We start from the raw sequence: 72089 nt of genomic DNA, 5'->3' as shown, positions 1-72089 counted from the left end.
CACAAACAAATACTTTCATTCCAATTAACCAGGTACCTGCATCCTTCCTAGCTCTGACTGCTCTCAAGACTAACTTCCTCCCAGCTCTGCTCTACCTCCACCTGTTCTACCCATTCAGCAAACTCCTCCCACCACAGGCTTCATGTGACTCACCCATGTGACCCAGGCAGGTCACATGGGGAGAAAGATCTTCCCATTTTAAATTACCATTACAAATGGTTGGATCAGTTCACAGTTCCATTAATAGTGCATTAGTGTACCAATTTTCCCACATCCTCTCCAACATTTTTCATTTTCCTTTTTTATCATATTAGTCAATCTGATAGGTGTGAGGTAGTACTTCAAGATTGTTTTAGTTTGCATTTCTCTAATCTCTTCATAGCCTTTGACCATTTATCAATTGGGAAATAGCTTGTATTCTTGTAAAATTGTCTCAGTCCTCTATATATTTGATAAATGAGGTCTATCAGAAGGACTTGCTGTAAAGATTATTTCTTAGTTTTCTGCTTTCCTTCTGTTCTTGGTTGCAGTGGTTTTGTTTGTGCAAAGCTTTTAAATTTAATATAGTCAAATTGTCTATTTCATATTTTGTAATTCTCTATCTCTTATCTGATCATGAATTCTTTCCTTCTCCATAGATCTGACAGGTAGACTATTCCTTGCTCTTGTAACTTGCCTATAGTGTCATTTTTTATATCTTAATCTAGTTTGACCTTATGTTGACATACAGTGTGAGATTTTGATCTATACCTAGTTTGTGCCCTATTGTTTTCCAGTTTTCCCAGCAGTTTTTGTCAAAAAGTGAGCTCTTTTCTCAAAGGCTTTATCAAACACTAGGTTTTTATGGTCATTGACTAGCGTCTTGTGTACTGAATCTATTCCACTTGTCCACCACTCTATTTCTTAGCCAGTACCAAGTAGTTCTGATGATTGCTGCACTGTTAGATCTGGTCTGGGTAGGCCACATTCGCTTGAATTTCTTTTAATTCCCTTGATATTCTTGACATTTTGCTCTTCCAGATGAATTTTATCACTATTTTTTGTAGCTCTATAAAACAATTTTTTGTAGTTTTTTGGTATGACACTGAATAAATAAATTAACTTAGGTAGAATTGTCATTTTTATTATATTGGTTCAGCCTATCCATGAGAAATTGATATTTTTCCAGTTGTTTACATCTGACTTTATTTGTATGAAAAATGTTTTGTAATTGTGTTCATATAGTTCCTGGGTAGACAAACTCTCAAGTATTTTATATTGTTTATAGTTATTTAAATGGAATTTCACTTTCTATCTCTTGCTGGTCATATAAAAAATTGCTTTGTTGGTCATATAAAAAAGTGCTGATGATTTATGTAGATTTATCTTATATCCTATAACTTTGCTGAGATTGTCAATTATTTCCAGTAGTTTTTTAGCTGATTCTCTAAGTATACCATCACCTAATCTGCAAAAAGTGATACTTTTATTGGTTTATTGCCTATTCTAATTCTTTTGATTTCCTTTTCTTCTCTTATTACTATAGCTAACATTTCTAGTAGTATATTGAATAATAGTGGTGATAATAGCCATCCTTACTTCACCCCTGATCTTATTGAGAAAACTTCTAGCTTATCCCCATTTCTGATAACATTTGCTGATGATTTTAGATAAACTGTGCTTATAATTTTTAGGAGCAAGTCCTTTAGTCCTATGTTCTCTATTGTTTTTAAGAGGAATAGGTGCTGCATTTTGTCAAGTTTTTTCACCATCTATTGAGATAATCATATGATTTGTGTTGGTTTTGCTATTGATAGGGTCAATTGTGTTGATAGTTTTCTTAATATTGAACCAATCCTGCATTCCTAGTGTAAATCCAACTTGGTCATAGTGTATAATTCTTGTGATATATTGCTGCTATTGCCTTGCTAGTATTTTGTTAAAAACTTTTGCATCAATATTCATTAGGGAAATGGGTCTATATAATTTTCTTTCTCTAGTTTAGATTTTGGTTTAGGTATCAGCACTGTATTTATATGATGGAAGGAGTTTGGTAGGAATCCTTTTTTGCCCATTTCCCCAAATAGTTTCTATAGTAATTGGGATGAATTGATCTTTAAATGTATGGTAGAATTTGAACCCATCTGACTCCAGGTGTTTTTTCTTAAGGAGTTCATAAATGGCTCGTTCAATTTGTTTTTCTAAGATGGGGTTCTAAGATGGCATTCTATTTCCAGATCTGTTAATCTAAGTAATTTGTATATTTTTGTAAATATTCAGAAATTTCACTCAGATTGTCAGATTTGTTGGCTATAATTAGGCAAAATATTTCCTAATGATTGCTTTAATTTTTTTTTCATTTGGTGGTGGTTTCACCTTTTTCATTTTTGATACTGGGTATTTGGTTTTCTTTCTTTTAAAAAAAAATCAAATTAACCAATGGCTTTTCTATCTTTTTCCCTCCATAAAACTAACTCCTTGTTTTATTTATTTACTTTCAGTTTCATTGATCTCACCTTTGATTTTTCAGGATTTTAAATTTCTTCTTTTTCTAGTTTTTTAGTTGCGTGTCCAATACATTGATTTGCTCTTTCTCTATTTTGTTAATGTAAGAATTTAGAGAAATAAATTTTCCCCTAATTACAGCTTTAGCTGCATCCCATAAATTTTGGGGTGTTGTTACATTATTGTCATTCTCTTTTATGAAATTATTGATTGTTTCTATGATTTGTTCTTTGACCCACATGTTCTTTAGGATTAGATTATTTTAGTTTCCAATTAATTTTTAATCTATCTTTCCACTGCCCTTTGTTAAATGTAATTTTTATTTCAGTATTATTTGGAAATAATACATTTAATATTTCTGCCTTTTTATATTTGCTTTTGAGGTTTTTATTACTTAATATATGGTCAATTTTTGTGTAGGTGCCATGTGCTGCAGAGGAAAATGTTTATTCTTTTCTGTTCCCATTCAGTTTTCTTCAAAAGGCTACTTTATCTAACTTTCCTAATATTCTATTTACCTCCTTAACTTATTTCTCATTTATTTTTTGGTTGAATTTATCAAGTTCTGAGAGGGGACAATTGAGGTCCCCTATTAATATAGTTTTACTGTTTATTTCTTCCTGTAACTCAACTAATCCTTTAAGAATATAGATGCTATACCACTTGATGCTTGTATGTTTAGTATGGACATTACTTCACTGTCTATGGTACTTTTTAGCAAGAATTAGTTTCTTTCCTTATCTCTTTTAATTACGTCTTTTGTTGCTTTTGCTTTGTCCAAGACAAGAATTGCCATCCCTGCTGTTGTGGTGGTGGTTTTTTTTTTTTACTTCAGCTGAAGCACAATAGATTTTGCTCCAGTCACTTACCTTTATGCTGTTTGTGTCTCTCTGCTTCAAGTATGTTTTTTGTAAACAACATATTGTAGGAGTCTGGTATTTGATCTATTCTGCTATCTGCTTCTGTTTTATGATTCACATATAATTACTTACTGTGTATTTCTCTCTATACTCTTATTTTTCCTCCTGTTTGTCCTCTTTCTCCTTTTACCCTTTCTCTTCTCAACAGTACTTTGCTTCTGTCTACCATCTCTCCAGGTCTGCCCTCTCTTTTGTTAGTCCTCCCCTACGCAAACACCTTTACTCAATCTCTTCCCCTTTTATTTTCCTGTTGGGTAAGATAGATTTCTGTGTTCAACTGATTGTGTATATTATTCCCTCTTTGATCCATTACTTATGAGAGTAAGGTTCAAGTGATATGAATGGTTCACTCTCTAATCTTTCCCTTCACTATAATAGGTTTTTCAAGCCTCTTCATATGAAATAATTTACCCCATTCTACTTCTTCCTTTTGCACCCAGTGTACTCCTCTTTCTCATCCCTTAATTTTTTTTGTCATTCCCTTAAATTCACGTTATACCCATATCTTTTGTCTGTGTATATTCCTTGTAGCTGTGCTATTAGTGGTACAATTTTTGAGAATTATGATTATCATCTTGTCATGCAGGGATGTGAACAGTTCAGCTCCATTAAGAAGATATTAGGTTTCTTTTGGGTCTTGGTATTGGAAATCAATTTTTTTGGTTCAATTCTGGTCTTCTTAAGAATGCTTGAAATCCTTCTATTTCATTGAATAGCAATATACTTAATTTCATAGGGTATGTGATTCTTGGTTGTAGTCCTAGCTGTTTTGCCTTCCAGAATATCATGTTCCATGACCTCTGATCCCTTACTATTGCAGCAGCTAAGTCCTGTGTATTTAGATTAGATTGTGGCTCCCCAATATTTGAATTGTTTCCCTCTGGTCACTTGCAATATTTTTTCCTTGACCTGGTGGTTCTGAAATTTGGCTATAATGTTCCATGGAGTTTTTATTTTTAGGATCTTTTTCAGGAGCTGGTCAATGAATTCTTTCGTTATCTATTTTGCCCTCTGGTTCCAGGATATCAGGGCAGTTTTCTTTGATAATTTCTTGAAAGATGCTGTCTAGGTCCTCGTTTTGATCATGGCTTGCAAGTAGTCCCATTATTTTGACATTGTCTCTCAGGTCTATTTTCCAGATCAGCTGTTTTTCCAATGAGGTATTTTACATTTTCTTCTCCTTTTGTCATTCTTCTCAATTTGTTTGATTCTTGATGTCTCTCACCAGCTTCCACTTGCCAATTCTAGCCTTTAAAGTGTTGTTTTCTTTGGTTAACTTTTGTACTTTCTTTTCCATTTGGCCAATTCTACTTTTTAAGCAGTTTTCTTTTTCCAAGTTGTTGACTCTTTTTTTCATAATTCTCTGGCCTCACCGAATTTCTTTCCCCAATTTTTCTTCTATCTCTCTTTATATGAGTTTAAGCTCCTTTTTTGAGCTCATCCATGAGTTCTTTCTGGACTTGAGTCCACTTCTAGTTTTTGTTTCAGACTTTGCCACAGGTGTTTTGACATTGTTGTCCTTTTCTGGGCTTGTGTCTTGGTCTTCCCTGTCATCATAATCAATTTCTCTGATCAGATTCTTTTCATTGTTGTTTTTTGGTCTTTCCCCTTTCTTTTATATTTGAGCTGTGCTCCCTGGATGGAAGGGTCACCGTCTGTTGTCTTGTGCCAGGGGCTACAGACCCTAGCTGTTTGTCTGGTGCTATGCTGATATTACCCTCAGGCTCAGATGCTGCCCCAAGGTGGGGGAATGGCAGTGGGATAGTTGGCACTACTGGAGGCTGTAGGGATTTGGCAGTTACCTAAGTGCTGAGCTGAGGTTCTAGTGCTGGTATCTGGCATGTGCTGAGGCTGGTGGGGTGTTTCTGCATTTACCTGGGGCTACACTGAAGCACAGTGGTGCACCGACCTCTGGAGGCTGCCTGTTTGCCCAGGGCTCTGCTGAAGCACATGATGGAGTCCCTACACTGGTAGCTAACGTTGCTACCTGTAGGTTTGGTGTCTACCTGTTTGCCTGGGGCTGTGCTGAAACATGTGGAGGTCTGGCTGCTGGAGGTGATTCTTGGAGGTGAAATCTGCCTGTTCCCCTGGCCATGCTAAGTAAGTGAGTCTCATGGTGTGGGCATTTACCTACTCCACTACAATGAGGCTCTCAGGATCTCCTTCTGGTTTGCTGAAGTGGGGTTTGTTGCTGGCTCACTGGGACACTTCTCTTTGATTGTGCTCCCTTTTAATCTGAGAAAGACCTTTCCTGCCAATCTTTCAAGTTTCTTGAGCTAAAAGATTGTTTTACCCCATCTTTTTGTTGGTTCTGTTCTAGGATTTGTTTGGGGGCACTATTTTATGGTTGTTTAGAGGTGAATATGGGTGAGTTATGAAGACTTTACTACTTAGTTGACCATTTTGACTCCTGGAAATCCTAGTCTAGTAGCAGGAATTTCAAAACAATATCTTCTGTTGCTGCCTAATGACAAAGGGACAGTTTGGAACTGAGCTTTTCTTGTAATATAGTTTGAATGAATGACCTTTTTTGTAGGCAGTTATAGGTGACCACCTTGACCTGTACCTAATAAGAAACCTGTATTCTTTGTATTCTTCTAACTGGAGAAGGCTGCTTTGGACTCATAGAAATTTTGCTGTAAGGTGTTTGTACTTGGTCTAAGACAGGATAATACTATGCAAAAATCAGTAAAAACTTTTGTTATTTATTCTGCCAGCCTCACAACCCCAACAGTGACATTTTATAAATGGCAACCCTAGTTTAGATTATGGTAAAAATTTTGATTTGCCTCTTTCAGTTTGCAGAATTTAAAATAACATAAAAAGCAAAGGATTATAAAAAATATAGATGTTTATACTTTTTCAAGATTTAGAGAGTGCTTCAAGTATGAAACTTTCTTCAGTTCAGATTCATTTTTCTCATATTTTTTCAACTGAAACTTCTCTCTCCAAAGTTACCAATGATTTCTTAATTGCTAAATTGAACAACCTTTTCTCCATGCTTATCCTTCCTTACTTCTCTAGCCTTTGATATTCTCCCCTTGATCTTGGTTCTTCATAGTTCTTCTACCATCTGACTTCTGTTTAAGTCTCCTCTGCTGGATCTTCATACAACTTATGTCCCTCAGAACATTAAGAACCTTCTTAAGGCCTTCTCTTCTTTCTCTATACTAGTTTGCTTGGTGATCTCATAGCTCCTATGAATTCAATTACCTTCTTTATGCTGATGATTCATTTATCTACTTATTCCACCCTAAACTCTCCCCCAATCTCCAGAGTCTCATCTCCTACTGCCTTTTGGATATCTTGAGCTGAGTGTCCTATAGACATCTTAAATTCAGTATGTCAAAAAATGAACTCATTATCTTTTACCCCAAGCCCTACATCATTGCAAACTTACTTATTATTATAAAAAAGAACACCATTTTCCCAGTATCATTCTCTTCTCATTATCTTGTCATTCCCATATCCATGTTCAAAACAGAACTCATTATCTTTCCCCCTAAACTCCCCCTCCACCTCACCTAATGCTATAGAGGGCAACCCCATCTTCCTGGTTCCTTAGGCTCACAACTTCAGTAATCCTGGATTCTTCACTATCTCTCACTCCCCACCCTCCCTCCCTCCCCCACATCCAAGCTGATGCCAAGGCCTATTGATTTCACTTATATGACATCTCTCAAATATGCCTCCTCCTCATCCCCTTACACCTTGATTACTGCCATAGCCTGCTGGTGAGTCTCCCTGTCTCAAGTCTCTCTTCACTCAAATCCATTCTCCATTCAGCCACTAAAGTGATTTTCCTAAAGTTCTGGTTCTATTGTTTCACTCCTCTACTCAATAAACTTCAGTAGCTTCTATTGCCTTCAGGATGAAATACAAAATGTTCTGTTTTGACATTCAAAGCCCTTCATAACCTAGCACCCCTCCCCCCCACCTTTCCAAGCTTCTTATATCTTGCTCCCAACTCAAACGCCCCAATCCAGTGTCACTGGTCTCCTTGTAGTTCCATGAACAAGACATTCCATCTCTTGGTTCCAGGAATTTTCTCTGACTCCTTTTCCTCGAACACTCTCCCTCCTTCAATTTGAGTACTGACCTGCCTAGGTTCCTTTAAGTCCCAAATAAAAATCCTACCTTCTAAGGGAAGCCTTCCTTAAGACCTGTTAATTTCAGTGCTATCCATCATGCTTGGAGTGCTCTCCCTCTTTCCCTCCTAGCTTTCCTGACTTCCTTCAAGTCCCAACTAAATCCTACCTTCTACTGAAAGCCTTTTCCAGTCCCCTTAATTGTAAGTCCTTCTCTCTGTTAATTATTTCCAATTTATTCTGAATATGTCTTATTTGTAAGTGGTTTTCATGTTTTCTCCTTTATTAGACTGTTAGCTCCTTGAGAGCAGCAACTGTCTTTTTCTTTTTTTTATATCCTGAGTGCTTTAGTACAGTGCCTAGAACATAGTAAATGCTAAATAAATGCATACTGATTGATTGATATTTTTTTTAGCAGAAATTTAGGGAATGAGATTGGAGAGCAAGATTGTAAATATACCCCAAGATCCACTCAAGAACATTAGAACAGAATTTAACTTTATGTTATAACTACATGAAGCCTATAACTCTTGCTAAGTTTGACAAGTCTGAGCATATATATTTACTTTTAGAAGTTATGGGTGCATTTGGCACCTGGTTTTTCAACTACTCTAAATTGTTAAAATGTTTGGAACAAGTGGAACTAACCTACTATATGTAGCAATTTAATATTTTATGTTGGGATAATGGCTGGTTTAACATTCATTAAGAAAGCCTATTTAAGTAGGAAGGGAATTTAGAAGATTTTTAAAGCCCTTATGTAATTTGCATTTGTTTTTGAGTCACGTTTAATATGATTAATAACCTATATCCTTTTGTAAACTCAAGAGATTGAAAACTAGTATTCACAGGGAGGCTTATTTACCATCCCTAATATCTGGGTTTGCTCCAAGCATACTTATACTTATTCCTGGATTTTCATGAGAGTACATATCAAGCATTGTTTATGTTCACGTGGTTCTTGGGTTTGGGAGTCTTATAGATAAAACCCTAAGTTTAAGCAATTTAGTTATGAGAATTTGTAAGTGCAGATGAAAACAAAATCAAAGACTATGTACCATATGTATTTCTACTCTAAGTCACATACCAGGAAGGCTTTTGCCATACTTTAGATATTCACTATTACTGGGAACTGCTGCCCCAGCAAGATTGTGAACTCTGAAAGGATGCTACAAAGCATCAAAGCAAATGTACACTATGAACTTTTGAGATTTAGCAAAATATTATGCATTCCATAGTTATAACTTAAAATTAAATTCAGAAGTTCTTGGGGTGAATCTAGGAAGTTACTGTAACTTTCCTCCATCACACCAAGTTTCTGTCAAACAAAGTATAATAGAAAAACAAAGCCAAAGTGAATTTAAACTAAAGACAAAGTTTCACGCCTGAGCTATTTTCCTGTCTTCTGTTCTAAGATTCCTTGGAGATTTCTCTCAATATTCAAAATTTAACTTTCTTTACCAGCTTTGCCTTGTAAGTTTTGCTATCTTCCCCCCACCCCACTCTCAGTGGAAGAGATAGCCCTCCTCCTTACCAAGACTAACCCCTTCTTTATGGGTTTTCTTGATCTTATCCATCCCTTTCTGTCTCCTTCTTGACCTTGCTCCATTAATCACTTCCTGTTCTACTGGGTTTTTTTGTTTTCATATCAAACTATTGGCTCATATCAACTGCCATCTAATCATGTCTTCCATTTTTTTGTATTTATGAAGGTGATTTACAGAATCCACCAATGAGGACCTAGTTCTTCCATTATTCAAGAAAAAATGTTATACATACAGAATTCTACCCTGTCAAGATATTCTTGGATGCAATTCGGTCATCTGGTGTGTTTGGTATCCCTTCTAACTTTGGGTCATTTGTGAATTTAGTAAGCATGTAGTTCAGTAACCAAGTCACTAAAAAAAAAAAATAAATCAATAAGCATTTATTAAGCACCTACTACGTGCAAGGAACTGTACTAAGTGCTGGGAATACAAAAGAAGGAGGCAAGACAATCTCTACCCTCAAGGAACCCTAATGGGAGAGACAACATGCAAACAAATACATAAAATAAAGTTATGTACAGTATAAATAGGAAATAATAGAGGGAAGACACTATAATTAAGAGTGGTGGGAAAGGTTTCCTGCAAAAGATGGGGTTTAGTTGAAACTTAAAGGAAGCTAGTAGAAAGAGTTCAAAGGGCACCTCGAAGAACCTTGGAATTCCCTACTGGAAAATTCCTTTTGGGTGAAATTGTTTGAATCCTGCCATTCTCCTAGTTCTGAGATGGTCTAAAAATATTCTCCTCTAGCCCAGAATTGTCCATGGATGGCATTGTAGTTGGTAACATTCCCAAGTGTAGCTGAAATCAGATTAAAATATAATTGGGAAATATTGAACAAAATAAAAATGCAGTAGAGCATAGATAATGCTAGCATGTGGTTTCTTAAGTCAATATGAAACTTCCAGGGATCTTTATCTATGGGTTAGTGGTCCCAGCCCTATTTGAGTTTGACAGTCTCTATGTATTCCATAAGAATAGCATAGAATACCTCATAATCATAGCAAGTATCTATATAGTGTTTTAAGATTTGTAAAACACTTTGCATATATTTCATTTGATCCTCATAATAAGGAAGGTAGGTGTGATTATTGTCCCTGGTATATAGATGAGGAAAAGTTCTCCTACACAGCTAGTAAATGTCTGAAGCAGGATTTGAACACAGATTGTTCTGATTCCAAGTCCAGTATATTATCAAGTACTTTGCTAAATTCTAGGTAAATTATATATCATTCTTCTGGGTCTACCAGTTTAGCAATCTTGTCAAAAAAGGCAATAAGATTGAGTTTGTTCATGATATGGTTACTCAGGCCTGACTCATTTTAGTCATTTTTTACTATCTTACCCACACATCCAGTCAGTTGCAAAATACTCTATTCTAAATCTAAAATCGCTTTTGAAATCATTGTTCCTTTTTCACTACTATAGTAGCCACCTTAATTCAGGCCCCCATTGTGGGGCCGTGGACAAATGACCTATCTTTTCTGGATCTCAGTTTCTTCATCTCTAAAATGAGGAATTTGAACAAAATGGTTTTCACTATCTCATTCAGTTTTTTTTTTTTGACTGGAGAGACAAGACAAATGGAATTAAGTAACTTGCCCAAGGTCATATAGCTGGTGACTGTCCAGTGTCTGAGGCCAGATTTGAACTCAGGTTCCCTCTATTCTGTTTTAAAAGTCAACAAATACTGGGGCAGCCAAGTTGTGAAGTGAGCAGAGCAATCTATCATTAGATATGTATTAGCTCTGTGTGACCCTGAGAGCAAGTCATTTAACCCTGATTACCTCTAAAAAAATCTATGAATACTATTGGCAATGAGTAAAAGCTGAAGAGTTGTCCCAACATGATATTGTATGACTTCCCTCAGGAGATCATGGAGGTCTCCATTACTGGAGGTCTTCAGTATAACCTTCTCTTCACAATCCATGCTCCAAATAAGTCAAATTAGCATTCTTAAAGCAAATGTCTATGCTATTCCCTTGCTTAAAACAAAGGAAACAAAACCCTCCAGTAGTTTCTTCTTCCTTCTAGTGTTTAAAATCTAATTCCATATGACTTTTTTAGATTTAATGAAGTGTTCTTTATATTATCACATTCCTGCCAAACTCATCTACTTATTTTTCTCTTATTTTCTCTTATTTTCATCTCCCACCTCCATGCCTTTGCACAAACTGTGCCCTATGCACTTTACATCATTACCTCAACTTCTTAGAATCATTGTACGATTCTAAAGGATCATAGGATCTTTCTTGATCTCAATAGTAGCTGTCCATGAAATTATTTTGTATTTATTTGTTATATTTTATATTTTCTTACCTTTATACATATCATTTCCCCTCAAGAGAATGCAAACTCCTTGAGGACAAGTATTGTTCTATTTTCGTCTTTGTATACCCTGAACCCAGTACAGTGCTTTGTACTTAAAAGGGACTAAATCAATACTTTTAAAATGGAACCATATGGAAATATACCTGAATTATATATTTCCTGAACTATTAAGCAATGTATTAAATATGCCTAAACTTTTTTAGTAGATATTCATTGTAATGAAAGCTGATCAAGGGCAGAGCCAAGATGACAGAATAGAAAGACACACATACACTTGCTCTTCCCCAACAGCCCATAAAATACCTGTAAAGAAAGACTCTCAACAAATTCTAGAGCAACAGAAGGAACAATGGAGTGAAGGAGATTCCCAGCCCAGGGTGACCTGAAGGACCAATGGGAAATGTCTGTCTCACCAGACACAGAGTGGAGCCCAGCCCAGCCTTGGCAGTGCGGCATGGTGCAGGGAGGAGGATGCCAGTAGGCCTCAGGGGTGGAATCCCCAAGCCACAGTAGCAGTGGTTCTCAGATCCCTCAACCCACAGGTGCCAAAAGTCCGAGAGAAGAAGAAGGGTCTTCCCAGGCAGCAGAGTCCACATTGGGTGGGCAGCAGCAGCTCCCACAGCAGCCCCTACAGCAGCCCACATCCATTGTTGGATCATAAAACCCCTGGGGTCACTGAACAGCTAATTCTTACCTCAGCGTTATGTAGAGGCCCTGCCCCCACCTAATACTCCTGGGGGATTTGAGCAGCTGATTTTTATCTCACACTGAATAGTGGCCCTGCCCTCACAGCTTATCTGAATCTCAGCCCCCAGTGCTGGCTTGGTGGAACTGGAGGCCAGGTGGCTGTGGAGAGGAAACTCTACTACTGAGATTCTGGGCACAAAAATTTCTGGTTACTCTCAGACCAGTGTACACACTTGATTGTGCCACCTTGGAGGAACTGAGATCTTACAGATACCCAGAGTATACCCTACTCTTGACAAAGGACCCAAAAGTCTAGTAACTGGTTGGGAAAATGTCAAAAAAAGGGAAAAAAATAAGATTATAGAAGGTTACTTTCTTGGTGAACAGATATCTTCTCCCATCCTTTCAGATGAGGAAGAATAATGCTTACCATCAGGGAAAGACATGAAAGTGAAGGCTTCTGTATTCCAAACATCCAAAATAAATATTCAGTGGTCTCAGGCCATGGAAGGGCTCAAAAAGGATTTTGAAAATCAAGTAAGAGAGGTAGAGGAAAAATTGAGAAGAGAAATGAGAGAGATGCAAGAAAATCATGAAAAGCAAGTCAACAGCTTGCCAAAGGAGACCCCAAAAAAATACTGAAGAAAATAACACCTTTAAAAATAGGCTAGCTCAATTAGCAAAAGAGGTTCAAAAGCCAATGAGGAGAAAGCTTTAAAAAGCAGAATTAGCCAAATGGAAAAGGGGGTTCAAAAGATCACCTACCCAGCAAAACTCAGTATAATACTTCAGGGGAAAAAATGGTCTTTCAGTGAAATAGAGGACTTTCAAGCACTCTTGATGAAAAGGCCAGAGCTGAAAGGAAAATTTGACTTTCAAACATAAGAATCAAGAGAAGCATGAAAAGGTAAACAGGAAAGAGAAATCATAAGGGACTTACTAAAGTTGAACTGTTTACCTTCCTACATGGGAAGACAATATTTGTAACTCTTGAAACTTACCTCAGTATCTGAGTAGTTGGTGGGATCACACACACACACATACATACATAGAGAGAGACAAAAAAGTGAAATTAGGGGGTGAGAGAGGAATGTATTGGGAGAACAAAGAGAAATGGAATGGGTCAAATTATCTCTCATAAAAGAGGCAAGAAAAAGACTTTTCAATGAAGGGAAAAAGGGGAGAGGTGAGAGAAAAAACATGACGCTTTCTCTCATCACATTTGACTCAAGGAAGGAATAAAATGCACACTCATTTTGGTATGAAAACCTAACTTACAATACAGGAAAGTAGGGGAGAAGGGGATAAGCAGGGTTGGGGGGGATGATGGAAGAGAGAGCAATAGCAGGAGAGAGCAATTAGAAGTCAACACTCTTGGGGAGGGACAAGGTCAAAAGAGAGAAAAGAAATAGTGGGGGGCAGGATAGGATGGAGGGAAATATAGTTAGTTTTACACAACATGACTGTTATAGAAGTCATTTGCAAAACTACACATATATGGCCTATATTGAATTGCTTGCCTTTCCAGTGGGGATGGGTGGGGAGGGAGGAATGAAGAGAAGTTGAAACTCAAAGTTTTAGGAACAACTGTTGAGTATTGTTCTTGCATACAACCAGGAAACAAGAAATACAGGTAATGGGGTATAGAAATTTATGTTGCTTTGCAGAACAAAAGAGAAGATGGGGATAAGGGAAGGGAGGGATGCTCAAAGGGAGGGCAGATTGGTGATAGTGGTAATAAAAAAAAAAGAAAATTGATCATTATATTGTATTTTACCGAGGAGAGATAAAGTGGAAGAAATGTCTCCCACATTAAATTGTATTTGTTTGTTTAATAGGAGGTCCTATGAATAATCCTCTTGCCTGTGGTTTTAGTAAGCCAATAAACAAACTTTTCCCCCTCTAGAAAATTCCTTTTTGCATGGAAAAGTAATGGTCACAGGATGCTAACAGTCCATGGTTCCTCTGCTCTGATTCTCTGACCCTCTCCAATTCTGAAGAGCAAAGGAATAGGATTACAAACACTCACTCATTGGAGACTTCAGAGATCTGAATGATCTCTTTGAAAGAAATATGTGGGGAAAGAGGATGTGGAGGGATACAATGGTATTAAATTTGGTCCTCAGGTCCCATTAGTACAGGGATGGGCTATATCACCAAGGCAACCCAACAGGCACTGTGACCTCAGATCCATATGTGGGAAAATTTTTTGTCTTGGCAGAAAATTAATAGAATTATGTAGTCAGTGTTTCAGGAGAAGCTAGAAGTATGGCAGACAGACAATATCCAGGCAAGTTTCCATTCCATCCTCCCACTTCCTTGAGAAAGATGGCACCCCAGGGTTAAAGGGGATGTAAGTGTGTAAAATTTCTACTTTCTTCTCATTTAGGGGGAATGTGTTGACATTATGCTAAATATGTTTTCTCATTATCACTTTATCAGTTACTTTATTTTTGTTTCAGTTGGGAGCTGGACTTGAGTGTAAATAAGAAGATTGTAGTTGAGGAAGTTCTTAGGAAGGGAAGAACCAGCATTCTTCTTTGAGTTGATTTTCTAATCTTCTCCTTTGACTTTGCTCTAATATTTCAGATTGCACATCTTCATCTTGGAGTTCCATCTCTTCTAATTTGTTTTGCAGAACGCACAACTTTTTATGAAAATTTTCCAGTCTTTGTTCTAAAACACTGGCTCTTGTTTCAAGTTTTTCTTTAAGAACTTTTATTTCACTCCTTATTTCATCTTTGAATTCTTTTGTTAGAATTTTCAACCGTTCCTCTGCCTGTTCCATTTTCTTTTCTGGTGTACCAGCTATGGTTGGAAATGACAAATTATTTCTTTCTTCTTGAGATGTCTTCTCAAATTCATTTGCACCATAATATTTCTGCATTGTAGAAGAGCCTTTCTGGTGCTTGTTCATTATTTAGTCTCTTTGCTTTTGTTTTTTTGTTTGTTTTTTTTTTACCCTGTATAGTTTTCCTTGTGAAGATTACTTTCCTTTCTGCTCTTTGTTGTTGTTCTTTTACTTTACTTGGATCAGTTGTTGCTATTTGGAGGTGATAACTTCAAGTGAGTTGATCTCATAACTATTCACTCAACCATCTTGCCAGAAATCCTGCCCTCCAAGCACTCCTTGGCTAGTCACTGTATATATAGAAAAAAATCCAGAAAGTCAATCCAGTGGAAAACTGGGAATGTACTAGATGTTTTGTATTCACAAGAATAGTAAGTTTATTATTTTCCTATGATTTCTTCCTGCCCACTTTTCCCTTTTGAGAGCTTACAGTTGGTAAAGACTAACCAGGTTGGTGACAGGTGGGTCAAATCTCCTTATTTGTTTTTTTTTTTCACTTTTATTGCAAAGAACACTGAGGGAGAACAGGTGTGTGACTACATGCATGCTATGTTATCTTTTCAAATGAAGATCTGTGTGTCAAAGTACTATCCAAAATAAAAATATGTAGTAATCCATACTGAATCCCACCATCATTATTCTCAATTATCTGAGCCATAAGTCTATTATTATCCACAATACCTTTCTGATAAAAATAATCATTGCTATAGTAAAAACACCTATTTATATCCCAGATACTTTGAGAAATCATTTTGCCTTCCATATTTGACCTTTTAAAGTCATCATTATTAGATATCAGTTCAGATTGAGCTTTTCATGTGGAAATGTTGGGGGGGTGATCAAGAGTTTGAATACAGACTTCGACCTGAGATTTCACATGATCAGAAATTTATTTTAGAAGGCAGGTTAAATGGGAATGGGGGTGTGGGCAATATATCACCGGAAAAATAAAGTAGGGGAGACCATGAAGACCTGGTGTTGGGGATGAAGAAGGAACATGATTAAGGATGATTCGGAGAAAGTTTTGTTTAAATGAGGTAGTTAGAAAGGTGTGGTCTGTGAAAGGAGAAGGATGTGTGAGAGAAAAAGGAAGGAGCAAGAGAAGGAAAGCATAATTATAATGCGTAGCCCATTGTAAAGCTATATAAAATGTGTTGTATGTATGTATTTATACATGTGTGTATATATACATATATAGTCGATGCAAGTCTGAGGTGGAAAATAGCAATAGATCATTTTTTTCTCACAATCACTTGATGAGGGGCAGTATGATAAAGTAGAAAGAACCCATCTTGGCCCTGTTATTTACTGTGGAAACATCAAATCACGTAACATCACTAATAGTGTAGGGAAAATATGGGGCCTTAAGGCACAGAAGAGTGAAGGACTCATGGCACTTATAGGACATTCATTGGGAATACCATCCTTTCCACTCTCCCCAATTCAGATGCCAATGGCTATAGGAAATAGATGAATCAAAAGCAACTACTTGTATCAGCATCTCTTCTGGGACACTTAAGGGAATGAGATAGGGAAAAATGACTTTTATATTTTAGATTATTTTGCCCATACTTGTTTCAAAGTCATTCTAGTCTTGCACAGGAGACAAGATACTGGTTGTAGCACTATGGTAGAGTATAGCCCTAGAACCATCAGGAAAATATTGGTCATAGGTCTTTCCCACATCACTGTGGTTTTGTGGCACTAACATAGCTCCAGACTTTGTGTCTGTTTAAGACTTACAGAATCTCATACAATTTCTAAAAGGTAGTTTGAAGTTCTGCAATTCTACGATATTTTTATGATGCTTCTATTCAGTGGTCAGTTTAAACAACCCCAACCTTCAAAATCTGCCTAGAACTCAAAAGCAAGACAGAAATGTAAAAAAAAATTAAGCCAGCAACAATACCTATCACAAAACACACACACACTTAACCCCCATAGAAGGAGGGAAGAGTCTGCCATGGCTAACTTTTCAGGCTCAGAGAATATTCATTCAACTTACCTGAAACACAGTACTTGGATTTGTAACTCAACCTTCAGTTCTGCCTAGGTTATAACAAGACTGCCAGGAGGCAAATGGTACAGGCTGCAGACAGTGGTCAGAAAGGGAGATGGTGGTAGCATACTCACAACTAACTTGGATGTAGCGCTTTTTATGCATTGAATCACCTGAGCCTCATAAAAAACCTCTGTGAGGTAGATGCTACAGATATTATTATCCCTATTTTACATTCAAGGAAAGTGAAGATCAGACAAGTTGGCTTGTGTTCACATAGTAACCAAACATGAAAGGCAGAATTTGAATTCAGGATTTCAGAACTATCACTGAGAAACTCTGAAGAGCAGTAACAGCCCAAACACTTCTGAGACATGGCAAGGCAGGGGAAAGACTGGGATCAGTTGGAAATTTCAGGATTTCAATTGGATTTCAAGAAAGCATTTAACAAAATTTTTCATGTAATGATTTGTACAATGGAGAAACATGAACTGGAGGGAGGTCTGTAGTGGAATGAGGAAGGGATATCAGGAATATTCCATTTTCTCCTCTGTGTTGTTTAACATTTTAGGAAATGTTAAGTTGTTTAAAATATTTTATAAATGTTAATTTAAGAGTAAATATATAGATGACCTACTTGTCAAATTGACAAATGACATAAAATTGGGATGGAAATCAGATCAGATCTTGACCTGAAAGGATTTTTGACAAGCTGGAATGTAGTCTTGAATAAGATTGAGTTATTAGAGATAAACGTACAGTTAGTTGTGCATTTCAATGGAAAAAAATCAACTTAGCAAGTAGAAGATATAGAGACATAGCAATTCATTTAAAAAAAACTATTTAATGGCTTTAGTTAACTTGCAAAGCCCCATAGGAGACAACAATGCCAAATAAATGCCAGCCAAAACTTTGGCTAATGCAGTATCTTAAGCCACATTAAAAGAGATACGTTGAATGGGGGTTGGTGGGCTGTTACCACTGTTACTTTGACTCAAACTGTATTTGAAGTATGGTGTTCAGGTTGAGGCACTACATTTTAAGAAAGATATTGCCAAATCAGGGAATATTCAAAAAAGGGAGAGTAGGGAAATGAGGTACTGCAAATTCACTGAAGACAAGAGCAATTTTATATAAATTTAGATAGATGAACAATATTGCTAAAATATTTAGAAAATAGAAATTCATCATCAGGCTAAAATTTTCTGGCAGGGAAAATTATTTGTGAGTCTAATATCGTCATGGATTTGAAATCATGAGACCTAAGTCTGAATCTCCTATGGTAAAGTGAAAGTGCCTATGACCCTGAGGGACCTCTATCCTTAACTTTATTCTTTGTGACCCTAGAAAACTCATTTACCAGTAAAATGGAGAGACTGGAATTTCTTAAGTCCCTTCCAGCTCCAAATCTTGGCTGTGTATAGGTCCCATTTAATAGCTGCATGACTTTGGGCAAATTGCTTCAATTCAACCATGAAATAGTCCCTGTCCAAAGGGATGTTTATTTACAATTAAAATATATGCAAAGTAAAATACAAAGTAGTTTTTTAATGTGAATGTGAATGTGTGCGCGCGCACGTGTGTGTGTGTGTGTGTGTGTTGGGGGAGAGAGATGCTAACACTTGGAAGAATCAGAAAAGGCTTCTTGTAGAACTATGACACTCAAACTGAGTCTTGAAAGAACCTAGGAATTACAAGAAGTGGTTAGGAAAGATTACGTATCCAGGAGGAGAGAGAAGTCAACAGGGTCAAGTGTCCTTGAGATTTCAAGGAATTTAAGAACTGAGAAAAGGCCAAAAAATTGAACAATTAGATTTTTTTTTGGTAACTTTAGAGAGCAGCTAGTTGAGAGTGCTTTTGTTTCTTTTTTTTGGTTTATGGAACAAAAGAAGCATTTCTGTAACAGTATAATAAAAAAAGATGGTTACATATTAAACTTCAAATCTATTACTTACAACTTGATATTCCTTTTAAATATATAATAAAGTTATCATGTACATTTATTTTTTTTGTTCCTCCTCACTTCCCCCCAGCCTAGAGATAGTTACCATTACACACAAATATACCCCCCCACGTACACGTGTAAAACTGTTCTTTACATACTTCTATTTATTAGTTCTTTCTCTGGATGCAGATAGCATCTTTTCTTCATATGTCCTTTATAGTTAATTTGGGAATTTACAGTAGTCAGAATGACTTATTCACTCAAAGTCATTCTTAAAACAACATTGTGGTTACAGTATACAATGTTCTCATGGTTCTTTTATTATCTCATGCAAGTTTTTCCACATTTTTCTAGGGTCATTGAGGTCATTGTGTCATAGCGCAGTGGTATTCTATCACAATCATATGCCACAACTTTTTCAGCCATGCCCCCATCCAATGTGGGAACTGGACTGGGATCTCTTTAAGACCAATCTCAGTATTAGCAATTTCTGATGAGGTGCTAAGATTTAGAAAGTCATCATGCATGCTGGAGTTGGCTCTATGGAAATGAAAGTTGTAGAAGAATGAAGAATTCTCTGACTGTTCTGTTTTCATATTCAAGAAAACAGTAACTTGGCTCTGACTATACAAGAGCCATTTGCTATGATAAGTTCCTAGCCCCTGATATGTGGTTGATACGTTTAACTTGGGTTTTTGACATGGTATGTATTTAATTTGAATTCTTATGCTTTGTGAAAATGTTTACTTATCAGTGCTTATCAAATTTTATATGTATAAGTTTATACATATACATATGTATATGTATGACAGTTTTTACTTACGCTTTTTTTAGATTGTTAGCCCACAAAGAGGCCACATTATCATGAGGTACAGAAAGTTTTTTATACTCACTGAGAGTTGTTTTTTGAAAGTTACATTAGATAGAATCACAGAGCTTGGGGGCGGAGCCAAGATGGCGGAGTAGAAAGACGCACATACACATAGCTCCGAACCCACAACCCATAGAACGGCTACAGGGAAGTAACTCACAGCGAATTCTGCACCCAGAGGCCACAGAACATTGGAGCGAGGGAGATCTCTGTTCCGGAGAGACCTGCAAATCTCTTGCGGGGGGTCCTTCGCGCTGCGGACTGGGCGCCAGGACTGGGAGCTGAGTGCAGCCCTGCCGTGGTCGCGGCACCAAGAGGAAAAGATCCAAGTGGGCTTCGGGGACGGGATCTCCAGCGGCCACGCGGATTCCTCCACCCACAGAGGGACCTGCAAACCTCTCACAAAAGGTCCGTCGCGCTGCAGACGCTGAGCCCAGCCCAGACCTGCCACGGCCGCGGCACCGAGAGAAACAGATCCGAGCGGGCTTCAGGGACCGGATCCAGCGGCCGCACAAGTCCCTCCACCCACAGGTGATGGGGGTCGGTGAGAGAGTCTCTTTGGCGGGTCGAGAGGGGAGTGGGGTGCCCCCATAACTCAGGCCCCCCCGGGAGGTAGAAGCTGAGAGGCGGCTGCAGACTGGGGCTCCTCAAGGGGGCAGGAGCCTGGATCCATTGTGGAAGGTCTGCGCATAAACCCCCTGAGGGAACTGAGCCTGAGAGCTGTCCCTGCCCGAACCTGACCACCTGAACTTAATCTCACACTAAATAGCAGCCCTGACCCCGCCAAAAGCCCTAAGGCTGGAAGCAGCATTTGAATCTCAGACCCCAAACACTGGCTGGGAGGATCAGGAGGCAAGGTGGATGTGAGGAGAATATTCAGAGGTCAAGTCACTGGCTGGGAAAATGCCCAGAAAAGGGAAAAGAAATAAGACTATAGAAGGTTACTTTCTTGGTGAACAGGCATTTCCTCCCTTCCTTTCTGATGAGGAAGAACAATCCTTACCATCAGGCAAAGACACAGAAATCAAGCCTTCTGTGTCCCAGCCCACCCAATGGGCTCAGGCCATGGAAGAGCTCAAAAAGAATTTTGAAAATCAAGTTAGAGAGGTAGAGGAAAAGCTGGGAAGAGAAATGAGAGACATGAAGTCAAAGCATGAACAGCAGATCAGCTCCCTGCTAAAGGAGATCCAAAAAAAGTTGAAGAAAATAACACCTTGAAAACTAGCCTAACTCAATTGGCAAAAGAGGTCCAAAAAGCCAATGAGGAGAAGAATGCTTTCAAAAGCAGAATTAGCCAGATGGAAAAGGAGATTCAAAAGCTCACTGAAGAAACTAGTTCTTTCAAAATTGGAATGGCACAGATGGAGGCTAAGGACTTTATGAGAAAGCAAGAAATCACAGAACAAAGAGAGAAGAATGGAAAAATGGAAGATAATGTGAAATATCTCATTGGAAAAACAACTGACCTGGAAAATAGATCCAGGAGAGACAATTTAAAAATTATGGGCCTACCTGAAAGCCATGATCAAAAGAAGAGCCTAGACATCATCTTTCATGAAATTATCAAGGAAAACTGCCCTGAGATTCTAGAACCAGAGGGCAAAATAAATATTCAAGGAATGCACAGAACACCACCTGAAAGAGATCCAAAAAGAGAAACTCCTAGGAACATTGTGGCCAAATTCCAGAGTTCCCAGGTCAAGGAGAAAATATTGCAAGCAGCTATAAAGAAACAATTCAAGTATTGTGGAAATACAATCAGGATAACACAAGATCTAGCAGCTTCTACATTAAGGGATCGAAGGGCATGGAATAGGATATTCCAGAAGTCAAAGGAACTAGGACTAAAACCAAGAATCACCCACTCAGCAAAACTGAGTATAATACTTCAGGGGAAAAATTGGTCTTTCAATGAAATAGAGGATTTTCAAGCATTCTTGATGAAAAGACCAGAGCTGAAAAGAAAATTTGACTTTCAAACACAAGAATGAAGAGAACCATGAAAAGGTGAACAGCAAAGAGAAGTCATAAGGGACTTACTAAAGTTGAACTGTTTACATTCCTACATGGAAAGACAATATTGGTAACTCTTGAAACATTTCAGTATCTGGGTACTGGGTGGGATTACACACACACACATGCACACACGCACACATACATAGAGACAGAGTGCACAGAGTGAATTGAAGAGGATGGGATCATATCTTAAAAAAAAAATGAAATCAAGCAGTGAGAGAGAAATATATTGGGAGGAGAAAGGGAGAAATGGAATGGGGCAAATTATCTCTCATAAAAGAGGCAAGCAAAAGACTCATTAGTGGAGGGATAAAGAGGGGAGGTGAGAGAAAAACATGAAGTCTACTCTCATCACATTCCACTAAAAGAAAGAATAAAATGCACAGTCATTTTGGTATGAAAACCTATCTCACAATACAGGAAAGTGGGGGATAAGGGGACAAGCAGGGTGGGGTGTATGATAGAAGGGAGGGCATGGGGAGGAGAGTGCAATTCGAGGTCGACACTCATGGGGAGGGATAGGATCAATAGAGAATAGAAGTAATGGGGGACAGGATAGGATGGAGGGAAATATAGTCAGTCCTATATAACACAACTATTATGGAAATCATTTGCAAAACTACACAGATTTGGCCTATATTGAATTGCTTACCTTCCAAAGGGAAGGGGTGGAGAGGGAGGGAGGTAAAGAAGTTGGAACTCAAAGTGTTAGAATCAACTGTCGAGTAATGTGCTTGCCACTAGGAAATAAGAAATACGGGTAAAGGGTATAGAAAGCTATCTGGCCCTACAGGACAAAAGAGAAGACGGAGACAAGGGCAGAGAGGGATGATAGAAGAGAGAGCAGATTGGTCATAGGGGCAATTAGAATGCTTGGTGTTTGGGGGGGGAGGGGATAAAAGGGGAGAAAATTTGTAGCCCAAGATTTTGTGAAAATGAATGTTAAAAGTTAAATAAATAAATTTTAAAAAGAAAAAAAGAAAAAAAAAAAAGAAAGTTACATTACAAACTCAAAATATATCATGTCCCAGAAATTGAGAAATGGGTTATTGGTGAGTAGTATCCATAGAATTGAATTCACAAAGAAATAATTGCACTATGATGATAATAAAAAACCCAACTTAATGTTCTCTAGGTAATAGAGCATTGCCAATGTGCTAAATCTTTGTCTGTAAACTTATTAAATTATTGTTTTATGAATCTTCTGTGGGCCTATATCCAAATTGAATGTTTTGTCAATACTAATCCCTTACTGGTGGTTCTAACAAAGAGTTCTCTTTCAGGGACTGGTCTTGTTCCTTAGGGAAGTAAATAGAGTCAATGATTTACTGATAAGGCCACCCAGTATATACATCATTGCTGTCCCATATATCAATGTCATGGGCAACAGCTTGCTTTACTAAGTGATTCTACAGTGTCTTCTCAAAGACTATTTTGTTTTGTAATCAGATCAAAGTGTCAACATGAATACTTTCCAATATTGCATAAATCGTGTGCATCTCTAATAGCACTATTATTTCAGAGACGTATTTATGGATTAGTATCCCCCAGAAATTGCAGCTGAAATTTTTTATTTTATCTTTCAAAGCCTGAATAAACGTATCTCCTTAGAAAACACTCAACATTAGTTTGCTTATCATTCACGTGAGATGAGGCATGGCTGATTGCAGCAACACTTTTACACTAAAATTGAGATTTTATGCTTATTCCTTCTTGGAAGGATTCAGACATGTGCGTGGCATTTGCTTTGTAACTCTTACTTGCATGCCAGTTGCAAATTTAGTGTTAATTAGCCAAGCCATTTTGTAGATGCTCCCGCCTGTCCATAGGATGCTATCAAATGGTATTAAATATTTTATCCAATCCCTTGAAAATGGATTGGAAAACTAATGAGTGATCGCTTTGCGAAAATTACACAGGGTGAAGAGAAAACCCTAAAGGAACACTGCCCCTTTGATGATGACTGACAGATAATGACATAGCTTTCAGTCTTCGCTTTTAAAAAAATGGCAGATTTTACTGAGTGGGTAGTATAGTTTCGCATCAGTTGTAAGTTGATACTGGAAATGCCTTTAGGAGGACAAGTAGAAGGACACGTTTTCTTTTGAAATCCAAAAGATGAGGAAAAGTTTGGCAGTTTTTAAAAAATTGATATCCTTCTAAACAAGTTATTGATTTTCTTTTTGGATTTGCAGTACAGGCGTTCTTGTGAGTAGTCCCATTTTGAAGCGTTTCTCCGAAGGAGCATGCTATGCTCTGTACATAATCTTTCAATAAGGAATTCTACTTGCAGCATATTTTTTTCTTCAAAGGCTTTGCATTTCTGCATAAAAAGCTTATTAATTATTTGTAGCTGCTTGTCATCGTGTTCTGATAATAGAAGCCTGGTCAAGGATAATAATTACCACTTCACCTTTTTTGGATCATATATATCCACTATTCCTAGTGCAATATTACCCAAAGCATCTCTTCTCTCCCTGTACACAGGACCAAAAGTGCAGGCACATCATTTATTGATAAGACAAAAAGAATGTAATGAAATTATCAATGTTCTTGAATTAATTATGAACATGATTAAGAAAGCTAAAATCTCAGGAGCCAGGATCTCATTACCCATTCAGTCTTAGGGATTGCTTTCATTCAGCTAAGCAAAAAGGCTTTGAGCAGTTCCACAATTGCCTTTCTCTCATTTATTTGTGCTAGAATTAAGGTTTATTTGTTTTCTGTTTTCTCCTTCTTCAGAGATTATTTCTCTTAGTTTATCCATTTAACAAATTGTTTCTTCCTGTATCATAGAAGAATGCCCCTGTAGGGCCTACATCACTGTCTTCTGTCTACAGACCTCCTCCTTTTGAGGACATTTTCTCTCAACTCATTTTGCTGGGAGCTCCTAAATATCTCTCAAGGTAAGTCTGAGAATGTAGCCAAAAAGTTCTTTCAGATTTATGTCTGCAGCTATACAACAGTTCTGTCTGAGTCCCATTCAGCTCAGACTCGTAATGACATCATTATTACGCTGTCTGAACCAAGCTACATTTAACTGGGAGCCTGCTTAGTATTATTACTTACCTTTCTTACTATGTGAAGGTACTAATAATAGTTGTTTGTGGGGTGATGGGGGGAGGAGGAGGAGGAGGCAAAGTATTGCATCAAAAGGAACAGGGAAATTGAGTTTGGATTTAAATCTGGTTGCCCTGAGCAGCATAAGCAAAAAGCCAAAGTCCATTTAGAATGGATATTTTGGAGGATGGAAATCCTAATAGGTCTGATGCCCTCACTCTGTCACAGTTGGTTCGGGGAGAGTGTAACTGAAGATGCAATGCCGTACCTCGCTTTAGTTACAGATTTTTCAGTGTGTTCCACATTTCAAACTGTTCCTCCTTACAAGGCCCTCTGGAATTCCAGGTTATTGTAATGTCTAATGGAAAAGGAATATTGGGATGATGCGGTGTAATGTCAAATGCCTGGTAATTACCTTGGTGAAAGCTGGCAAGGAAAACAGATCTTTTTGTCAGATAAAATGAGAGGACTTTTAAGCAGCAAACTTTTCCTAATAAATCATTGATATAAAACGCCATTGTTAAGATATGATGTTCTTTGTCAGTATGCATTTTGCAGTCCCAGGCATGGCTACAATTGCATGGTTTAATGATGTTTTGGTTTAAAAACGTGACTATGGAGCCAATGTTTTTCATATGTGAGAGTTAAACATTGGGGAGCTAAGACACAGGAGAACAGTCATAGCTGCAGGTCATTAAACAAATGCTGTATGTCCCACTTTTTAAAAAAATGATCCTGGTTTTCAGCATAATGGTGATTTGATAAAATTGCTTCTACCTTCACTAATCTAAATGAATGGGGAAAATGCAAAAATTACAGTACGAGATGAATTTTGGAGTCCTCCACAGTAAAATACAACATGCAACATACAATATGCAAATTTGAAGTCCTAGAAACAATCTAGAAATTAGAAAGTTTGCTATAAAATTTGATTAAATAACACAAACAGTGGAGACTGTCCCTGTAAATCCAAATAGCTGTTATGTAGTAAGTATGCTTATCTCAGTCTGTGTGTGTGTGTTCCATTTTTGGAAACGCTGCTTTTGTTTTTATCACCTATGTCAAAGTATTTGAAAACAGATCCATTGCTTCAAGTGGCATAACATTATTGACTATTCTGTTTTCTGCTGCCTATTTAATATTTTGTTAATTTGATAAACAAATGGCTATTGATAAAATGGAATGACAACTAATCCCCATTCTGCTTAGGCCTGATTTTAACATTCATGAAGCTAACCATATTAATTTGAAAGTGTTAAAAATGCATAAAGATCTTGAGTCTTGTTTTTAGATATCAAACAAGAAGAGTAGTAGAAAGTAATTTGCTCATTTTATGAACTCAAAATGCCAGAGAAAAAAAGTCTATTGCTTAAGTAGTAGCTTCTTACGTTTCATCTCATTCTGAGAAAATGAAAATGTCTCTGAATTCTTTTGATATTTCTTTCACATCTTATCAAAAGGGAAAAAATGAATCCTATTCCATCTTGCTTGCTATTGCTACATGAAAGGAGTGAACAGAAATTCTGTGTGGTTTTCTCAAGGGGAAGCCCATTATCATGGCCTTTGAGGTGGTCTTCACTTTAGTTATGGGATGTGCTCAGGTGAAACAGTTTGGAGATTGAAATATGCAGTGTACCAGCAGACACATGGGTAGCTAGTGATGGACTGAAGAAGGGGAAAGCAGGAGGGGGAAGGAAAAGTGGCTTATCTCTCTCTCGAAAGTTAGTAAATAGAAAATGTTCTTCCAATTCAAAAGCATAAAAGGTGTGTTTTCTTTAGCTTATGCCTATTACAATAACCACATATTTCTAGAAAGATGTTATTGTGATGGGTTCATTAGCTCAGAGAGAATACTAATGACTAGCGCCTCTAGCTAAATCTGTAAAAGTTGTTTTAATGGAAAGAATTTAAACGTCGATCTTGGTCATCTAGACATCATGCCTTATCTTTACATTAAAAATCACTTTCCGGTATGTGTGTGTGTATACATGTGATGTATATATATATGTATCTATCTATCTATCTATCTATATACATATGTATTTTTATATATATTTATAGTTGTTTCCTCCCCTTCATTTTCTTTTTAAAAAGACAAAAGATATCAGATACAGATATTCCATCTGTAACAAATTGATCATAGTTGACTTTACAGAACTGAAATAAATTGAAATTAAACCAACACTAGAAAACTGACTGGATTGAAAATATTCTTTGGAAGTTAGATATTGTTCCTATACTGAGGGGAAAAAATGGTATTGCTAATAGACTAGAAAATATATTATAAGTACTGGTTAGGAGAAACCTTCAAATCTTCAATACAGAGAAGATTGTTATAATTACATTTTAAACAGATTGATTTTTTTTACATAAAAACTGAAACTACAATAAAAATGGTAATATTACAAGATTTTAAAAGTTTCTGGAGGTATCCCAATTATATGATTTCCCTAATAACAAAACCTGCCCAGTTTTCACTGGAAAAGAGTAAGGAGCATCCTAAAGCCATACATACACATACATATACATACATATATATTTGACACATATATTAATGTCTATCACTGCTTGCTGATCTATTACTTTAAAATAAATAAAGGTAGTTGGCATTTTGGATTCCAGATACTAAGCATAGCCATATCTCATTGATATAGAAATGAAATACCAATAATAATTTTTAAATAATATGAAATATCAAAACACATTACTTATGCTGTTAACAGTTCTAATAAATTATTGGGTAAAGAATTACCAAATGGTATATATAGAGATCCATATGGATATATAATGTTCACGTGTATATGTGTATATATATGTGTGTGTGTCTGTGTGTGTATGTATGTATATACATGTATTATGCATATTTATGGCATTCAGCTCCTAAACACACAAGCCCTTATGTATAGTGGACACAATAAATGATTACTGGACTTGATTGCATCTCTGCTGTAGTGCTATCTCTACTATCTCGTTACTACTATATTACATACTCATCCATGCACACATATATCCATATATCTCATACACAAACACATGCTTTAGGCAGTGTGACGTGGAAAGAAGCTGAACTGGAAAGCTGGGGATCTGGGCTCTAGGTCTGTCACTATCTACTTATGTGACCTTGAACAAAAAAAAACAATATTGAGCTGAGGATGACAGTGGAATTGGATTAAGTGATCCTCAAGGTCCAGGACCATTCTAAAATTCTGTTTTCCTCAGTTTCCAAGAGAGAGAGTTCTCCCATCTCTCTGTCTATATTTCTTTCTCCTTCATCGTTCTCCCTCTCCCTCTCTGTCTCCTCTTTCCTCTCTCTTTCTGCATGTATATATAATAAACATGCATAGTATGTGTATATTATATATAATGACAAGTTACATTATTCAAATGATTATTTTCATCTTTCTACTTAGAAATAAGAGGAATATAGCTTTAGTATTCATTTGTCCAAGTCTTCAAAATGTTCAAGTGTGCTTTTAATGCAGAACAGATAAGATCCTCCATATCCTCTAACTTCATTGTTTACTGAAGTATTGATTCTACCTGAACTTTTGTGATGCAGCTAGTTTGATTCTGGAAATTCAAGACTTAATTTACCCCAGCCATTTCAGTTTATGCTGACCTGTCCCTATAAAAGTGGGACTTGCATTCCAGCAAATGCTCCTTTAAAAAATTCCCCGAGTGTAGAAAGAGAGAATTTCATCCTTGCATTTCTCAAAGCTAGTTGTTGGGTCTTTGCAGATCACTAATAGGCTCATTAAGCTGCTGCTACGTATGGATGCTGAACTGATCTCCCTAACTGAAATTAGCTTTTTTTCCTTTGGTCAGTAGCCCAAATTTCCCTACTTTGGAGGACAGCTATATTCCACTAAGACACAATTTCGTTTGTGATATTAAAAACTGTGTTTGGCCTTTGGGGTATTTCTGTCCATGGATGTTCTTTGCGTGTCATAATATGCTAAAAGCTGAGGCAGCTAGTGGTGTTGGGGGTGGGTGGTGGTGGTGGCCCGTTGATGTAAAAGGGTCCATTTTACTCCGAATGGGTTAAGCAGAACTACCTGCTTTAGACTGATTTAAATCAGTAATGGATCTTCTCATAAAGCTGCTGTTACTAGATATTACATTGCTATCTCAGTCCTTTGATAGCACAGATAAGAAGTGCTTACCACAGAGGAGGTTCCTAAAGGACAGATACTGTTTCCCATACCTCAGGGAGTAAAAAGCCATACTGCTGGTTCAGGAACTTTTACTAACAGCAAGTAAATTCAGGCCTTATCAAGTTACAGCACAAACTGCACTCATGTTTTATTATTCTCATTAGAGATTTAAGGACTAATTCCAGTTGTTAGCGCTTAGCAGTTTAATGTTTTCCATAGATAAGAATTAAGATTCTTCTGGGGGATTTTTTTATTTGCTAAAGCCTGCAAAATATAATGTGATAATGCACTTACTTTGATGTAATACAGGAGGTTTTCTAAATGTCCTAAATGTTTTTAAGGCATAGATTTTTAAAATTTAAACGTAATGACTGGATTTTTTCCAAGTTGAAAAGGCACTCATTTCACTGAAACATGACTTTTTTTTTGTTTGGGGGGAGGGGCAAGGTAGGGAACTCAAATCAGATTCCCCTCTGGAAATATTAAAGAAGATGGCATTTGAATTTTTCCCTATCTGATTCCTGACTATGACCAGTTCTCAAATCAGAGAAACTAAATGAAAGCAAATTCCATTACTCTAGGCAAAGTGTAAAGTTTAATTCAAAATGAAGCATTGAATTAGACCAGTTTTGCAAGTACAACTTATATATTAAAATTGTTTTCTTGAAGTGAAACCACAAAATTTTCTAAAGTTTTGAGAACAGAGATATAAAGTGGAGACATATCATAAATCTTGAGTTCAGAGTATTTCAATTTTCCAAAGGGATTCCGGATTTTGAACTTAAGCATGAAAATATGGATTATGATTGATTCCCTTGACCCTATATGGCAAATTTGTGGGAGAACATGAAACAAAACCTTGCAGAATGGGAAGAGATGGATGCATCATGATGTGTTTTGTTGGAGGGAATGCCCACATTGTGAAGACCTGGGATCCATTGGAATACTGGACCCTAATCCTAAATCACTAGTTTGGTCTTGGGAAGGCGGAGGGGTTTTGTGAGTCTGGTACTGATCAGAAGGTTTTACTTCCTTAAACTTCTGGAAGGAACCTCTGAGGTCATCTAGTCCAACCCCATCATTTTACATTTGAGGACATAGTAGGAGCTCTAGAGAAGTGCAATGATTTGCTGAGGGTTACCCAGGTAATAGTGGAAGGTCTTGAACTGGAACCCAGGTCCTATTACTCTCAATCCAGCAATCTTTCCATTGTACCACACTGCCTTTCTATATCTTGCCAGTGAACCCAGTTGACTCCGGAGGAGAAAGTGAGGCTGGAGACTTTGTACAACCCTCCTTCACTTAAATCCAATTCATCCGTGTGTCCTAGCAACACCTCTCTGATATCATGGTCTTCTTCAAGAACAAAGGACAAACCACAAAACTTTCTAAAAGAGAAAACTTATTTGAACAAATGATGTCCAATTTGAAAAGCTTAACACCAAGAGTCTCAAGAGAGTATTCAAGTATTATAATTAAACTCTAAGATTGCTGATTTAGCTTTACTTGTAGCCGGAAGTATCTTTTCTAGTAAATCTATCTAGGAAACCCTGTAAACTCCTCAAATATAGGGGCTTTGCATTCAGATCCCTAGTTCTCATACATAGGAGTTGCTTAATAAATGCTTATTGAAGGTGAGCATTTTCAAGTGAATCCATTTTTTCCTGTTCTTAGCTATGATGTATACTTGTCACTTTTGAGTATGGACAGAGATGTTTCAATGGTGTGATCTATATATAAAAACTTGTAAGTAATATATAGATATATATTATTTGCATATAATATATGCGTTTTATTTATATGTATATATATACATATATAAATGAATGATATTATCATAATGAAATACTGATGGGCAGACACTTTGGCATCCTGTTTATGGAACACTATTTTCCTGAGGTATGGCAGTACTACCAGGAATAGGATTAGCCCAAATAACTTCAAAATTCCCTAGGAATATCTGCTGCAGAAGGTTGTTTCCAGATTTTTAAACAGCAGAAGCTGTAACAAAAACAACACCAGCAACCACCTCATGGCTGGTTAAGATGATCTGTTTAAAAAAAGGATCCTTATTCAGACTCCCTGCTCTGAGAATCTCTTGTTTAGTTGCAAGCACTGCTGCTCCTGGTGGAACCTCCAATTGCTTCCTCCTTTTAGTGGGTGACACTGTATTTGCCAGAAAAAAATTGAACATGCTTGTTCCAGTTACATTATTGGGTGTAATCCTCTCTTATACAGGAAATAAATTTATTATGAAGAACTCCCACTAGAAACCTTGGAAAACTTACACAGAGCTGTGTGGTGTCCAAAATGCTGTTCAGTAGGTTTTCCAAAGCACCCAGGTAACAGCTGGTGCAGGCCATGTGCCAGCCCTGACAGCCCATATGCTCTCTTTAGTGCTGTAATTATCTCAACACAAAACTCTGATAACCCAGTCTACTGGGTCCAGTTTCACTAGGTTAAATTGACTCAGTGGCTTTGTTAGTAAGTTCCTTTGGCACAGTCAGAACTTCATCAAGAATTTAAGTATTGAGGGGCAGGCCTGAAAAAGCAATATGACAGTGACTTTCAAGACAGGTGTCTTATTAACCCTAAGAGAGTGGAGGTTGTAGTTCATTATAGTGGCACCCAGCAGCACCGCTCTAGTTAAAGGTCTGTCTTTGTTTCCACCATACACCAGGCTTAGGGACAGGAGAGGAGGTGAGGGGAGGTGATAACTCATTTGCTTTTAATAATTGACTGTGAGCTACATCTTGGTGTATGAAACCTGGATTATGTAAGGTTCTCTTCTGCATGTTTGGGGTGGGGGAGGTTGAATATGATGGGAAGGAGAATAACAGAGGATGAAAATAAGAAGGGAAAATGCATCCAGATTAAGTCTGCTCTTATTAATTATGAAGTTAGAAATAGGGTTCTTAATCTAGGCTCCATGAACTCAGTTTTTTAAAAAAAATTTTGATAACTGCATTTTAATATAACTGACTGCCTTAGCAATCCTATGCATTTTAATTTAATGCTTTTAGCCCACAGGCTTCACTCAATTGCCAAAGGAATCCATGACACAAAAAAGGTTGATCTCTGAGTTAAAGATAATATTCCCCCTTTGTCTGATATGTCTTATTCTGGGATTGGGATGAAAAGATGTTAAAACGAAAGGACATTCAAATGAGGACTTTGGAGGTTCAAGGCTCATAGCTATGAATTCACTTTTCTTTCCTTTTCTCTTCTTATTTCCTAGTTAAAGTAAGGTAAAATTCTAAAGTACCAGCTGCATCTATATTACAGGCAAACTTTTCCATAGATTTGTTACCATTGACTTAAAAAAAAAGCAATACAACTTTTTCACACTGTAGGTTTGCAGAGTTTAGCCCCAGCTGGTGGAAATTAAGTGAAGGGCTAATTTGATTCTGTTACCTTAATTACTTGACTACTATTTTTAAATGCAGAAACATGAAAGTGAGTGAAAGTAAAGTTGGAAATAAGATAGATGGTCTATCCATAAGCCAAAGCTTAACTCACTCCCACCCCTTGGTTACCTACAGATGGTTACTAGGGCTCTTTAGTAAGCTTCAGAGCTCAGTAAAAAGCTTAAGCTTTTGACTTTCCCTTCTAAAGTCAATTTTGTCCCACTCTTTAATTATAGTAGAGGGTGGCTAGATGATGCAGTGGATAGAGTGCTAGGCCTGAAGGCAAGATGATTCATCTTCCTGAGTTCAAATCTGGCCTCAGACATTTACTTAGCTGTGTGACCCTGAGCAAGTCACTTAACCCTGTTTGCTTCAGTTTCCTTATCTGTAAAATGAGCTGGAGAAGGAAATGGCAAACCAACAGTCAGACATGACTGAAAAAAATGACTGAACTTAACTGTAGCAGAAATTGAAACCAGTCACATTGTCCAGCCACTGCTCTGCAGGTTGTTTTTAATCTGGCTCTGTGAAGAGGGAAAGAGTGCTTTCAGATGAATTCGGTGAATTTAGAATTCAGTAGGATTGCCAAAGAAGTTGGAAGTTCATTGAGGGTAGAGAACCATGACATACTTCTTTTGCATCAAGCACAACATCTTGTATATTTCCAGACACCTTAAAAATACTTAGCAAATTGAATTATTGAATGTCAAATGACATTCTTTCCTACTGGGCTACTGTGATTCTGAGTCCAGCCGTGGGAATGGGTCTCTACCAAGACAGACTTAGGTTTCTGCTCCACTTGAAAGTGGATATATAAGTCTGAATCTGTTTTAGACCACTATTAGTTCATTAAGGGCATCTTTGGGAAGCTTTGAATTGTTCAAGGCTTTAAGACCTAGGGATGGCGATCTGGCCAGATATATTTTCTTCCATATTGGATATCACAGTGAAATCAGCTCACTAGCATCGTATTAAATTTTCAATTTAATAAAGTAAATTTGGCAACAAAGAGATGCTAGACCATTTAGTTCATAAAAACCAACACACGAACCTTTGTTATTTAGTTTTCATCTACAGGTAGTTATACTTCTAAAGTCATTATTTATATGTTGTCAGGAGTACTCACCAAATTTATTGACTTGTACATTATTCTTTGCAAATAAGTTCTGGCTGCTCTCTGCATATTATAATTAAAACGACAGGGACTTTAATCATTTATGAAATTTTAAACTACATACTGAATATAAATGTATCATTCAATGTGATAGAATGAATTAAATTCATCACTGTCAAATAACTGTATAAAAGATGAAATATCTCTCATCCCACATCATTAACTTATTTTAAAAAAAGCCAGTTTTGCAAGTATTGTAATATGCAGGACTTTTTATGGCTTTGGGGGGACACTTTTTGAGAGCTAAGCCACTTAATGTATACTCTGAGATTCCTTTGAAAGGAGATGTATTTTAAATGGGAGTTACTTTAAAGCTTATCTATACAGAATGCAATTTGCATTTAGGATTCGAGTGACTCATCTATGTAAAGAAATGGGGAATTGGACCCTTTCCACAGGAACGCCAAAGCATTTTTTTTAGTTAGCAAGAATATAATACACACACATACACATATAAAATCTACACAGGTAAATATCTATATTGATATCTACATATAAAAATTATTAAGTTGAAGCAAATTGGATTTAAACATATTTTTCTGCAAATACATTTTTTTCCTTCCTTTTCTTTGGAGAAGAGCTGCATGGAGGGGGGGGGTTGGGGGAACCCAACTATATGCCACCAGCAAATATCTGTAACATTTTATGAGTTTTCTGATAAAATTCTTCTGCCCATGTAGACACAATCTCAGTGACCACATCTCAAAGGGAAAAGCAAAACAGAACATGGAAACAAGGATCCAGATAATTCCCTTATGCTCCAGTTTTTTTTAGTTGAAGAAAGAAGTGGATACCTTTTTCTGGTTAGAGGTTGGGATTTTTTTTTCTAGAATATATCTGGCTAGATAATAGAACTATTTTATGAGAGGAATTATTTCTCTTTCCATGTATACATATATAGTCCATATGTGTATATATACACATACATGTGCACATACACATGTACATGTGCATATATAAGCACATGTGTATATATCTATATAGGCTTTTTGTGAGTTTTAGACTTTTGTTATAATTACAATGAATCCAGCATTTTATCTGTGTGCTTAACTGTATTCCTCTTTCTGTAGATTCCTATTCATTTCTCTGTGATCTACCAACACCACCTAAACCTGAAATATGTGTGGCCTTCCAAACACTAATTTCCCTAGATGTCTTTAGCTAATTCTCATGATTGAAAAAATGAATAGATTAATTAGGACACTTAACAAAATTTCTTCCCCTTGTTTGAATTCTCATAGCCCAATCTCAGATGCAATTTTCCAATGAATTGCAGTGGAAACATGACACAAGAAGAAAAATGAAGACTGTTATGGTGTACTGGGATTTACAGGGCTCCTTCATAAATTGTGTTTCAATTAAAAACATAAAGAAAGTCTCAAGCCTCTTTAGGATATGCTAACTTGGGAATAGAATCTATTGTGATACATTACTCTTCATAAATGATCAAAGTGATCTTTGATCATATCATTTCGTACTGTCAGAGTTTTAGGCTGCATATTTTTGGTATGTGGATCTAGGGAGTATTGAATTCCCCTCACACTGAGTCATGTTATATCACATGTTGCTCATGTCATATAATACCAAAAATCAATAAAATCAATACTTTTTAGAACTTGATATGTTAAAATGTTGGCTACATGATATCCAACTCTCCCTATAGTTGTTTGATAATGTACCTCTGAGAAGTGAGAATTTCTTTTTGGGAGGGGGGGGGGGGGATATAAGATGGGAATGACCAGTATAGAAAAAAAGAAAATTCATTTAAAGCTTCAGTCTCACCAACTAATCCCCAGTAACCTTCCAAAAGCTGATTAATGACTGGAGTACTACCCTGGTTTTATAGTTTTAGCTTTTAATTATCTCTATTTTAGAAGGCTTTAAATGAGAGCCAACCATAATGGACAATTGCAACAATTTTTTTTAAAAGTCAAATACAATTATTAAGAGAAAAATTTTAGAGGAAAAGACTTATTGTGAAAATCCCTTATGTTATTACCTACAATATATCTTTCTTTGCCACATAAAGAATAATATTAATGATTTTTTTCTACATGCAATGTACATGCCATTTCAGGATGGTACTTTTTATTGCTGAGATTTTTTTTGGAAATACATTTCCCAAGTTACCTTGCTTTAAGAAATTATAAATCACAAATCCTTTTTGCCACTTTTATTGATCTAAAATGGGTCTAATATGTTCATGTTTGAAGACACAATGATTTACTAAAATGCTGTCCAAAGCTTTCTACTGTGTTTCAGTATGATTTTAGGCAGTAATTGCAACAATAGTTTGTATCTTAGAGCAAAATGGGGATTAAGACACTTGAAATTTCAGAATTTTTTTTTCTAACAGATTTCTTTATATTGAGAAATCTTATTAGGTGGGAAATAGAATTGTATGAAAATAAAATTCAATATAATAGAGGAAGGTGAAAATGGTTTTCCTAAAACCTCTGCATCCTTTTTTCTCCTGCTTCCCAGAATTGTTTCAAAGCCTAGAAGGTGATGCCGTATTCCTTGGTGTGCTGTTTAAAGTCAGAAGCAGCAGTATTTAGCACATGCTTGGGCAGCCTTGTTTGAAATCCATGCCTCCCCTCTCTGGTGTTCTGATGTGCCTTTAGGGGATGCTTTCCTGTTTCTAGTTTGTTTTCTTTTGTTTAAGGTTTCAGCTATTGCATTGACTAATGATTACATAGCAGTAAACTCTCGTCCCTGCTAAATTCAGAGGTAATGCCTCAAAAGCATTTTTCCCTTGTGTGACATAAAACAATAAAAGAACTAGACAAACCCCTTTTGAGGAAGAATAATCCTTTGTTTAAAGAAAAGAAAAGGCATCTCCTTGATGCCTGGAGGGTGTAGAATTCAAATTAAAGACTTAACTAATTGATTAAAAAAAAACATGAAACAAGATTTAATTCTCCATATTTATCAGGTAGAGTCATCATTTGCTGTAGTAACTCTTTAAGAGTAATATTATACTATGACACTACAATTTTTCTATTACTGTAACTTCTTTGTGACACCAAACCTGCAATATTTATTTAACACATTTTTACTTGATTGACATCTTTTGCTCTTGGACATAATAGGTCTAAATAATGAATCTGTTCTTCAGAACCTCATTACTAGTTTAATTTATCAGTAGCATTTTGTTTAAACAGCTTAACATATTTTCCATCTTTGAAGATAACGATGTATCCCTCCCTCCACCCCCACCCTCCCATTGTCACCCACTCTTGCTTCAGTTCAGTTAGGACAAATTGAAAGAGGCAATTTTGGAAACACTGTGCATTGCACTTGGTTTGTCTTTAGAAAAATTTAAGGATATCATTTGGTTAATGCAACATATGTTCTTAACCTCTGGATTTACCAGCGCCAACTCCAATTTTAGGAGAATTTGAACATACCATTTAATTGTTCTGCGTGCAATTTTTTTTTTTTAATGAGGCTTGTGGTCATGATTTTGAGTGATAAATTTTTCTTGATTTGTCTTCAGTTGTCACTGGCCCAACCTTAGAGAATGGAGGGTTAGTTATGGTGGCAAAAGAGCTATTATTTTAAACTGGAAATATTTTTTACGTTTGTAATCCAATTAGGCAGAGAGGGAATCCGTTGGTATCATCATTGTATTGGAAGTGATTCTCTAGGTTGGATGAAGTTCACTATTGAAAAAAATGGCATTCAGATTTTGACTCTAACTTTTGAAAAGCGTAGTTAAATTTGATATCATACTCTTAAAATGGAACCACCTCCTAGTAATTTAGTAGTTTACATTTTAGTAATTTTAAAATGTAAGGTTTCAAAAGAAGAATGCACCAGTTCTTAAGGCTCTCCCATCTTACTTCTAAATGTGGCTTGTCTTTTATCATCTAAATCCTTGTGCATTAACATATAAGTTACACATGTATACGCTGCATGCACTTAGTCTTGTGCTGAAATTTATACAAGTAGGAGTGTGTGGGCAAGGGATATTTATATATATTGCCCAAATGCTTTATTTCAGAAACATGAACAAAAATACTGACTGGACAACTGTACTAATTCTGAATGGTAGCCAATCAAGGGCATAGAATAATTATTTATAATATAGATAGAAGGCATTTCCTCATCAGAAGTTCCTTATAACCAATGAAATAATACTTTTTTAATAGTCAAAAAATTCCAAAAGTAATACGTAACTAATAACAATGAAGATAAAAATGTGCTGTTCTTATAGACTTATCCTCATATGATAAAGCTAATTTATGCACATTTTTAGTTCTTTCTTTTTCCCCTTGAAATTCCAAAAACTCAAGTGAGGGAAAAAGTTTTCCCTTGAAGTTGCAAAGCCACTATATTCAGGCCACAAAAATAGTTCAAGTTGGCCCCAAACACAGGTGCTCCCAGTTTGAACATCATGCCTGGCTTTTCCTCAGAGAAACCAAATGAAATAACGATGCTAAACACAGGTGCAGAATTCTACATCTGCGAGGGGGCAGGGGCTGTGTTTGCGTGTGTGTGTGCGCGCGTTTGCACATACACACTGCCTGGAACCATGGCTTTGTCCTGACCGTTTTCAGCATGGAAGTCTCATTGTCCATGGGAGCACCTGTGTCATAACCAATCAGGGAAATGTAGAAATGTTGCCCGTACCTATGCAGCATTACTTATTTATCAACAGCAACACCAAATATTGACACAAACAGACAGGGATGCCTTCATCTCTGGAGTTGTGCTGAATCGATGCTTGGGTATCTACTTGTCCACTGACTATTGGAAATAGGGTCGTGTCCAGAAAAGTAAATTCCTAGTACTTTTTACACTAAGAACTTAAGCCATTATATCTTTCTGGATTTTGCAGGAGGGCAAGGTGGGAAAGGGATTTCCAAACTCAGGGGTGGGCTAACCACCATGCTCTAAGGGACACTTTGGTTCATCATCTGCTTCATGGGAGACTCTTGGTCTTGCTGTCTGATAACTGCTTAGAGGCTCTAGGTATGAAGCTGTAGAAGATTTTGTTTTTCTGTGGCGGCAGCAGCAGCAGCAGCAGCAGCAGCAGGGTCTGGATTCCTGGCAGACTCCACAGGCGTTTATGTTTGTGGCTTTCTATTTGCCTCTGGGCCTTTCATGCGGCTGGGTTGTGGAGGGGCTATCTGGGCTAGTAGATGCTCTTGGAAACCATTTCTTCTTTGACAATTTAAATTTATGTGATTCTTAACTGTCTGTAAACAAAGCATTTTAAATCTAGCACTAAATCTCCATCGGGGTCATCTGGCATTAAAAAGAATGTTTGATGATTTTGTCCATGTTTGTTTTCCTTTTCCTAAAAAAAAAAATCATACTTAATGAGTTTATTGTCCTCTGATACAGATATAGAAAACACACAGATCACTTCGACCCTCCCCCCACTTCTGACTGAGCAAATAAAAATCCATCTGTTTTTTATCTGCATAGTCAGAGGGCCAGATTCTGGGCCCTATGACAAGAATGAAAGAAAGGATGAAAGGAAGAAAGGAAGAAAGGATGAAAGGAAGAAAGGAAGAAAGAAAGAAAGAAAGAAAGAAAGAAAGAAAGAAAGAAAGAAAGAAAGAAAGAAAGAAAGAAAGAAAGAAAGAAAGAAAGAAAGAAAGAAAGAAAGAAAGAAAGAAGAAGAAGGAAGGAAGGAAGGAAGGAAGGAAGGAAGGAAGGAAGGAAGGAAAGAAAGAAAGAAAGAAAGAAAGAAAGAAAGAAAGAAAGAAAGAAAGAAAGAGAAAGGAAGGAAGGAAGGAAGAAAGAAAGAAAAAAGAGAAAGAGAAAGAAAGAAGGGATGGAGGGAGGAAGGGAAGGAAGGAAGGAAGGATGGAAAGAGAAAGAAAAAGGAAGAAAGAAAGAACAGTCTTAGGAATACTATTATGAACAAGTAAATAAGTCAGTTGTGGTTGGAGGTGGGTAATTTATGGTGCCATTTTGGCCTTATGGTTGTTGGTTTGGAAAAAGAGACCCAAATCATGTACACCGTACAATAATTACGATCTGAATAAGTACTACTATAAATATTCATCTTCAGCTAGTGGCAACTTCCCTTTGAAAATTAAAACAAAAAATAAAATTGATTCCAAGTCAAATCAACCAGAACTTCCCATGTGCCAGGTGTTGTGCTAAATGCTGAGGCAATAAAGGGAAAAGCACCGACCCAGGCCTCAAAGAGCTTACATTTTAAAGGGGGAGACAACATGTATGCAAGTGGGGAGATACATAATATATACCTATATAATTATTATATTTTAATAATACGAATATTATTATATAATACAAACAATATAGATTCTATAATATGTATAGTTCATTAATAATAAATATATAATAATATAATACGAATATATGTGCCTAGAGAGGGGACAGTTTTGATGAATTGTAAATCAGTGATAGACTTCCAAACACAAAGCACATTCAGACAAATGTTTGGTAGCTGATCACTAACTTCTACAGGCACCAAACAGTCCTGAAAATTTTTCTCACTTATTGCATATTGAGAATTGGTTGTGGAGAGTCTCTCATATCCTTCTGAGAGAGAGAGAGAAAGAGAGGGAGAGAGAGAGAGAGAGAGAGAGAGAGAGAGAGACAGAGACACAGACACAGACACAGACACAGACACAGACACAGAGACAGAGACAGAGACAGAGGAGGGAAACAAAGTAACAAAGAAATATGCACATCACAGAAAAACATGAAGTAAGAGGTTTATACTGTAAAACCTGTGAGTTATCAAGTGAGTCTAGCTTCCAGAGATTCAAACTGTGGTGCAGAGGCCCTAGCTTCAACACAGTTGTCCCTCCATTAGATTTATTCCTAGCTCACTTATGTTTTCTCTTTTGATTTCCTGAGAAGGTGAGAGAAACAGAAAGACATTTCTTGCATTCCTCTATTCCTATAAATATTTTGATCTCAATATGAAACAGGTTAAAGTCAATAAGTGACACTGAATTTTTAAAAAATCACTTTGTTTTCTTTCCCAAAAGATATTTGTATATGTTTGTCCAAACCTCAAATATATGGAAATGGGGAAGTGATTTTTATTTCAAATATGTTTCTAAATGACAGAACATGGTCAGAATGAGATTGAGTCTATGCATCTATCTATAAAGGATTTTCCTTTTTAAAATATTTATCATCATCATTAAACATTTCCAGAAAAAAGTCTTTGGAAAAAATAATGCAGGAATAATATTCAGGATTAATGTTAAGGGAACATTTTTAGAAAAAGAAATAGTAGAAGTATGAATTAAAGAATTAGTATTAAACTATGTAGCCAGCTGAGAAAATGTACAGAGGTCAATGTTTTATTTTGAATGGGAAAAATATTTAGAATTATTACATATTTAGCATTAAATATTTCCTATGTACCTACATCTACAAAAATATTTATAGCGGCTCTTTTTATTGTGGCAATGAATCGGAAAGTGAACAATTGGGGAATGACGAAATAAGTTGTGGTATATGCATGTAATGGACTACTATTGTGCTATAAGAAATGACAAGCAGGTGGATTTCAGAAAAACCTGGAAAGCCTTACATGAACTAACGCTGAAGTGAGCAGAACCAAGAGAACACTGTACACCGTATCATTGTGCAATGATCAAGTGTGATTGAATAAGCTCTTCTCAATGATACAATAATCCAAGGCAATTCCAAAAATTCATGATGGAAAATGCTCTCCACATCCAGAGAAAGAACTGATGAATCTAAAGGCAGATTAAAGCACACTATTTTCATTTTTTTGTTGTTTTCCTTTTGTTCTGTTTCTTCTTTCACAACATGACTCATGTGGAAATATGCTTTACATGACTGCAGATTGAAGGCCATCCTGGGGATGGGGAGGGGAGGAAGTGAGGGAGAAAAATTTGGAACTCAAAGTCTTTCAAAAATGAATATTGAAAATTGTCTTTGCGTGTAATTGGAAAAAATAAAATACTATTAAAATATTTCCTATATGCCCAGACACTGTGCTAAGTGCAGGAGCTACAAAGAAAGGCAAAAAAAAAAAAAAACCCAGTCACTTTCCTATAAGAGTTTAGATTTCAGTAGGGAAGACATGCAAATAAATAGGTACCCTCAAAGCATTTAGAGTAGGTGAAGGAGATAAGAAAATAAAAGGCTAAAAATCTCGATTCTTGAAATAATCCAGGGAAACTAAGGGGTGTACCTGAGTGCAGCCAATGCAAAGGCAGAAAGATGGGAAAGGTAGCATTGTATTTGAGGAACTGCAAATATGCCAGCTGCAGCTGAAACATGGATTGTGTATAGGGGGAAAGGCTGTGGATTGTGGGAGAAGACTAGAGAGGTAGGAAGTGGCCATGTCATAGAGGTTTAAATGTCAGAGTGCCAGACCTAGAGGCCTGTATTGGGCTACCCGAGTCTTTCCTACCTCACCTCCGAGGTCTTCGGCTGGCCACGCCGGATGCACGTATGAGAGAAAGGACGTTCCAGAGTCGAACAGGGGTTGAGCTTTATTTCAGGGTCTGGGTTACAAATGCAGGGGGTCTTCCTTAGGAGGAAGAGGGGGAGATTTCCTAAGGAGGCTAGATCTTAAGGGATTGGAAGTAGAAGTACAAGCGGGGAGAGAGGGGGAGGGGAGAGAGGAAAGAAAAGAAGCGGAGCCCTACTGTCCTCTTTGGCTCCACCCGTGCTAAGAGAGCTTTCCGGCTTCCTCAATCCTACTTAACCTTCAGCCACACAGTTTGCATCTCAATACAGTGCTGTTAGATAACAATAGTGTGCCCAGATCCGGGACGACCTCGAGGGCAGGGAGACTCCACCCATCACGTATCTCCCGGGGAGAGGCGGAAATACCCGAGCTAGCCGAGCTAGCTCAGTCTAACCTTCTCGAATCCCCGCTGTTCATGGAGGGCCTCGTAAGACTCTAAGATTTAGAAGTCCCACTTTTACCCGCCCGAGACCGTCCACACGGAATTGAGCTTCCAATCCCAACATCAGAGGACTTTAAATTTGGTCCTGAAGGAAATAGGGAGCCACTGGAGTTCTCTTAGTAGGAAATTGAGGGCAAGAAGGGAAAGAATGATAGGGTCAGATCCTATGCTTTAGAAAAATCACTTAGGCAACTGAGAGAAGGATAGAATGGTGTGTGGAGAAACTTGAGCCCAGAGATGTCAGAAGGCTATTGGAATAGTCCAGGCTGGAGGGATGAAAGCCTCAACCAGCACTGTAGCTATATGAGTGGTGAAAAACAGATATATACAGGAGGTAGAAACACTATGATTTGCCAATGGATTTATTTTGTTAGGGAAGTAATATGATAACCAAGAATACAGAGCAAATAGAGGAAACCCAGTGAAAAAAAGCCTTTGGTGGGGGTGCTCACAGTTAGTGGTGATGGCATGAATGAAGAACCAGCAAAGTAAACTGAGGAGTGGTTAGAGAAATTGGAGGAAAACCAAAAGAAAAGCACCACAAAAACCTAGAGAAGAAAGTCTATCCAGGAGGAAGTGATTGATGGACCAAGGACTGCAGAGAAGTAAGGGGGAATCAAGATGGAGAAATTGTCATTAGATTCAACAATTAAGAAATCACTGCTAACTTTGAAAGGGAAGTTTGATGAAGTCTGAAACAAGACTGCAGAGGATTTATAAGAGGGTAAGAGGAGAGAAAAGAAGACTCATTGGTTGTAGAGCACCTTCTCAAAGACTTTAGCTTCAGAGGAGAGGAAGGAAATAGGACAATACTGGCAGGATGATTGTATGAAGTGAGAGGTTTTTTTTTTTTGTTTTGTTTTTTAAGGATAGGTTATATATGAGTAGGTTTTTAGGCAGTGGGTAAGGAGCCTGTAGACAGGGTTGAAGATGAAGGGTGAGATTTATGGAGATGGGGTTATTTTCTGGGAAAGTCAGTAGGGGTATGAGGAGGGATTTCTTTTTCTTGGCAAAAAGAACATCTCTTCTTGAGAATCTAAAAAAAAAGAGGACATAGTAGGGAAAGATGTCTGAGTGATGTGAGATGAGGAAAGAGTTAAGAGGGTGGGATTCTCTGGGGAGAATGGCCTCCACCTTTTTTCTTTTGGTGAAATATGAGGTGAGGTCCTTAGCTAAGAGTTTAGCAGAATGGGTGCTGTGGGAGACTTGGGTGGAGGTAACAGGCATGGAACTGCCACCATGCAGAGATGTAAACTGAATCAATTAGGGAAGAATAGAATGATTGCCTTGTAGCAGCAAATAGAAAAATAACATTGACATTGCCTCAGAAGAAGGCTGAAGCCTAAAGATGTAGAGATAAAAAGTATTCAAGCATTTAAGTTTCTAGAATATAAGGACTATTTCATTTTTGTCACTATGTCCCATTGCTTAACCTGGTACATCATAGGTGCCTAATAAATGTATGCTAATTGCTGTTACTGCTGCCTTTTTTAAGGTGATGACGGACCTTCTGGTTTGTGTTAGGCAACATGTAGAGTGAGTCAATGAATTCTCTCTCTCCTCATCTCTGTCTCTTGCCTTCCTTCAAATCTTAGCTAAAATCTCACCTTTCATTAGAAACCTTTCCTGATTCCCCTTCATAGTAAGGCCTTCAATCTATTGATTATCTCCAATTTGTCCTTTACATATATTGTTTGTTGTGTATAGTTGTTTATATGTGATGTACCCCATTAGAATGTGAGTTTCTTAAGAGCAGGGACTATTATTTTGCTTCTCTTTGTGCCATTGGTACTTAGCAGAGTACCTGGCACATAGTAGGTACTTAATAAATGCTTACTGACTGACTGATGTAGTCTTGATGTATATATCAGGTGAACCTTGCTAGTCATGGGACTTTTCCCAGAGAGTTTTGGGACTTGCAAGGTTTCTTGTAGAGGTCTAGCCCAAACAAGGTAGGATATGCTTCTGATAACAGCTTAACTTTTATAGTACATTATATTTAATTCACAATAATTTTAATAATAATTCACAATTCACAATAATCATATAAAGTAAGTAATCCAAGTATTACTTCCATTTTACAGATTGGATTCAGCGGGACAAGTGACTTTATCCATATTTCACATATCTAGTAAATTATAAGCAAGTACTCAAATCCATGTTTTCTGGTTCCAAGTCCAGAGTTTGGTCCATAACACCATATTGCTTCCCATGATCCAGAAAATGCTTTCCAGACACAGAGTGATTTTGAAGGTCTGAAGAACAGTTGGTTGGATTGTTTTTTATAAATCTACTCCTGCCATGGTTTCTAGTCTACTTAGGGGAAAAAACATTGGGGGAAGTGGGTGGAAACTCTTAGAATAATTTCAAATTAATAATAATTCATCTGTTCAATTAAATTCAGCAAAACTTCATTATGTATATTTTTTACCAAGTGCTTTTACCAGTGCTTGGCACTTTTGATGCAGAAATAGTTGCAAAATGTGTCTCATTCTCAAGGAGTTTACAATCCAATGGAAAAAAAGGGATAGTATTCAAGTAACCATGATATGGGGGAGAGTGAATAAGTAAGAAGAGGGAGAGGAAAAGTGCTATGGGAAAATCGAGGATTTTTTTCTTGAGTAGAAAAAAAGGAAGAGGAAGTAGGTTTTAAATTAGACCTTGAAAGTAAGAGAGGAACTTTAATTCATAGAGTCCATTCCAGGAATGGAATGGGAGACATCATGAATATAGTAGAGTGTTAGGCAATGGTGCAGGACAATGGAAGTAGTTCAGTTTGGCTAGGATGTTGTGAAGATGAGTGGTATGAGATAAGACTGGATAAGTAGGTTAGAACCAGATTGTGACAGGTCTTGAATGCCCAAATCAGGAGTTTATGAGTTTATATTTTATTCGATATTCTATATTATATTTTATTCAATATTCATTTATTCTGTGATCATGGATGGCAATATGGATAGCAGATTGGAGAGTTTGTGCCTTAGACACAAGGATATCTCCATCCTTTCAGTTACACAGGCTCATAACACTGGAGTCATTTTTGACTCTTACCAATACTACCTTTACCAGTACTACCCCAAATCTAAATTGCCAAGTCTTGTCTATTTTACTTCCACAACATCTGATATCAATCTCCTTTTCTCTATTCACACAACAATCATCTCAGTTCATTCCCTCATCCCTTTTCACCTAGAGCACTGTACTAGTCTCCTTGTCTCTCTGCCTCAAATCTCCAGACCACCAGCTATATTGTTGTCAAAGATGTAAGATTTCTAAAGCACAGGTATGATGGCTAAGTCACTGTCCAACTTCAGTGGCTCCCTACCACCTGCAAGAGCAAATACGTATTCTTCTGTTGGACATTTAAAATCCTTCACAACCTGGCTACAACCCATCTTTCCAGCCTTATTATACATTACTTCCCCTTCACATATTCTTCAGTTCATCTAAATGGTCCTTTTAGCTGCTCAACACACACCATTCATCTCTCACCTCTGTGATGTTTCACTGGCTGTATTCCATGCCTGGAATGTACTTCCTCCTCACTTCCACATCTTAGGACATCTAGCTTTTTTTCAGCATTCAGCTCAAGTTTCACCTCTTACACAAGGGCAGTTGGCAGTCTTCTGGTCCCCTTCTCCCTACCTAGATAGTGAGGGGATGATCAGTGGATTCCCTAATCAGTCTGATGAATTCCTCTAATCAACTTGATGAAATTATAGGATTTCCCAATTGGCATTTCCCAAGCTTAAGCCCAAATTACCTTGTGTTTTTTTTGCACATATTTTGTATACATATACATGTTGTCTCTTCTAACGGAATGTAAGTTCCTCCAGGGCAAGGGTTTCATTTTTAGCTTTGTATCTTCAATGCCTGGCACATAGTAGGCACTAAATTAATGGCTCTTGATTGAATCAAAGATAAGCTTAGTGTCACTTAATTTGTAGATTCTGACCAATTCAAATTAGAATCATTTCCGCTTTTATTTTTTAATTGAGAAGCCTAGAACTATATGCTTGCAATTTTGAGGAAGTAAAGAGCCAAAATTATTTTCTAGGGACAGTAGAAGACTTCTACAGTTCACTCCTGCAAAGGTGAAGGTGCTAAGAAGAGGATTTTTCAGAATGGGAAAATTTCACCAAATCTTGAGAAAGTAGAATTCAGAAACATTTTTACTAGATTGGGATAGATGGAGAGGGAATAAAATATTGACTGAGGGCAACTCAACAATTTACAGAAGTCAACACCACATGACATTCAAAGATATAGAACCTGGGGAAGGCATTGAAGTTGAAGGAGTTGTCTCCATAATTAGTTCAAGGCTCTCTGGACATCCTAGATCACTCCATCTTCTTATCTGTAGACTCATACTCTTTATGATTACCATTTATTAATACCTATTTTATTATTAACATCAGAATCTTTTCAATTAAGTTCAATTAAATAAATATTGGTCTTGTGCTCAATAGATGCTGAGGTTTAACAGACAAAAATGATACTCCGTGCCTTCAGAGAAACTACATTATATAAAAGGTCTTATATTTGCTTTATTGATCATTGATAACATCAATTTCCCATGTGACAAAGGAAACTTTATAGATCTAGTTTTCTTTCCTTAATCTGTTCCAAATATTTTATAATCATCTAACTTAACTTAATTTGACTTCATTAATTTAATTCAACTGTGCCATTAACATTTCTGATATTACCATCATTTAAATGTTATCTTTGCCCATTTGAAGGTCATCCTTAACCTTTTTGCTTTTTTCAAAGAGGTCATGCTATAAGATCATAGCTTTAAGGTTGAATAGAGTCTTAGAGGTGGTCTAATCTAATCCCCTCATACATGAGGACACTGAGGCCCAGAGGGGTTAAGTTAATTACCCAAGATCTGGAGTAAGCAGTTGTTCTATTTCTAATATACAAAAATCAGATAATGATTCCTTAGAACACTGGGTAGACGCCTCTCCCTATATGGTAGATTTCTGGGACTATATGGACAAGAGTGGTACAGGACATGGATAGGCTGTGATCTATATTATGGTAACTCATGGATGAGATAAAAAAGCTTTGGAGTACTAGATTTTGGTCTGCTTTCATCAAAGTGGAACCTCCCATGCTCTGTGCTTCCAAGTACTACCACTGCAACAAATTCAGTAAGTCAATAAACATTTATTAAGTGTTTTCTACATGCCAGGTACTGTGCTAAGTATTAGGGGTATGCAAAGAGGCAAAAGACAGTCCCTGCCTTCAAGGATATCACAATCTCACATCAATTATTTACCTTATGCTATATTTTGAGAGGCAGTGGGGTATAGTGGACAGCTAGTCAGTCAGTAAACAAATGTGCCAACAAGTGCAACAAAAAATGTATTAATACATTACAATATGCAAACAATATACTAAGTGCTGAGGATACAAAAAAGGGATAATAACACAGTGTCTGCTCTCAGGGAGGTCATTATTTTAAGGATAGGGGGGGCACACAAACTACCATGTATAGATAAGATGGATACCGTATAAATGGGAGGTAATCTCATACATGGGGTTGACTTGGAGACAGACAAAAGCCTCTTGAAGAAGGTGAGATTCCAGCTAAGCTTGGAAGGAAGCTAGGGGGCAGAAGTAAGTTGGGAGAGCATCCAGGCATGGGGTACAGCCAAGGAAAATGAACAGAGTAGGAGAATGGAGTACCATGTGCTAAGAAGAATGAGGTCAGGCCATGTTGCTATATCTTAAGAGTAAGTAGAAAAGTTTGAAGAGTTTGAGGGCTGAATAAAAGAGAAGAGGCCAAGGTGTGAAAGGCTAAAATACTAAAATATCAAGAGCATTTTATATCTGATCCTGCAGGTACTAGTGAATCTATGAAGACTATGGGGGGAGGGAGGAACATTCAGAAATACTGCTTTATATCCTATCTTGAAGGTAAGATGTTACATAGTCATAGCTATGCTTTAAGAGAATCACTTTGAGAGCTAGTACAGGATAGATTGGAATGGAGAGAGATGAAGTACAGGGATGAACTTTTTGATTAGTCCAATTAGGCAGATAATAGATCATTGGCAGACAATAGATCATTCCCTCCCTTTGGAGGGAACATTCAGTTACCTCTTTCGCTGCCTGCTCTCCCCTTTTGAGAGTTCCTCCTGGAACCTTAATTTTGTAGAGGGACTCATACTGGTTTTCATTCTCCATCTAGCCCGGTTCCTGGCTTCCCAGTTTTCAAACCTGCTGTCTCATCAGTTGGTCAACTAGCTTGTATTAAACACCTACCATATGCCAGCCACTGTGTTAAGAGATGGGGATACAAAGAAAGGCAAAAAAAATAACCCCTACTCTCAGAGGGGAGCATTTGTGAAGGAAAGATACTGAATTTGATTTTGGTCATGTTGAGTTTAAGATGTCTATGGGCCAACCAGTTTGAGAAATCAATAGATATTTAGAAATAAAGGACTGAAATTTGAGACAGAGGTTAGGGCTGAAATTAAATAGGTCTCCTAATACCTAGGGATACCCTTGCCACATACTCCTAAATTGCGTGTTCAGAGTTGGGACTTCAGTTGTGTTCTCTTCCAATATAAATTAGGAGTCACACACATATTCCTCTCTGGTTAACTCTCTCTCCATTCTTTTATACTACATGTCCTTCATGCCTGGAACACATGCCTCCTCATCTTCACCTTGTAGATTTCCTAGTTTCCAAGGGCTAATTTCTTCATGAGTCCTTCCCTAATTCCTCCAAATACCAGTGCATGAGCATATATTATATAGTATATAGTATCACATAGTATATGGTCTATTTACTTGTCTATCTACATATTGTTTCTTTCCAAAAGACCATGAGCTATCTGCAGCCAGAGAACATTTCTTTTTTTTCTCTTTGAATAACCAGTGTTTAGCATAACACTCAACATATAAAAGATGGTTAATAAAAACTTGTTCAATGAGTATTAATTTATAGTGTGGCAAGCACTGTGGGAGGTACTATGAAGGGAAATAAAAAAAGAACACAGTTTTTACCTTTGTATAGGTGAACTGTGTTTGGTGTTGAGAAATTTTGCCTTTCTTCTATGTTTACATATCCTCATGTGTTACTTGCTCTTTGAAGGGAAGGGAATTATATAATTATGATCTCTGCTACAGATGAAGAAATTTAGGTCCAGCTATGTTAAACACTTGCCTAGGATTAGGCTAGAAAAATGTAATATAAATTCTTTGCTTCTGGGGATTCTCAGTGACTCAGAAGTACTCAAGTGAACGAAACAAAGCTACAAATGCAGAATTACACGTCCCATGTCAATATGCATCATTGCTACGGCAATTATCAAAAGTTATCAACAGCACCATTTTCTAAACAACCTTTAACAATATATTTTGCCTCTTGGGGGGATAAAGATACAGTTTGAGTGAATAGTCTTCTCCCACAGTCTTTTTGTGACACCTTCAATAGCTACCTATGACTGAAAGGTTATATAGCAGCTTAAAGGTTGAAGACTATATCTCTAGGTGCTTGGGCTTTGTAGGAGTTAACCCAAGACCATTATCTCCAAGTAGCATAGACTCAGGTCTAGAATATATATGTCATAGAGGTACAGATATGAAGAATTATCTTCTTATTTGGCTATAGTTGGTGTGCAAAGGAACCGTAAGTTGTGCTTATGGGCAAACCAAACACATTACAGTTGAGTAGAAGTTGGAGGGATTATAGTAATGCTTACCTATTTTTTTATTCCTGGAATTTATTTTCTGAAGAGGCCTTCCACCAACTTGCTCATTATTACACTTCAGTTCTTAATCTATACATTTCTCCAACTTGAGAAGTTCCTTCTGATTTCAAGTGATCTTCTCTGGATCCACTTACCCTGCCTAAGGAGCATGATTGCTATTGAATCACCTAAGTCACCGATCAAACAATTAAATGGTACCAGGTGCAGAACTGACCCCTTAAGGACCTCCATTCAATACACCCTCAAGGCTGACATTTAACCATTGATGACTGCTTTGAATATGGTTCTCCAACCAATATCACATCAATCAATACTGTTCTTCCAACCCCTAATCACCAAAATCACTTCCTCTCTTTCCAGCTGACTTCATTTGCTCTCATCAGCTGAGTCATGCAGAAACAGTGCCCAGAAAGTAGGATCAAACATGTAATTTCAAGGTAGGGCCTTGTGTTAGGAATAGAGGTTAAGGCAGAGTAGGTGTTAAAAACAAAACCATGATTTTTTCATCTTCAATTTATCATTGGTTTTCTCTTTACTTCTGAAAACCTTTTCTCTACACTGTCTTCACTGTCTTTGATTCTCCTCCATAGCTTGGGGGAGAGGTGTCAATCTGTTCAATTAGCATTGGATTTTACTTGATAAACTCTCTGTGGGATATCTCTTAATCAATTTAAAACTTTTCTATTTTCCCCAAATAAATAAATTTTACCAGTAGGAATTCCAGTTTTATCCTGTATTAAATTATAATTTGAGAAAATTAATTTCCAAGCTTGGGTGGTTTTTATTGAAATCCTATTAAACATAATGTCCATCCAGGTTACTTAACTCCCTATAATTATTGGTTAGAATATTTTTTTAAACTTTTTCTTTGTGTTTTATCAAAGTTAAATGAGGCATAGGAGACCAATTCCGGGATTCTTAGTTTTTTTTAATATTTTTTTTTCTTCAGGCATTAAGAAGCCTGATTTTACTTTTGAAATAAGAAGGTAACCTTACACATATGAATAATTTTTTTTCTGTTCTTTGGCTAGAGCAAACCTCCTAAATAGTGATTTTCTTCCATTTTTTAAATAGCCCAATGACCACTCAAAAGACATTGACCAAACAATTCATGCTGAAAAGACAAAGTGGATGAAAAATATGTACTTCCCAGTTAATTATAATTGAAAAAGCACCTATATATTTAGTTAATGCTGTTATATTAGGAAGGGAAAAAAATTCCCTTTTTCTTTTTTAGTTATTGCCAGTATGTGATATAATCAAAAGACTGTTGAATTTGGAATAAGCAGATACAAGTTGGGTCTCAGAAACTACAATTTTTCATTTGTAAAAAAGAGGATAATACAGGATTGACACAGGAATCTTTTAAATGTTTTCTGTATCAATTTATAAAATGTTAAAGCACTATGGGAATATATGAATTATCAGCATTTTGTTATTAGACCTAAGCAAAATTATTAATTTGAACCATGAATTACCAGAAGCAAAGTGAACTATTTAGAGAAATACTGTGAAATATAAAAGAGTACCACACACACACTCACACACATACACAAAGGAGAGGAGATTACAAGTATCTTATATGTCTACTTTTATGATCCTGGAGTCTAAGACAGAATAAACTAAAGAAGCATTTTAACAAAAATACTACATGTCCTTGAATCCTCCTTTTAATTGGAGACTGTGAAGTTAATTGGTTAAGATATATGGAACAATCAGATTTCATAATGTAGCGTTCTTCCCTTTGGAATGGGCAGGACTAAAAAGGTTGGGTGTGTTGATCATTGTCTTTGCCCTTGACAATAATATATCTGTGTTACAATGTTGACTGAGATCTTTGGCAATACTATATATAAAATTCTTTCTCCTTGCCATCTACTTCAAACCTATGATTTCCCTACTGTTGGGGACTCCTGGTGAATTAACTATTTCTACAAGTTACATGTGTGATTGGTCACAGTTCTACAACGTACAGACTTTTTAAACAGCTTGCAAGAGCCCTTATAGCTTATGTGACTTTCTTAGAGTAACAAAGGTGACAGGTGTTGAAGGTAGGATTTGAATCCAATCCTTTCTGTCTCCAAAATTAGATCTTTATCCATAACAGTAATGGTTATAAATATGGCTAATAAATTTTATATGTTAAGAACTCCTGCTGCCTACATAGTGGCATTTTTAAAATGTTATATTATATATGGAGTTTTGGGTTAAATATTTCTCAATTACATTTCAGTTTGGTTCAGTAGCATTTGAGAGTGTTGTGGACTACATATGGCCTACAGGATGCATCTTAGACACCTCTGTGCTAGAGCATACTGACTCATTTCTTAATTCTGTGAAAATAAAGGTGATATTTGCCATTAAACTTACCCTACAAATAAGATATATTTCGCAGTAACTTTTGAACATAAGATATGGAATATATAATGGTCGTGCCTTTATATGATATACATATATCATATTTATATATGTATATCATATGTACTCAGACATGTATAATTGCCTAAAACAAAATATGATTTACATATTTTGTACTGCTTTAGATCCAAATCGTGACGTACTAAAAATCAGCAACCTTTTATTAATGCAGCAGCACTCTAAACTTAATAGGTTTATTACCTATTCTATTATACATGTCAGTCATTTATTAAAATATAGGCCAATAAGGGGGTCACAATTACATTTCCATTAATCCTCCAAAAATCTAGCCGTAGGATAAAGTCAAAGTGACTGAGAATTGTTATGCTACTTCTTTTTCACAAAATTCTCTCAAATTCAATTGAAATCAATAAGTGAATTATTATAAGATAATATAAACTAAAGACTAAAGACTAAAAGTTTCATTTGTTAATTTCCCAAGTCTTGACTTTGTGGTGGGCCAGGATGTCATCCATAAAGCATTTTTTATCTCTATATGGTATCAAAAGTATAAATGTCTCACAAAAAATTAATCATAGCTATCTTCATTAGGTATTATTTTTATCTAGAACGGGACCATACCTACCCATCTCTGTGTTTAAGAATGCCCAGTCTCTAGATGAAAGTTTATTTATTCTCCTTACTCATGACTTTGTGAGGCTTCATTACTACTGAATTCCTGCCTATGACCCTACTTCAGGGTTTAGATTCTGCGTTTATGAGTGGGAGAATAATACTATCATTAAACGAAATTGGGAAGCAGAAGAGTTAAGGAGTCAATGTATTTCATTTTAGACAAGTCAGATTTAAGGTGAGAGTAAGATATCAAGGCCTAAATGTCTGGCATTCAATTGAAATGTAAGCCTATATCCAAGGGTGTGCTATAAATGTTTAACAATAGAATTTCCAAAAAAATTTTTTTAAAGTATGCCTGGCATTTTAAAATTTTGATATGAATTGTTAACATTTTCTCCATCACTTCTCCACTCCCTACCCATTCCCTTTGGGAAGGCAAGCAATTCAATATAGGCCATATCTGTGTAGTTCTCCATCACTCCATCGGGTCATGATCTGTAACATTGGCCAATTTCTGAAATGTAAATGGTCACACTGAAAATTTAGCAGTCAGTTTTGGCACATGCTGGTTCAAGCTGGCTTTGACACACTACAGTCTGTAGCTTGAAAGAGAGGTTGAAATTAGAGCTATATATATGCATGTCCAGATGTGTAAATATGTGTGACATATAGGAATCCAAATATATGAGTACATTTATGTCTACGTACTTGGGAGACACTCAGGTAGAGGTAATAGCTGAAAGAACAAATGAGATCTCCTAAGGAGGAAGCAGAGTAGGAGGACTGACAAATGATGTTTCAGGACTAAGGAGAGGAAGAAGATTTGGTTGAATTGATAATTAATTTACAAAATCATGAAATTTTGGGTTTTGCCATGTAGTGAAGGAAACAGAAAGAGTAGTCCAAGCAATCTTTTATGAAGGAAGTGTTCAAAAATATCATAAGCTGCAGGTAGATCAAGGTGAAGGAGGAATGAGAAAAGGCCATGGAACTTGACAATGAGCAGATTATTGGTAATCTCTAAAAGAGCAGTTTCTGTGGTGTGGTAGAGGCAGATGTCTGCATGAGGATACAGGGACAAGAAAAGGAGGTGAGGAAATGGAGAGCAGATATAAACCATCTTTTTTTTTCCCCTCCAAGAATCTTGACTTTGAAAGGAGAAAATCAGGGTATTAAGTAGAGAAGACATTGGGATCAAGTCATGGTGCCCTGCACCTGTTAGAAGAGAGATAGGAAGGAAAGAGTGGGAAGGGAAAGATTGGGGTTTTTTTTTAAATTTATTTATTTAACTTTTAACATTCATTTTCACAAAATTTGGGGTTCCAAATTTTCTCCCCACTTGTCCCCTCCCCTCACCCCAAAAAACCAAACATTCTGATTGCCCCTATCACCAATCTGCCCTCTCTTCTATCATCCCTCCCTTCCCTTGTCCCCATCTTCTCTTTTTCCTGTAGGGCCAGATAACTTTCTATACCCCATTACCTGTATTTCTTATTTCCTAGTAGCAAGAAGAGTACTCAACAGTTCTTCCTAAAACTTAAACTTCCAACTTCTCTTCATCCCTCCCTCCCTACCCATTCCCTTTGGGAAGGCAAGCAATTCAATATAGGCCATATCTGTGTAGTTTTGCAAATGACTTCCATACTAGTCGTGCTGTGTAAGACTAACTATATTTCCCTCCATCCTATCCTGCCCCCCATTGCTTCTATTCTCTCTTTTGATGCTGTGCCTCCCCAAGAGTGTTGACTTCAAATTGCTCCCTCCTCCCATTGCCCTCCCTTCCATCATCCCCCCTGCCCGCTTATCCCCTTATCCCCCATTTTCCTGTATTGTAACATAGGTTTTCATACCAAAATGAGTGTGCATTTTATTCCTTCCTTTAGTGGAATGTGACGAGAGTAAACTTCATGTTTTTCTCTCACCTCCCCTCTTTTTCCCTCCACTAAAAAGTCTTTTGCTTGCCTCTTTTATGAGAGATAATTTGCCTCATTCCATTTCTCCCTTTCTCCTCCCAATATATTTCTCTCTCACCGCTTAATTTCATTTTTTTAAGATATGATCCCATCCTATTCAATTCACTCTGTGCTGTGTGTGTGTGTGTGTGTGTGTGTGTATGTAATCCCACCAACTACCCAGATACTGAAAAGTTTCAAGAGTTACAAATATTGTCTTTCCATGTAGGAATGTAAACAGTTCAACTTTAGTAAGTCTCTTATGACTACTCTTTGCTGTTTACCTTTTCATGCTTCTCTTCATTCTTGGGTTTGAAAGTCAAATTTTCTTTTTAGCTCTGGTCTTTTCATCAAGAATGCTTAAAAGTCCTCAATTTCATTGAAAGACCATTTTTCCCCTGAAGTATTATACTCAGTTTTGCTGGATAGGTGATTCTTGGTTTTAGTCCTAGTTCCTTTGACTTCTGGAATATCATATTCCATGCCCTTCGATCCCTTAATGTAGAAGCTGCTAGATCTTGTGTTATCCTGATTGTGTTTCCACAATACTTGAATTGTTTCTTTCTAGCTGTTTGCAATATTTTCTCCTTGACCTGGGAACTCTGGAATTTGGCCACAATGTTCCTAGGAGTTTCTCTTTTGGGATCTCTTTCAGGCAGTGATCTGTGGATTCCTTGAATACTTATTTTGCCCTCTGATTCTAGAATCTCAGGGCAGTTTTCCTTGATAATTTCATGAAAGATGATGTCTAAGCTCTTTTTTTGATCATGGCTTTCAGGTAGTCCCATAATTTTTAAATTGTCTCTCCTGGATCTATTTTCCAAGTCAGTTGTTTTTCCAATGAGATATTTCACATTATCTTCTACTTTTTCATTCTTTTGGTTTTGTTTTGTGATTTCTTGGTTTCTCATAAAGTCATTAGCCTCCATCTGTTCCATTCTAATTTTGAAAGAATCATTTTCTTCAGTGAGCTTTTGAACCTCCTTTTCCATTTGGCTAATTCTGCTTTTGAAAGCATTCTTCTCCTCATTGGCTTTTTGAACCTCTTTTGCCAGTTGAGTTAGCCTATTTTTCAAGGTGTTATTTTCTTCAGCATTTTTTTGGGTCTCCTTTAGCAAGGTGTTGACCTGCTTTTCATGCTTTACTTGCATCTCTCTCATTTCTCTTCCCAGTTTTTCCTCCACCTCTCTAACTTGATTTTCAAAATCCTTTTTGAGCTCTTCCATGGCCTGAGCCCATTGAATATTTATTTTAGATATTTGGGATACAGGAGCCTTGAATTCTATGTCATGTAAGCATTGTTCTTCCTCATCCTAAAGAATGGGAGGAGATAACTGTTCATCAAGAAAGTAACCTTCTATGGTCTTATTTTTTTTTTCCCTTTTCTGGGCATTTTCCCAGCCAGTTACTTGACTTCTGAGTTTCCTCTCCACACCCACCTCACCTCCAGATCCACCTAGCTAGTGCCTGGGGGCTGATATTCAAATACTGCTTCCCAGCCTCAGGGCTTTTGGTGGGGGCGGGGCTGCTATTCAGTGTGAGTTTAAGTTCAGGTGCTTGGGTGGGGGCAGGGCCACCTCATGGGGGCTCAGTTCCCTCAGGTGGTTTATGTGGAGACCTTCAACAATGGATCTGAGCTCCTGCCTGCTTTGGGAGCCCCTGTCCGCTGCTGCCTCTGCTACTGCCTCCCGAGGTGACCTGAATTATGGGGACACCTCGCTCCCCTCTTGGTGAGCCAAAAAGACTCTCTCACTGACCTTTAGCACCTGTGGGTGGAGGGACCTGCGTGGCTGCAGGATATTCTGTCCCTGAAGCCTGCTAGGATCTGCTCCTCTCAGTGCTGCGCTGCCAAGGCAGGGCTGGGCTCTGCTCTGGGTCTGGTGCTCCACAGACCTTTTGTGTCAGTTTTTCAGGTCTCTCTGGAACAGATGTCTCCTCCACTCCGTTGTTCGGTGGCTTCTGCTGCTCCAGAATTTGTTGGGAGTTCTTTATGGGAATTTTATGGGCTGTGGGTTAGGAGCTAGCATATGTGTATCTTTTTACTCTGCCATCTTGGCTCCTCCTGAAGACTCCTTTTTTTGAAAATAGTATTTTATTTTTCCCAATTATTTGTAAAGACAGTTTTTAGCATTCATTTTTACAAGATTTTGAATTCCGAACTTTTATCTCTTCCTCCCCTCCCCTCTTCCTGAAATGGTAAGCACTTTGACATAGGTTATATATGTATAATTATATAGTCACAGTTTTGAAAGAAAAAACAGATCAAAAGGAAAAAAAATTAAGTGAAGAAAGTATGCTTCAATCTGCATTCAGAGTTCATCAGTTTCTTTATCTGGATGTGGATAGAAAAGAGCAGAGGTACCAGACAGAAGGAGGGGGAATGTACTTAAAAGACAGGTTGGTATAATAATGGCTAAGGCCAGAAAATCAAGGAAGTTTGTTGGACTACCACAAGTAGTGTGTGTGTGTGTGTGTGTGTGTGTCTATGTGTGTGTGTGAATTCAGAAAGTTGCCTTTTTTATTGAAGGATAAGGATTGGATGAGATCTTGAACCACCATTTAATTTTCCATGATTGAAGGCAGAATCATGATTATATCATCATGGTCAGATGAAAATATGAGTGTAAGCAGCCTCTTACACAAAAAAAGCTAGTAGCAACAACATATTTATTTAATATCTCATATATGCTCAAATTGTATCTTTCACTAAGATGAAATCTCTTGGCAATGACCAAGAAAAGTTGATTCAAAGGAGGTACTGTGATGTAAGGTACTTTCCATATGACTTTTCTAATGACCAACCAGCCACAAAAAAGCTTCTAATTTATGACTCACTTTACCAACAAAATTGCTGTAGAGGCATTCAAGAGATCTGCGTTCTGGGTCTTGTCCTTCCCACTAAACCAGCTTCGTGAGCTCAGACAGGTCACAACCATAAATATGTGTCCAGGATATAAATATCAATGAACTAATTCTGTGGGTTGAATTTCTAGCTACTTGCCTTCATATGAACAATATTCATCTTATTTCTATCAGAAGTCAGTTAACAAGTGTTTATTAAACACTATACTAATCTCGGGTGATATAAAGAAAGACAACAACATTCTCTGCTCTTAAGAAACTTGCATTTTAATGGAGAAGACGATGCAAACATTTATGTTGGTAGAATGTAAGGTCTTTATGTAGGATATGAGGGACTGTCTCATTGCTCTTGTATTACTAATGCCTAGCACAAGACCTGTTGTATAGATGGTACTTAACGAACACTTGTTGATTGATCTTTTTTTCTGATGGCAGTGGTTAGATCAATTTATTTCTCATGCCTGTGGATTTCACTGAGAAAAGAAGTCTAAAAACCATATTGAAGAGCATGAATTTTCAATGGGCAGAGTCAATATGGTTTTTAGACTTATCCCTTATTTTAATCACATTCTACATTGTACAGGTCATATTCCCCTTTCAGAGACCTTTGAGTCCTTTGAATCAAGGGAATGTTATGTTCATTGTTATTCAGTCATTTCAGTCTGTCTGTTTTCTTGGCAAAGATGCTGGAATTTCCTTTTGCCTTCTAACTCTGTCCAACGCATTTTACAAAGAAGGAAACTGGCAAACAGGGTTAAGTGACTAGCTCAGGGTCACACAGCTAGCAAGCATCTGAGACCAGATTTGAAGGTAGGTCTTCCTGAGTCCAGGCCTGGGATTCTATCCACTGTGCTACCTAGCTATCCAGTTTTCATTACTTTTGGGTAAAAGAGGTACCCCTTTTTCCTCAACCCCAATTCGTGTACTTAAGACTTTCTAAACCTTATTCAAGTGACAAAGTCTGTTTTATCTAAATATAGACTCAGTCAATCAAAGATGTTAAATGTGTGAACAAGGCCTAGACACCTCTATTAAATCAATCAGTAAAAGACACAAACTAGGTGTGAACAAGTTCTTAATTTAGGAGAAGAGAAATGCTTTTGAATCTGTTGAATGAAGTCAGATGAGGAAACATATGAAATGTATTGGGATTAATTGAAAGAATTACCTCTGAACCTATGCATATCAGAGAAGGAATTTGAGCAAATAAGATAGTTGTGATTCTGGGAATGCCATGAGAAGGCCAACTCTTTGCTTCTGTGCCAGGAGGGGAAAGGGGCCAACTAGTGAACCCAGAGGGAGTTTCACATTCTCACTTCCCCTACCAAACACTGACCAAAGGACAATCTTGTACACTTTGAAAAGGCAGAAAGACATCAGAGTTTGTATCAGTGTCTCAGGCAGAGAAGTAGTTTTAAAAGAAATGAAACCCATGAACAACAGGTATTGTGACCTTGTTGGAGAGGACAGAAGCGCAACTATGGATAGCCTTTGGAGACTAGCAAAAAGCTATACCGTAAGGGGAATTCGTGAGGACTCCATGAAAGGAGGAAAGGACTTCCAAAAATTAAAAGGAGGAGCAGCTAGGTGGCACAGTGGATAGGGCACTGGCCTTGGAGTCAGGAAGACCTGAGTTCAAGTCCAACCTCAGCCACTTGACGTTTACTAACTGTGTGACCCTGGGCAAGTCACTTAACCCTGATTGCCTAGCCCCCCCTAAAAAGTTAAAAGTTGTTACTCCTATGCCACATATGTTCTCTAAGCTTGACCTTTCAGTCTACTTTCTCATGTGGGATAGTATTTCCTAGACTCTTGAGGGAAGGACAGAATATTTTGGTAACAACTATCTACGTTATACCAGTTGAGTACATGACCATTTTAAAAGCCAATTCATATGAACTAGTTGATTAATTTTGGGAAAATGTTAATTGATGAAACAATAATGAGAACCCTTAGGGTGGGACTTGTGAGAAATAGTGCTAGAGAAATCTCTGACTTCTCAGGCTTATAACTAGGACCTTGAGGGGAGGAACAGTCAGCTTCCCTCTAGGACCTGACCTGCCAGTGCCAGTGACAGCTAGATGGGGCACTCCATTTGTATTCTTGGTTTCCAGTACATTGCACACAGTAGGTACCTAATGAACATTTATTTACTTTGTTGAATTAAATTTTTAGTCTCTAGGGAGCTCTATGTAGGTAGGATAATGTTATCTGTGATTACAAGGATTTGGAAATTTCACAATTAATAGAGAATGAATCTTTAGTTTAGCTTCTAGGAAGGCTATGATACTAAACATTGGGTGAAATATCAAACGGGGAGATAAATGTTCACCACTGTACTAATTCAGCCAAAATTATCCTGGGTTTTAATCAATCCTAAATTGTACCATGGGCAGCTGTCACTGAGCTTAGAACTAGAAAGATTCGTCTTCATGAATTAAAATCTGGCCTCAGACACTTACTAGCCATGTGACCTTGGGCAAGTCACTTAACCCTGTTGCCTCAGTTTCCTCATCTGTAAAATGATCTGGAGAGGGAAATGACAAACCGCTCTAGTAACTCTACCAAGAAAACCCCAAATGAGGTCATAGAAAGTCAGATATGACTAAAAAACAACAATAAATTGTACCTAAATAAAATGCTTCAGGTGTTCTGTAGTTTTATTTGCAGCAATAGCGTTGGACAGTCAATGAATCTTGTGATAAGCATTAGAAAAAACTACACATATGATAAGGTTTATTTTTTATAAGGTTTATTTTTAAATGGCTCATGTAGTATTTAGAAATGGACTGACTGTGATCTACTTTTACAAAAGGTGTCTAATTTCTTGCTGCTTGATTTGTTATCTATATAAATCCATATGAAATAATTTGGGTTTATGTATTTCATTTCAATAATATTGGTAAATTCCTCATGTTCTCTCAATGGCAAGGAGAAAATTTAATTACAACTCTATATTTATGCTTGAAAAAGATCACTACACTTTCCCTACAAATTGCCTTTTTCATCTGCTTTTCTTTGCTCCAGGCTATCGATTCAAGATTTGGAAGCAATGTGGTACATTATAGAAAGTGTTAGAATCAGAAAGACCTGAGTTTGAATCCTGCCTCAATTTACCACATGATCCTAAAGAAGTCACTTAACCTCAGTCTCAATTTTCTCATCTCTAAAATGGGAATAATAATAGCTCCTGCCTTACTGGGTTGTTGTGAACATCAAATGATACAATATATACAAAGCCCATTTCAAAACTAAGTTTAATATATATGTATATACATATATATGTATATACACACATATATACATATACACATATAGATACATGCACACACACACATATATTATCTGTTTATAATTTCTATTGAATCAAGATTTCTGGGAGATGGCAAATATATGCTTGTAGACTACTCAATTACTCTTCTTTACATGAATGCAGTGATGGTCCAATGAAATTTCTTTCTCACACTGAAATACAAATGACCAAAATATTAATGAGATAAATAGCTTTTGAATAAGTATGTTGGTTACCGTAGGTGTATTTCAGGGGTTAAAGACTCTCTGCTCATTCAGAATGTCCTTTGATGTCAGGAGAGTTACAGAGCTAGAATGGGACTTCTAGTCTCTAATAAGTAATTTTTTTTGTTTGTATGGCAGGAAAGGAAAAGGTGAGAGATGATTGGGACCAGTAGTCATTCAAGAAATTGATTTCTCTGCTCCCCACACCTACCATCACTTTTTCCACAGCTCCAGTTTTCAGTGTGTACCCTATTGGCTTTGAAGTCAGTTTTAAAAAAATTAACAGAGGTTTACTTTTTAATTAAATGTAGTACCATTTAGGAAGATGTATGCTAATCTGGGTCCAAATCTGCAGCCCTCAGCTTTACAAGATGCTGCTCTAGCAGAGGCTGTAAACCTCTCGATAAGAGGGGGAAGGACCAAGGTGCAAGTCCCTCAGTGATAACCTCCTGACTCCAACATTATAGGTCTTTCTGCTGGAATTGAGTTCTACATCTTACTCAATTGGTTATTGTCACAAATGAGTAATGGATGCACCCTGCCGGTGTCCCAAGGTACAAGATCCAGTCCATCAGGCCATCAGGAGGCACAGCTGTGGGCTGCAGGGGCAGACAGATAAAGGGCAAGCTGTTAAAGGTACAGAGACCACCAGTAACTGAACTGTACACCTACCGCAAGACAGAGCCATTCCTGGACTGGCCATGGTGAGAGTGTGCATTCATCACAGCCTTCCCTGGGTTAATGGAGAATTCAGATAAAACCACACAAATAAAACCCAACAAATCCAAGGAAGTGGCAATGAAAGGGAGCAACCTCCTTGCCTGGTGCATGAGAAAGACAGTTATTTAGAAGACCAAACACAACAAAACAAAGCACCCACTAATAACTGTTCTCATACTCACAAGGATGAGCAGATGATAAGTAAACATTTTTGCACCTTTCCATTTTGTTATCTTCTTTCTTCTTCAGTATTTCTTAGTGACGATGGACTTACATTGGATTGTTTTGGTGCCTGTTTCTCTCCCATTATATAAAAACAGTTGTACTTTAAGCTTTTGCTGTAAGATGTTATTGCTTGGTGTGGTTTGGTTTTAATTCACCAGGTTTATGATTCTGTAGATATTAGGTGAGGAATTTTCTCTGACAAAGCATATCAATGGCTTCTCTGCAATTTATACAATCTTAGTTTTGGGGGTACAATAAAAGATTAAGTGACTTGGCCAGGGTCATACGTGTTAGAGGCAGGATTGGAAGACAGGTCCTCTGATTTCTGAAGTCAACTCTTTGCTTCACTAGATTTTAGTGTAATAATTAGACAAATTTGTTCCTAATTTGAGAGCTGACTTTGGTTCTGAATGAGTTTCTGATGCTATCTTATTTAAGTGATTTGGGCTTTACACACCCTCTTCCAGGCAGAACAAATTACTCTCTTAGTTAGAGTTCTTTAAATATTCCCATCGTCTGCTTCTGACAAACAGCCACCAGAGGCCATCTACTTCAACCCCCTCATTTTACATGAACTTGAAAGCCAGAGGGGTTCAGTGATTTTGCCAACGTCATGTGAGGAGTAAGGGGCAGAGCCAGAATTTGAACCCAGGACCTTTGACTTCAAATCCAACAATTTTTGTGCCTCTGTAATAGAATGGCAGTATTGCAATCTGCATTGAATTCTGGGTCTCTAATGATAATTGAAAGGGATTGTGACTTAGTGTGTAGAGAAGCAGGCTTGAGATCAAGAAAAACTAGGTTCAAGTACTGCCTTGAAGTACACACATTAGTTATGTGAACATTGGCAAATTATTTAAATTCTCAGTTCCCCCACGCAAGTTCCTAGTTCTACCTATTGTATAAGAATTGTAGACCGCATCAGTGGAGGGAATATATATATGTATGTATGTATGTATATACACACACATGTGTGTACATATACACATACATACATGTGTGTCTGCACATATACAAGGCATATTATATATGTATACACACATGTATAAACACATGTGTATGTGTTTGTATTAATATATGTATGTGCACATACAAACATAATAAATGTATGTGTATATATGCATATATATGCATGCATATTGCATACACACATATAAACATATAAATGTGTGTTTGTATGTATATGCATATACAAACACAATACACATGCATGTGTGTGTATACATGTATGTGCATGTGTATATACACACAAACATATACATATACACACACATTAGCTATAGTAGGGGCACCTAGGTGGCACAGTAGATAAAGTGCTAGGTAGTTAGGGAAACTCATCTTCCTGACTTAAAATCAGCCTCAGACACTTCTAAGTCACTTAACCCTGTTTGCCTCAGTTTCCTCATCTGTAAAGTGAGTTAGAGAAGGAAATGGCAAACTACTCCAGTATCTTTGTGAAAGAAACCTGAAATAGGTCATGAGAGTCCGACACAACTGAAACGACTGAACAAAACCATGGTGGGACTTCTGTATGCTGATGAAATTACTGTCCCGTTCCATAGCCTTCTAAAAAAAAAATTGAGTAGACATAAGTTACATACCAGGAATTCTCTACAGTGATGAAATAATAGATCTAGTCTTTCCTACCCCAAAGCATAATCTTAGTTATGAATTATTCAGAGAATCACAGACACAGAGATTTCAATCTAGATGGACTCTGTCTCTTTAGTCCATTTCTCTCATTTTACTGAGATCTAGAAAAATTAAATGATTAGCCCAAGGCCAAATTAAAAGATAACTATTTTTGGTGATTTTTTTTTTAATATTGACTTTCAAATTTTTCAAATACCATCTACACTTTTTAAAAATATTTTATATTGGAAATTAATTAGAGACACAGGAGGGAGAAAATATCTGTAGAGAAAAAAATAATCATTTTATATAGTAATGGATAAATAGATTAGAGAGCCAGTAGGTATAATAGGAAGAGCATTTGATGGTAGAAGCTATAGATTCCAGTCTTTGTTCCACCACTTAGCTTTGTGACCTTGATCAAGTCACAACCTCTTTGAGCCCTGTTTTTCTTATCTGTACAAGGAGAATAACTACCTATCTCACAAAATGGTTCTGAGGAAATTCCTTTAGAAACTGCAAAACACAAAATAAAGGCAAGATAGGGGGCAGTTGGGGTCAAGATGGAGAGTGAGAGTTTGCAAAGTCTGTCCCCTTTAGCCAATTATATGTCCTCTGGATTGAGGTGTTTTTTCCCCTCCAAACTTTAGTGCTTCTGCGTTATTTTCTCCCACTCTCTTTACTCAATGCAAAGTTATAACTATGGTGGAACAACAGAAGATTTGCTTAGGATGTTAACATTTGGAGGAGAATATGTTTCTTCCCTGGATTGAGGGAGAATACTTTCTTCCCGAGGAGATCTGGATACACACACACATACACACACACTCACACACACACACACTTCACTGTTGTGTTGGATGGTACAACTAAAGCAGTGTCTCCTTGTTGGGTCGTTCTTTCATTCCCGTCCTTCATGGACCAAACTCTCTGAGAGATCGTGCACAACCCTCTTCCCCATCTTCATGACTACATGTAGGTTAGCCTGCAATTTGTACCACTGCATTCTGATTTGCTGAACTCTATTAGTTAGCTACCTGAAAAATAAAGGTTGCTAGTTATTTCTTAGTACCGAAAATAGTCCCTCCATCCTGAGTTTTAATTTTCTTCCCTTCACTCTTTTTTTTTCTTTTTGTACATAAATTTGTTTCTTTTCCCATTTGTGAGATCTATTATGTTAGAATGCTCACAAAAATTATATCCCAGCTTTTAAGACAGAGTGATGAAGAAATGGGAGGCAGCTGGTAGGTGCTAGAGGTAGCACTGAACAGGGAGTCAGAAGACACCTCTGATACTTAAGTAAGAAGCTTGGGCAACTCAACCACCTTAAACTCTGAAAATCTGTTTCAAAATATGAAAAATGGGTATGAAAACATATGCAGCTTACTTCTCAGGACAGTTAGGAGGCTCAAATAAGGTCATGTAGGTTGAGGGGCTTTGTAAACCTTAAAATCCTATATAAATATGAGCTATTAGTATCAGATCATTGGACTGTGTCAGATGACCTGGAATATTATGTTGATATATAAATTAAGAATGTAACGCAACTAGTGGCACAGTGGATAGAACACTGGGCCTGGAGTCAGGAAGTCTTATCCCCCGGAGTTCAGAGCTGGCCTCAGATACTTACTCACTGTGTAACCCTGGGCAAGGCACTTAACCTGGTTTGCCTCAGTTTCCTCATCTGTAAAATGAGCTAAAGAAAGAAATAGCAAACCACTCCAGTTATCTTTGCCAAGGAAACTTCAAATGGAGTCACAAAGAGTCAGACGTGACTGGAAAAAAATGACTCAAAGACAATAACATAAATGTGAAGTTTCTGACTTAATGAGTAAAAAGTCAGTTTTACAGTTGAGCCAAAGTACATCAAGAATATTAATTACATATAGAACATATAGTAAGATGCTGGAGAAAGAGGGGATGTGTTACGTTTTCTTTTAAGGCTATCGCAATGCAACCAGAGGCTGAAAAAGGAAACCCATGCACCCGTAAAAGACTGTATAACCAATTAGCATGTCAGTTACAGCTCCTTACAATGTGGCCTTTAAATCCAAGGTGAAATGTTTTACATGAGGTTTCTGAACCAGACTTTTCTGAGTTTTTCTCATGTCCTGAATAGTCATACAAAGTGGCTAAATTAGCCTGATGCACAACGATCTCATGAGTATAGGTTACAGTACTATTCAAGTGACCTTGGGCAAATTATTGAGCCTCCCTTCCTGGGTCTTAATTTTTAGCCTGTAAAATAAAAGGGTTGGATTTTCCTAATCCCCACAACTACTGTTGTCTCCCTACTTTCCAAATAGCCTTTTATTTGTTTTGCATGTACATAGGTGTATTACATATATGTGTACATATACATGTATGCATGTATACATGTGTATATATACATGTATATATATGTATACATGTCTCCTCCAATAAAATGTAAGCTTCTTGAAGATAGGGACTTTTTAATTTTTGTCTTTATATCTTCGGCAGTTTGCACAGTGCTTGCCACTTGGAGGGGCTTAATAAATATGTGCATATTAATTGATTCATTAGGTGGTCCTTTAAGTGCCTTCCAGGTCTATGCTCTTATGGTCCTACAAATTTATTTCCATAAAGCCCAAGAGGCACAGATTAACATGGATTGCATTCAAAGGAATAAATCCAGGTCTCTGAAGATAACCTCTCAACTCTTGAACAGTCATTCTCATAAACTTGTTTGATGATTGTGGTTCTAAAAATAAGCCTAGAAGGGAGTTTGTAGGGTCTCTCTTTTCAGAAGGCTATTTGGTTCTCCTTTAGAGGAAGTCACAGAGGCTATTGTGAAGTCAGAAAAAAAAAAAAAGATCTTTGGATGGGCAAGTGTATTATGGGTTGTAAAATCAATTCTCTTACTAACCTTCAACCCTCAATACCACCCCAATGATAGAAGGGGCCTAGGTCAAATGAGTGAATGAACCTCTCTCCCAAGATGTGATTCTAATGGGCAGGGTCATCGCAATATTTCTTTACATGAAATGAATAAATTTGAAAAATGGCTGAGCCAGAAGTAACTTAAAAAACAACGCAATCACACATCAACTGAAAAGAGGCTAACAGAGGGGCCTATAAGTCTAGACAACTGTTTGCATAATCTGAACAGGATTTACTTCAAGGATCATGTTTTTAGTGAAAAATTTAATGTTTTTAGATAGCTACCTAAAATAGTTTACATCGGTCAAAAACAAGATTGATTTTTTTCATGTCAGAAAAGTGCTCTAATCTGCATTTATTCCAAAGCTTCCAGGAGCAAGGAAAAGAAAAATGCAAAATCTATCAAAGGCTTCTAGAGCAGATATCATGACAAGGTTGCCCGTTTTACTCCTTGTTGTAGAAAAGCTATGTGACTCAGTGCTTTTCTATCAGGGAAAGAACGTGTTGGAATGAAAATAATTCAGAGGCATTTATTACTAAATGGAATTCACTTTTGGAGTTTGCCACATCCCTGTACGTTTCACATTTTAATGCGCTTGGAGGGCTGCTTGAAAAGAAATGAAGTTCTCGTTAGAATTGAAGACGTCAGGATCCATTTCTGCCTAACAATCTCATACTCGTGCATTCCCTAAAGTGTATCCCATCTGCTTTGGGGAGCTCTCATTGCAATATGCCCTGATTGCGGGATAAGCACACCATTTTCCTGTCAATACTTTCCTATTAGCCTCCTGGATCCATACATCATCGTCTTGCTGGCCTGCAGTTTGCTTATCTTTGTCTCTGAGGCTGCCTTTGATTTATCTAACACCCAGGTTAATGAGGCATAGCGCCCAGGGTGGCTCCAAGGATAATGCACTCCTGTATAAAAATGCTTAAGGAAGGATCAAGTGATAATCCATTCTAGACTAAAAGGCCTAACCCTTCAACAAATGTTGGATTTCTTAATCGCTAAACTAAGACTATAATAGCTCCCCCTTAAGCTACTACCATCAGTAAAGCCCCACACACTAACTACATGCAATTTACCAAAAGAACTGAAAATTGGATTTTAATTTGTGCTTCACAAAAAAGCATCCCCCCCAAAATAGTTCACGTCTTAGGAATAGTTATCACCATTATTTGACAGCATTCTTATGCAAAAAATAAGTTAGCTTTAATATTTAATTTACAGTAATAGTTTTATATTCCCTCGCTGGGACCTATGTTTTTCTGAAGACAAAAATAACAGAAGCGAGAATGTTGTTGTGGCAAGGATAAATCAAGCCAGCTCTTTCAATAATGGAGGTAATTACAAAGTGTACATATCTAAAATGTACTGAGTGGTTAGGGGTTGTTTAATTAACATAAAAATTTCAATATCATCAGCAAGTGTGTTTTGGTATCACCAAGTATTGTTAAATTTCATCCCGAAATACTTATGGCTCTCCCTGTTCTTCCAAGTCTGTCAGCCCTCATATGCTTTTGCTTCTAATTACTGACTGATACAGAAGCATTTTCAAAGACACACTTGATTCCATAAGGCTGTCTAAAAAGCACAACGTGTAGCAGGTTCATATCATAAATATGATGAGGGCAGACAGCCAACCCAGGCACTGAAGACCCAAACATTTACCTTCTGACTTTGGTCCAGGTTGTTTCTCGGCATTATTCAAATCATCAGGATACTTGATGCTAACTTTCATTCCATGTAGACATAACCTATATAAAGTTATTTGGCTTGGCTTGGTTTTTTGAGGGGGAAAGGATTTCATAGCTTTTAAAGCTTAAAAAAAGACCAAAAGGTGCTGAAAGAGTCTTTAGCTTAACTCCTTCATGTACAGAGAAGGAAATTTAAACCCAGAGAGGTCAAATAACTTGTCCAAGAGCATACAGGGAGCGAAATAACAGAGCCTGCTTCCAACACTTCTTTTTCCATCCTATCCTCCAAAGCTGCTAAAAGAGTTTGTTCTCTCTATTCCTTTTTTTTTTTTTTTGAAGGGGTTGGGAAAAGGCAAGAGAGGAAGGAATATGACTGATTCTTCAATTTATGAATCTACTATAAGCACTAAAACTTAATTATTGTGATGGTCTTTTTCTCCCTTTTAGCCCATAAAAATAAATGGTGGCCCCTTTCCCAAGAGATAAAAGACTTTGTCCAATGACAAGCTCTAACAAGAAAATCACTCCTTGGCTTCCTCTGACCCCTTAGGAGTTGACAAAAGCAATAAGTCCCTTTATTGGTCACTGGTCATCATTATTGAGGACCAGGGTTGGAATTTAGTGATGTGACATTATTAGGAATTGTTATTGAGATGTAAATGATCTTCTCTTGGTTTATTTAAATCACATAAAGAACCTCGTTTAGAATGAAAATTACTTATTGATTATTAGACCAATTAACAAAATAAATTTTAGTGCTGCTATTACCATTTTGAAAGAGTCTAAAGGCTAGGTTGCCCAGACTAAACAGAACACTGAATTGTCCTAGGACTCAACCAGATTCTCCTGTCCCTATGGGTTTTAACATTTATAGGGATTTTTTTTCCTCCAGAAAGAAATAGGGACAGCCAGTACCACATACCCTTAGTTGCAGTTCTTTCTTAATTTTAAACAAGCAAAAAACGAACACTTAGCGAGACACAAGTTACCACCAGTCTCATCTGAATTCTCTGTGTAAAAGAATGCCTATTCCCTACTTGCTTTAGTATATTTTAAAAGCACTGGTTAAGACATTTAAAATGGAATCTATATCTTGGGTTTCCCTTTTCTGATTCTTTTGCTGCTTTCCATCAATGGATCAACATCATTCATCATTTATGGGGCTTGCTTTTTTGAGTTGTGTCTTTTCCTTTCATTAGTTCTTCACATCCCCTTTAACATGGAGCTCCAGAAGGGTGGCAGATCTCTTTGAGGTGATGGCTAGTATTAAGAAAGGATTGTAATGTTACAAGCAAAGAAAGTGTTAATAAAAGATAATTTCGGGGACAAATTGGTTTTCCCCAGGAAATTCTGACAGTTGCATTACTCATTAGTTAATAACATCATTTTACATGGATTTTTTTGAGACATCTGGAATTGCTTTGATAGTCCAGCAGGCCTGCAAGAGTGTTTTGCGTCATTAAACTGGAAATTGTCCCGAGGTGTTGCTTCTGAATACTTTACATCTGTCTCTTCACTTTTGGCTCACAACATTCTAAGTAAGTTAGATTTAGAAATTGACTTTTAGTTTTACCACCGTAACAAAGTCTGTTTTGAGCACAGATTTGAATTAGATACTTTAAAAAGAAAAACAGGGATATTTTCTCAATTAAGATTATGATGAGAGAAACATTTTGGATGCATTCAAAGGTAGCAAAGTGTAGTACAACAGGCACTGGATTGGGAGCCTGGGTTCTGCCATTAACTAGTTGTAGAACATGGGCATGTCATTTAACTTTCTTATATCTCAATTTTCACATCTGTAAAACTGGGATAGTAATTATAAAGTGTGACCCTACCTCATAATATTATTGTTAAAAAAAAAAGTATTTTATGAACCTTCAACTAAGCAGTAGAAAGTATACTGGATATGGAGTTAAAGAAACTTCATTCAAATCTTGTCCCTTGTTATTGCTACCTGTGTGACCTTGAGTGACTCCTTTAAGCACCCCCTTCTATGAGATTATGAAATTGAACTATGAGGCTTCTAAGGCCCCTTCCAGCTATAAATCTACAAGTCATCTTCTTGATTATCATCATCATCATCTACAAAAGATGAAGTAGAGGCAATTGTGACAATTGTATACATAACTAAATAAATTTTTTCATTAATTTCTGGATATCTCTGGTATTATACAGGACCATGCCTCTCTAGAAAGAGACCCCAGTGGTCATTTAGTCCATCCATTTCATTCTACAGATGAGAAGACTAAAGCCCAAAGAGATTAAGGTTTACACAGCTTAAGGTCACACAACCAACAAACTGCAAAATCTGGAGTCAAACTAGTCTTCTAACTCTAATTATGGAGTTTTTTCCACAATGAAAGTGTCCCTGACCTAGTTTTCACCATTGTCCTCACTAGGAAACATCTAATCACCCCTTGTTTGTATATCCAACTGTACAACAGGTGTTAGTGGACATGGTCTATTAACAGGCAATTTCAACATGGACAGATATAAAAGTCACGCTGACAAACACTTGGATTAAATTGTCTCAATAATTGTCTCCATCCTTCACCTTCCTTTGCATGTGGAGAAGAAGCTTAAAATAATTGAGAGGCATGTATAAAGTGCTTATTATGTTCCATGGTTTCTTAATATCTTTAATCTTTAAATACAATTATGTTAATTATGTATGCTATTTGTGAATTCTATGCTGTTTCCCTATTCAGCTTATTTACAGCATATCAGCACTTCTCAGTTTCTTCTCCTGCCTTACAGAGCCTAACATACGTAAGGGCAGTGCCAGAATCCAATCCTAACTGTGAATAATGCCCATGCCAACTTGTACTGAGTCTTGGACTCCATCTGCACTCTGGAAGTATTGATGGATGAAACCAACAAATGGGCTGTGGAAGGGATCATTTTCATATTTTTTAAATTTTCATTTGATTTTTCACATTTTTCAAGGATCACTCTATACTTTTTTATTTAATTATTTATATTTGTTTACTTGAGAATGAATTCAGTCTGAGTGCTATTCAAAACAAAACAATAAACAAACAAACCAGATCCATGCATTCAGCAAAAATGAGAAGGAAGGAAAAGGACTCAATCTACAGTTAATCTCTGTGGGCATGAGAAGTAGAATAGTTTAAAGGGGAGAATACTGAATTTAGAGTCAGAAAACAATCAATCTGTAAGCATTTATTAAGTGCCTCTTATGTTTCAAGCTCAGTACTAAGCCTTGGGGATAGATGAGACAAAAATGAATAGCCCCTGACTTCAAGGACCTTACAATCTATTGGGGAGAAAACTTGTCTGGAAAAATATATAAAATGCTAGGTAAAATCAGAAGGTATCACTATCAACTGAGAGGATCAGGAATGACCTCAAGTTGGAAATGAAATATGAACTGAACTTTAGAGGAAACTATGGATTCTAGGGGGTGGAGGTAGTCAAAC

At 37.1% G+C, this 72089-nt stretch overlaps 2 long non-coding RNA genes across 2 annotated transcripts; one reads left to right on the top strand and one right to left on the bottom strand.

Moving 5' to 3' along the window:
* The first annotated feature begins 14153 nt into the window (after positions 1 to 14153).
* On the top strand, positions 14154 to 62411 carry LOC140512822 (uncharacterized). The gene is made up of 3 exons (XR_011969945.1): positions 14154 to 14407; positions 24533 to 24642; positions 61938 to 62411. It is a non-coding gene; the product is annotated as an uncharacterized lncRNA (long non-coding RNA).
* Positions 14961 to 17035, bottom strand: LOC140512821 (uncharacterized). The gene is made up of 2 exons (XR_011969944.1): positions 16911 to 17035; positions 14961 to 15195 (listed from the first exon to the last, which is right to left on the bottom strand). It is a non-coding gene; the product is annotated as an uncharacterized lncRNA (long non-coding RNA).
* Positions 62412 to 72089: the final 9678 nt, after the last annotated feature.

This window comes from Notamacropus eugenii, chromosome 6, assembly GCF_028372415.1.
Source record: "Notamacropus eugenii isolate mMacEug1 chromosome 6, mMacEug1.pri_v2, whole genome shotgun sequence".
NCBI lineage: Eukaryota > Metazoa > Chordata > Mammalia > Diprotodontia > Macropodidae > Notamacropus > Notamacropus eugenii.
This window is presented reverse-complemented; position numbering and strand designations above follow the sequence as displayed.